At 33.6% G+C, this 72089-nt stretch overlaps 5 protein-coding genes across 6 annotated transcripts; 3 read left to right on the forward strand and 2 right to left on the reverse strand.

The window, feature by feature from the left end:
* Positions 1 to 4319: 4319 nt before the first annotated feature.
* LOC150035109 (uncharacterized) lies at positions 4320 to 5681 on the forward strand. Its single transcript, XM_090315230.1, has 3 exons — positions 4320 to 4465; positions 4683 to 5013; positions 5091 to 5681. Exons 1-3 carry the CDS (start codon positions 4320 to 4322, stop codon positions 5679 to 5681), a joined length of 1068 nt encoding a protein of 355 aa, XP_090171356.1.
* An 854-nt stretch (positions 5682 to 6535) lies between these two features.
* LOC120081228 (DNA sliding clamp PCNA-like) lies at positions 6536 to 8574 on the forward strand. The gene is made up of 4 exons (XM_039035938.2): positions 6536 to 6990; positions 7166 to 7318; positions 7400 to 7497; positions 7846 to 8574. Exons 1-4 carry the CDS (start codon positions 6672 to 6674, stop codon positions 8341 to 8343), a joined length of 1068 nt encoding a protein of 355 aa, XP_038891866.1. The 5' UTR covers positions 6536 to 6671; the 3' UTR covers positions 8344 to 8574.
* Positions 8575 to 8595: 21 nt separating this feature from the next.
* Positions 8596 to 12060, reverse strand: LOC120081230 (putative sugar phosphate/phosphate translocator At3g11320). Of its 2 annotated transcripts, XM_039035939.2 has the most exons (4): positions 11179 to 12060; positions 10121 to 10224; positions 9772 to 10000; positions 8596 to 9175 (listed from the first exon to the last, which is right to left on the reverse strand). In XM_039035939.2, the coding sequence occupies exons 1-4, from the start codon at positions 11617 to 11619 to the stop codon at positions 9029 to 9031; spliced, it is 921 nt and encodes a 306-aa protein (XP_038891867.1). In that variant the 5' UTR covers positions 11620 to 12060; the 3' UTR covers positions 8596 to 9028. The 2 variants fall into 2 exon arrangements, with proteins under 2 accessions (XP_038891867.1, XP_090171840.1); XM_090315714.1 differs by lacking the exon at positions 8596 to 9175 and having other exon boundaries at positions 9422 to 10000; positions 11179 to 12044.
* A 22424-nt stretch (positions 12061 to 34484) lies between these two features.
* On the reverse strand, positions 34485 to 36689 carry LOC120081231 (large ribosomal subunit protein eL33w). Its single transcript, XM_039035940.2, has 5 exons — positions 36568 to 36689; positions 36433 to 36468; positions 36064 to 36292; positions 35933 to 35975; positions 34485 to 34726 (listed from the first exon to the last, which is right to left on the reverse strand). The coding sequence occupies exons 1-4, from the start codon at positions 36597 to 36599 to the stop codon at positions 35934 to 35936; spliced, it is 339 nt and encodes a 112-aa protein (XP_038891868.1). The 5' UTR covers positions 36600 to 36689; the 3' UTR covers positions 34485 to 34726; position 35933.
* A 10114-nt stretch (positions 36690 to 46803) lies between these two features.
* Positions 46804 to 47631, forward strand: LOC120081167 (17.8 kDa class I heat shock protein-like). Its single transcript, XM_039035852.2, has one exon. It carries the CDS (start codon positions 46970 to 46972, stop codon positions 47447 to 47449), a length of 480 nt encoding a protein of 159 aa, XP_038891780.1. The 5' UTR covers positions 46804 to 46969; the 3' UTR covers positions 47450 to 47631.
* The last annotated feature ends 24458 nt before the right edge of the window (positions 47632 to 72089 follow it).

The raw sequence follows: 72089 nt of genomic DNA on the forward strand, positions 1-72089 counted from the left end.
ACACTCCTATTTTTTACTTAGGGGGTGTTGATAAATGGGTATGAGTTGAGTTGAGTTGGGTGATATTTGTTAAGCCATAAAGAAAATCTATGGGTTATTAAAACCCTTTTTTACCCACTTAAGACTCTCCTTTTTTATCCCCTCAAAACTAGGACCTTTTATATTAATATGATTGTTTTCAAAACTTATTATATTAGAGAAATATTAGACCTTTTATATTAGAGAAATATTGTTGTTTTTACTAGAAGTCGAGGGTTGAGGATTGGATTAATGTAGAGGTCGAACGTTGAGAACTCGATAAACAAAGAAAAACTTGGAAACAATATATATTATGGTTGTCGTAGGTTGAAGTTTCGACATAAATAACTCGACAAACAAAAAAAAACTTGGAAACAATATGTATAAAGGGTTATACATAAGTCGAAACTTCAACCCTGTACAAGTGAAATCTCGCTAATTTTGTGATGAGGGTCTTGCTCTAGAAGGAAATCTCGCTAGAAATGTCGACTATTGAAATGCAGAGCACACACATGGGTAGACTTGCATCGTGGCAAAATGACAAGTATGAGCTAAGAGTGAGATCGTTGAGAGTGAGATCAGCGAGATCGTTGAGAGCGAGATCAGCGAGATCGTTGAGAACGAGACCAACGAGATCATTGAGAGCAAGATTTTGAGCGAGAAAGTTGGAGAGAGTGAGATTTTGAGCGAGAAAGTGGGAGAGAGCGAGAGTGAAGAGAGCAAGAGCATCCTCATGAGCGAGATCCTCCTCATGAACGAATCTCGCTAATTTTGTGATGAGGATCTCGCTAGAAATGAGGATCTCACTCAAGAAGATCCTCATTGTTTTTTTTTTTTTTTTAATGGAAATATGTTATTTCTATTTACTTGACTTTACTATTTGTATTTACTTGGCTTTACTACCAACATGACTGCTACTTACTTTCAACTAACACTCAAATTAATTTCACTCTTTAATTTTAATTTCACTCTTTAATTAATGAGGTTAAATTAATTTCATTCTTTAATAAATGCACCAAACTTTCTCCAACAACCGCTTCTTTCTCCCTCTTCTATTTATAGATGACTTCCCACTCATACGTTTTATATTTCCACTGTCTTTCTCCACTATATTTTCACTGTCTTTTTCTACGTTTCATATTTCCACTGTCTTTCTCCACTAAAAAGATATGCTTTTGTTGATTACTCTTTAGTTCAATTTATTATTATTTTTTTTGTTGGTTACTTCTTAGTTCAATTTATTTTATTTTATTTCTAATCTAACTATCATTATTTTGTGTTTCTTGTGGAGTCTAAACTAATTGCACAAATCATTCCTAATTAGTTTGAGAAGGTTTGTTATTTTGAGGTTTAGAGTATCTCCCTTTTTTTAGAACTTATTTTTTTTTTATTTTATTTATGGAAATATGTTATTTGTTAATTGTTGGTCACATTTTTTTGAAATACTAGTTCACAATTTTTTTTATTAATGGTTGGCGACATTATATTTTTTAATCTAATACTTCTCAAATTTTTTATGAATTATGGGTGAAATAGTACTATTATGTAATTTTTTTTTATCTAATAATAAGTTCATTTCAATGGGTGAAAAACAATGAGGATCTCGCTCATGAGGGGGATCTCGCTTATGAAGAGCGAGATCCTCCTCATGAGCGAGATCATTCTCATAAGCGAGATCCTCATTGGGAAATAACACCATAAATCTAAACTATAACCCAATATGCCCAATACCGACGCTTGACATCGTTTGCTATTCTTTCTTAATCATGAAACATAATTTGCCAAATACCTTACCCTTTCAGGAATAACTTGTGTATCCCTTTCCCTATAAAGATGGATACTGTTGAAGACCTCTTTTTGATCATGAGAATTATTTCGCACTCTCAAATACAGTTGTTCATAACACTAACCACGTTATTGAACAACTACCGAAGGATAGAGAGACAACCGACATATGCTAGGCACTACATTAAGCAGTTGACCTTCTTTCGCCTAATTTATGAGAGTGACTTGGCATGTCGTGAAAGCACCCGAATGGATGGACGTACCTTTACGATTCTATGTAATATGTTACGGTCGACTGGTTGTTTGGAACCAACAAGATGTATAGACGTCGAAGAGATGGTTGTAATATTCCTACACATTCTTGCACACGGTGTCAAGAATCGAGTGGTACGCAAAACATTTTCGAGGTCTGGTGAGACAGTTTCGAGATATTTCAATGCAGTTCTTAGGGCATTCTTACAACTTCACACTATTTTGTTAAGAAAACCAGAACCGATCACAACTACATGCACCGATGGAAGACGGAAGTGGTTTCAGGTACAAAAAGTACTCAGTTTTTTACATGAATACGTCATAAATATGCATGTAACGATAGATTTTTTTTTTTAATTCATTCTGATCACTTGAGAGAAACAAAATTGTCTAGGTGCGTTGACGGCACATACATTAAATTGAATGTTAGTGTCATCGATCGACCTCGATATAGGACGAGAAAGGGAGAGATTGCCACAAACGTTCTTACGGTGTGTGATCAAAATGGGGAGTTCGTCTTCGTTTTGCCAGGGTGGGAAGGGTCTACAGCCGATTCAAGGGTTCTTAGGGATGCGGTTTCGCGACCGTACAGATTGAGGGTTCCAAAGGGTATTATAATAACTGTATACGTTATTTAAACATTCGTACCTACCACAACACATGTGCATGGCATTTCGAAACGTGTACAGGATACTATTACCTATGTGATGCTGGATACCTCAACGCTGAAGGATTCTTGGCGTTGTACTGTAACGACCGGATCCTTACACATTATGATCCGACCGCTACGACATGCATACTTAGACTTTTCTATCATGAGATGAGTTTTGGTGAAAATTTCAAAGAACATATCTAAATTTTATTAATTAGATAGAAAAACTATATAAAAATTTTATTTATCGAAACACCAAGATCCATAATAGATTAGCGTGGTGGTACAAAATGCATGTGCCTATAATAGTGAGTTTGATGGTTGGCCATTTGAGCGACGTCCAATTCTGCCATCTACGATGTGTCCTTACCTACAAAGTCTGTAAAAATGTAGGATGAGTATATAATATACCCAGTAAGTAGTTCTCACGTAGGGTAGTGACCAAATGCACAATCACAAGCAATATGTCATGAAAACATATGGTTGGGACCGAAAACGTATAATAACATGTGGTGATCGGTTATGCTTCCAACATAAATCTCTCCGCCCTGATAGGAAGATGAGGACCTAAGCGAAAACTAACCCATCTGATGATTAGCGGGTCATGCAGTCAGTAGGGTCAGAGTCGCATCCAACATCAACCATTAGCATAAACGTAAGACTAGAGGGGTGCAACCATACATACCCTGCTAGTCCCTAGCATAAACATAATGTAAGATTAGGCCTGGAGGGGTGCAACCATACATGCCCTGCCAGCCCTGGAAGCATAAATTTCTCCGCCCTCTTCAGCTTTCTCGCTGGTTTGGCTCTCGTGACTCTCGCTGGTCTCGCTCTCACTCCTGCTCCCATTCTCTCCCATTGTCTCGCTGAGAATCTCGCTCTCTCCAATCTCGCTCTCTCCACTCTCGTTCTCTTCAATTTTCTCTTCAATCTCGCTAGTTTTCACGCGTGGTTGCCTTCACTGCTTGTGGATTCCACTTCCTCTTTTTAACTCTTTCAAATTTTAAGAGTATATGGGCAATTAATTCACCTCCAATTCTTCCAATGAGCAGTGCCCAAACAAAAAGTTATCTACTGCCCGTTGTCTCCTGAATTAGCTAGCGTCCAACTTCTATTTAATCCTCTCTGATTCTGCCCCCTTATTCATTATTTTTGGATAATTAATAAAAAAAAAAATTCAATTCTAAATTTCCACCCGATTTTCCTATTAAGTTTATATATTTTTTTCATTTTTAATTATATATTTTATTTGTTTTCCTACTTTCTAAATTAAGGTTAGGGTATTGCATTTACCACCCCTTTAAATAAAATTTCGTCCTGCTTAACATTTGACATTTAATTTTCTATAGTGTATGCGTAAAATTTGGGTTGTTACACGTACAGAGGGGAACGATGCCATCTCTCTGATTGGCGTGGAGTAGGAAACGCACCGACAACTGCAAGAGAATTTTTCAACATGAAACATTCTTTAGCAAGGAACGTTATCAAGCGAGCGTTTGGGTTGCTAAAGGGGCGGTGGCCTATTCTTAGGGGAAAATCATTCTACCCAATACAAGTCTAATGTTGAACAATAACTGCATGTTGCCTTATTCACAACTTGATCACAAGGGAGATGGAAATCGGTGCAATGCTTGATGTACCCGATGAGGAAAATTCTGCATTAATTGGTCTTGTTGGGGATCATATTGAATTTGTTGAATCATCAGAGGAATGGACCAAGTTCAGGGATGACTTAGCAGTCGAAATGTTTACTCAATGGCAAAGAGCATGATTATTCAATGTTCATTGCTTACTTTTCTTTTACTACTGAATGGAATTTAATTATGGAACATTCCAAGTATGTCGTGAAAATGTTTTGTGCCAAGACTCTATGTGAACAAGTTAAATTGGAACATATAATTTCAGCAGTTTATCCTTTGTTTGTGCATGTGTTTAATTTATAGCATCTTTTCATTCAACAAACGTATGCATGCAGCATAATGGCAGGTAATAGTAAGAGGTCTAAACACATATGGCCGAAGGTGGAGGATGCTAAGTTGGTGGAAGCTCTATTGTATTTGGTGGAGACCGGTTGGAGGTCCGATAATGGAACGTTTCGACTAGGATACCTACAACACTTAGAGCAAATTCTGCATGAGAAAGTGCCTGGGTGCGCACTGAATCAGAACACCATTGAGTGCAAGGTGAAGAGTCTGAAGAAACAATACAACGCAGTATCAAAGATGTTAAGTCAGTTGGAGTTCGGCTGGAATGAGGAGTTCAAATGTGTCCAGGTCGAGAGGGAGATTTTCGATCTTTGGGTTCGGGTAAGATTCTAGAAAAAAAAATGTACGGATACGTGTTATAATATAAATATCAATAATGTTTATGTGTATCAATGCAGAGTCATCCCAATGCGAAGGGGATGTGGAACAAGCCATTCCCACATTACGATGACCTCTCCACCGTATTTGGGAAAGACGGAGCAGTAGGGAAATCAAGTGAGGACCCATACGTGATGGCGACGAATGCATTCAGAGAGTTTGAAGATGAGATTCGACTTGGATCACAGGACTGTCACACCCCTGAGGTTCGCCAGACAGAATCACCATTAAATCAAGATGAAATAGATGAAGAGCTAGCAGAGCAATCTACAGGTAGAGCGAGTGTACCTACCAAGTCATCTCGAGGCAGTAAGAGGAAGAGGTTATCATTCCAAGCTGAAATGATCGACATCATGAGATCGACTGTTGAAATGCAGAGCACACACATGGGTAGACTTGCATCGTGGCAAAAGGAGAAGTATGAGCTGGAGTTCGGGCGTCGGAAGGAAGTAGTAAATGCCATATACAACATTGATGGTCTGGATGAGGATGATCAGGTCACCTTTATTGACCTCGTTGTCACAGACATTCAGAAGACAGATTGCTTTCTTGCAGTACCAGAACACGCACGGAAGAGGCACTGCCTCCGTTTACTAGGAAGAAACATGTAAACTGACCACACCCCTATATTTTGTTTATAGTTTTTTTGGATAACAGCAAATGGACAATGGATTGTCATGTCGAAAAGAATGATAACTTTTGCATACTTGAAAATATGTAATTTTTGTGTTTGTAAACATAACTAATATTATACGTATCGAAAAGAACATATATTTTGTAAATTTTTTTTGGATATATATACATACAAACATTCAATATGAAATATATATACCTTCGATATATATACATACATTATAAAATATATCAATTAATTGAGCAGCAATATGAAATATATTTTGTTGGTATGTTTTATCGATTGAAGAGAATTAGAATTATTACAGTTTTTGAAAAGAATATATGAAAAATAATCTATTATGTTCTACAAATTGAGAAAAAAAATTCCAGTTTATGTCATAAATGATTTGAGAAAATATGTGTATATTTGAAAATTAATCAACAATAACAAAGCATAAAACTAAAAAAAAAATAAAAGAATGAAATAAAAAATAAACAGAAAAAAAATATAACTAATCTTATTCACAAAAAAACTACATCAGATCCTCCAACTCAACTCTGCACAACAAACACAGACAATTTAACTTTTCAGATAATTTAACTCTCCATATAATAATTATCAACTCAACTCTCTATTTTATCACATACCAAACACACCCTTAATAAATATGCAAACAAATTGTAAAGAATTGGTAAGAAATAGACACAATTTTTAAAAACAAAAGATGAAATGACTCGTGACCGAATTACGATAATTCAATCCATGTATTCCAAAATAATAATAATAATAATAAAGGAGAAATATATAACGACGTCGTAGCTGATCTGGCGGGAATTCCCGTCCCCACTCCCGCCCAAGCTGGGGTATCTCTCTCTCTCTTCCCGAATCCTTCCGTTATATCTCACAATTTCATTTCATTTCTTCTTTCATCAGAGAAACCCAAGAAACCGCCATTAATTCTCAGTGCTCACAACACCCACAAAAAATGTTGGAGTTCCGTCTAGTTCAGGGGAGTCTTCTCAAGAAGGTCCTTGAAGCCATGAAAGACCTCGTCAACGACGCCAATTTCGATTGTTCTTCCACTGGTTTCTCCCTTCAAGCTATGGATTCCAGTCACGTCGCTTTAGTTTCTCTCCTTCTCCGCTCCGAGGGTTTCGAGCATTATCGCTGTGATCGCAGCATCTCCATGGGAATGAACCTCAACAACATGGCTAAGATGCTCCGTTGCGCTGGTAACGACGACATTGTTACGCTGAAGGCCGATGATGGTAGTGATTGCGTCACTTTCATGTTCGAAAACCCTTGTGAGTTCACCAAACTCCTTTTTCCCCTACTCTTTTTATGTAACTAATTAGAAATGTTTTCGGATAGCTGAAGATGAATAATTTTAGGGTTTAGATTCTAATATGTATTTGATGCTGGCTGCTGAGCTGGAAAATAGTTATTCTGATTTGCTGTTGCTTCTTTCGCGGCGTTTAGCGCAAGATAAGATAGCTGATTTTGAGATGAAGCTGATGGATATTGATAGTGAACATCTTGGAATCCCTGATGCTGAATATCAGTCTATTGTTAGAATGCCAGCAGCTGAGTTTGCGAGGATTTGTAAGGATCTCAGCTCCATTGGCGATACTGGTAATCGTCTGAATCATTTTGGTTTTGTTTATAAGTATTATTCTAATTTGCAAAATATAACGAATTATCGCTTTGTTCCAGTTCTGATCTCTGTGTCAAAGGAAGGAGTTCAATTCTCAACCAGAGGTGATATTGGCACTGCCAATATAGTTTGTAGACGAAATACCACAGTTGACAAGGTATTTTCCTCAAAGCACACTGTGAACAACAAAAGTGATACAAATGTCGCTTCTTTAAATCAATTCTGACAATGATATGGCTATGTTATGTTCTATAAGATAAAATGTCGTGTAGTTGTTTGCCATGTATAAGCTATCAAATGCCTGCAGTTGACAAGGCTTTTCACACTAAACAACCTCAAATTCAATTTAATATTTGGTTGAATGCATGAATTGAGTTTGAACCACAAAAGTGATCATTTCAACTGATTTAGTAGTGTTATGGGCTATGTTCTGTTCTATAAGATAAAATATCAAGCAATTGTTTTGTTTTGATGGCTTCTTTTTTTGTGAATTGAAATTTTACAGCCTGAAGAAGCTGTTATAATAGAGATGGAAGAACCAGTTAGCTTAACTTTTGCCCTGAGGTACCTCAACTCTTTTACAAAGGCAAGCCCTTTAGCAAACCAGGTGACGATTAGCATGTCTTCAGATCTGCCTGTGGTGGTTGAATACAGAATCGAAGACATGGGTTATATAAGATACTACTTGGCTCCTAAAATCGAAGAAGAAGATGAAGCTGCAGCTGCAGCTGCAGCACAAGCAATTAACAGACCTGAGACAGAGCCCAAGCATACAGCAAAGGCAAAACCCAAAGCTGACTTGAAGCCAAAAGTTGAGCCTAACCCTGAATCAGAGATGAAGTTTGAAGAAGAGAACGGGTCTGTAATTGAGATCAAGGATGAAGACAACAAGACTGTCTTTGTTATCAATGATGAAGAAAAGAACTCTCCACTCAAAAGCAAGGCAGAAGAGGAAAACAATACTCCCAAAGAACCGAAGATCGAAACAATGGAACTTGAGTGATGACTTTTCATGAGAAATCAATTTGTAAGTAGGAAATGTTAGCCACTTTTTAACTCCTGTTGGTTAGGTTAGTAGAGAAGAGAAGAGATGACAAGGAGTGATTTTCTGACATACGAGTAAGCAATCATGGCTATATGTTTGTTTAGATAAGTTCTACGAAATTGAAATATCTTGTAAGAATCTTTATTCAGCTAATATTTTGGAGTCGGAATTTGTTCTATTCCATCCAAATCCTGACCATGAAAGGAGATATGACAAGTAAATCTGTATTCTGTATTTTCTTCCAAACAAGCAAAATTACCCTCAAACAGAGTTCAGAGTAACTTGGAATCAACAAAATAATGTACCAAAATGGTAAAAGATACGGTTGTTTTTCCCCCTTAATTGATCAAGGAGTGACAATAACAGGCGACCTTTATGTAATAAACAATTCTATTAATCCTTTCTAAAGAAAACTTTACCCCATAATTCTTCCTTATTAAAATTCCTATTTTGTGACAGATCTTGTGAGGATGATACAAATATAAACCAATGCCTAAGCTAATAAGCTTTTCAGTGGGGGGGAAAAAGAATTTGGAGGCTATATAGTCAATGGCCGACCTACAGCCGCTGCCTCTGATATTCGACGACTGCTGCCACCGCCAAAAAAACTATAGTAGGAAAATGCACTTCAGTCGCATTGTTCTCATTTGCTTCTTTTCTTCGATTCACTATAGAGGATAACTCCAATAACTGTGAGCGCATAACCAAGCATTCCAGTGACCGAGACTGGATTTCTGAAAATCAAAATTGAAATCACCACAGCGACAGCACCCTTCGCATTTCCAAGCACCTGAAAGAAGCCATAGCTCGTGAATTATCTGACAGACTTGGAGTTTTAAGAGAAGATGGAGCACGGCTCCTGAACACAGATGCAACAAAGATAGTTCAGTATCAATGGCAGAGAATACATCAGTTTTCCCCCTTACAATATCTAGCCAATATTATGAACTTGGTCTAGGAGATATATGGAAAGGAAGAAAAGTGTGATAAGGCCATCAAAACTCGAGACAGAAACAGTTAAGGGGTGCCTTGACCAATATTATTATGATGTCCAACAAATCCTTCAATAACAATACCAAATTGTTTATGCTAATGTCTCAACCCTCTGAAAACAATCATTTGTTGGGGAGCTTCAAAAGAAAAGATAAAAACCAAACTTCGGTTGTAGAAAGTAAACATAGATCATAACTCTTCGAAGGGATACAGAAACAAAAAACAAAGCATAGTTATAAAAAGAGGACAACTATCAAAAGGAGATGAAAGAGAAGACTCCGCTAAGTGCATTATCATTCGAATGATTATGGAATATAGGATGAGACGTAGAAAGAGAACATGGAGAAGGATGGATATGACAAACATGAGCATCAATGAAGAAATGAGGCATACCTGAAGTGTCAATGCACTGGTGTGCTTGGTAACCAAGAAATTGGTTAAGTTTACAAAATAGGCAAGTGAAGAGTTGAATAACAGATACCAGATGATCTTTTTATCATCTCGAGCAAGAGCCAGAGTGATACCGACCACGTTTTCTTCCATGAAAAGTGCCGCAGGCAGCAGAAAGACAACAGCTATAGGAGCCATGTACAGAAGAAGATTCATGGAATTCAGCTTCTCTCTGAAAAAGATAAATGTCTAAACTCTCATTTGCAGTTTTTAAATCAATTAAAAAGTAACTATTCATTATTCTCCCAATGAAGATTAAATTACTAATAAAGAACAACAACAAGCCCCTTACCCTTCAGAAGAAAGCAAAATTCCCTGCAGTACTGATTTGAGTGCCCTTGCAGCTGTAGCTGCAACACATATTATAAATCCAAACAGATGGAAACTCGGTTCACCCTGATGCCGATTGACACACAAAGAATCAGTAACACAAAGATGGAAAGTAGAGAAACAACATTTATTATGACAAACAAATTTCCAAAGGCAACAATCATTCAAGCAAGACTAGAACCACAACTAGCTTATCTACCTCCATTTTCTACACACCCTTCCCCCAACACCAAAAGAAAGAAGATAAGAGAAGATCTTAACAGTTTACAACAAGAACTAGGTTAGTGACAATTTACTACAAGTTTTGATGGAATACTTGAGAACCATCCACAGTCAAGCCAGTAGTAACAGGCTTGCCTTACTCAGTCATATACATGTTTTGAAACATCTACCAATTACACATTGGAGAAGAAAATGTGAAGAAAAAAAACCTAAGTGGGCTGTTTGGGACGGTATCCTATAAACTAGTTTTCTATATTTGTTTCAAACTTGCTTTAAGAAAATAGCATACATCTTTCACTTGGAATTGGTAAAATTGAGGTATACTTAAATGACTCTCCGTAAATTAATGGTTATAAATGGAAAAATAACATCTTATATTCTAAATTAGAGCATGAGTGAAAATAAGCAAAAAGAAAATGCTTTTTACCAGTATTTTTATTCCAAAAGGCATCAAGGTACTATTCATTCGAATTCTTAATACTCCCAAACAACCCTTACAAGAATCACAATGCTTCAAACCAAATTGGCCATCTACTCATAAATATCTAATAAATCTCCTAACCCCAGATCAGGCACTTACACAAGCTAATTCTGTTCGATCATGGAAACAAAGAAAAACTAAAATGAAAAAAAAAAATCGCTGAAAAAGTTGTTCAAACAATTAGCAAATACCAAAACATGAGGCATTTTAATCCGAAATAGCAAGCAACTATAATAGCCAAGAATCAAGCAAATATCCTTCTCAAAGATCATAGCAATTTGAATTAGAAAAAAGTTGAAGGTGTTTGTTCTTCTTACCCCACTAGCAATAATAACCCCAGTAACAACAGGGATGAGAGTAACGTAAGTGAGCCAAGCTTCCCTCTTCAGCGTCATAAGGTAAGCAAAAACTGCCGTAAAGAAAGGCGTGGTAGCCCCAACAGCTTGGTTGAAGGAAACCGGCAAATACCTAAGAGAAATGTTGCCAAAGACAACAGAAATACAGAACACAAAGCTAAGCGCCGCAATCTTCAAAAATTGGATCCGAGATCGAATCGTCTGCATCGGAACCATCTTCAACCAAGCAATCGCAACGTAGCTAAGCAAAGAGCAAGCCGTCATATGGCACATGGTCAAGAAGATCGGGTACTTGAACCCATAGTTGCTCAGCAAATACTTGTTCAACAAAAGAACGCCAATGTTGGAGGAGTACCAGGAAGTCACAAGCCCGATCGTGAAAAAACGACTCGAACCCTTCATTTCGGCTGTCGGTCTGGATCGTGGGGCGGCGATTTCTGAAAGGCGTGAGTTGGAGCTCCGATTGGGGACACTAGAACATGGATCTGGAAGTCGAATCTACAAAAAGGGAAGCGAGAAAGAGACACATTACAGAGGAATGGAGGTGGGGTTTCCATGGATCTGAGAACCGAACTCCATGGAGGGCAAGAAATTCGAAACAGGGGAAATGAGGAGAGAGTTGAAAGAGAGAGGAAAAGGGGAAAATTGGAGAAATGGGTCTTCGTCAAATGGGAAGAGGGTCGAGTTTTGAGGATGACCGACGACAATTTGGTTCTGATAAAAGGAGGAGAGAGATGGATGAGAGATGAGAGATGAGAGAGAGAGAGAGATTTGAAGCAGAGGAGGAGGTAAACGCTCAAGAAGGAGAACCCATTTATTCCAATTTCATATTCTACCATTTATGAATTTTTTTTTTAATTTTTATTATTATTATTGTTATAATTATCTTCCAATTTTTTTTTTATTATTATTTTTTTTAATTTAACAATACTATATACTATTTCTTTTCTTTTCTATCCTTTCCTTTTTTCTTTTTTCTTTTTTCTTTGGTTTAATTTGGATTTGTTTATTTTCCCACCCAGGGCGGCGATTACAAGGAGGAGCGGGAGACTTTCTCCTACCGGCCCCGGCGACCATTCCACTCTAGACTTATTTTGGGTTTTTTTTTTTTTTTTTAAGTATTTTAATTAAAGTGTAGAGTAAGGGAATTGAACCTCAAAGCAGGAGGTTGATAGTATGAACATTATGTCAGTTGAGCTATTGACAATTTATTTAGGGTTCTTCACTTTTTTCTATCCATTTAAAATTTAGGTTTTTTTTTTTTTTTTTTTAAAGAAAATATCAATTCTTGCCCTTAAATTTGAAGTTAGGGCATCAACTATAAGTTGGTAAAGTGAGACCATGTTTGGGACACCAAATATAATAGTGGTGTGTACAATATTTGATAACACCATAAAAGTGTTATTTTTCCTAGTTTAATTCGGGTTCGTTCATAGATTTTATATGCTTCTTATGCTATTTTCTAGGTATTGAGCAACTAAGAGGTAGAACAAATAACTGGAGTCAAAACGGAATGAAAATGAACTAAATGGAGCTCTGTAGCATCAACAACGAAGAAAGGAAGAAAAATAACGAAATTGCCTCCATGGGGCGTAGCAACCCTACACCTTACGCTATGCATTACACTGTCAACCTGAGAGCAACTTTTCATGGAGTGTCGCGACGTTGCCCTGGAGAGTAGCTATGCTTCGAAGTTTGACGGATACGAAAATGCGCGCACAAGAGCATAAAGCTTGGCCGTTGCTATGCTGTGGCAACTAAAAGCCAACGTCACTAACTTTCCCTATTTATAACCTACAATTAAATATAGTATTTCAAAACTCTTTTTTACTAGAGTATTTACTATTTGTCACTCATCCTCTATTTCTTATTTTCTATGATATTTACTTTTTTCTACTCAAACAAAAATAGTTTACATCCAAAACACAAATTATTTTAACCAAACCTAAAATAGTCTGTACCCCAAACACTAACTATAATAACCACGGATTATAATAACCAATTTAGTGTCACAAACGCCCCCTAAAGAGTTGTATCTATTTGAATCCTAAACTAATAATTGCATTATTTTATCAATTTACTTCTCCATTACGTTCCGTTTGAAAATTTTATAATATATCAATTAAAGTTTTAAACTTTCATAAATGAATTAATTTAGAGTCTGTTTGATTTAAGTTTTTACTGTTTAATTTTAAAAATAAGTCATTTTGAAAAAAAAAAAATTGAAATGTTAGACAACCCCTCAAAATGGTTTTTAAAACACTTTCAAAGTGTATTTTAAATAGTTTTTTTTTTCTCAAAAGAGTTTTTTTTTAAAAAAAACCTTTTTGAAAATCATTTATTTTAATCAATCTAAACAGATCTTTAGACTTTTAGTCAAAATTTGCTTCAAGAATCATCCATGTGTTTACCCTAGTCATTCATTTTGTAGAATCGACATTTGAAGAATTTACACACATTTGATAATCAATGTATGAATGATTTTCTAAGTCTAATTGACTCAAATTGTAAGTTTCATTGGTTGAACAAAATCTAAAAGAATGTATAAATTGATATGCTTTATAAAAGTTTAAGGTTTAATTAAGTTTAAATTAATATAACTCCAAAATTTAGTTTTTTTTTTTTTTTGTTCCATAAGTAGGTTTTTTGGATTTAAAGAATAAATACATATCACTCATTGCCTAGTTATACTCACCTTACACATTTAATCTCAATTTGATATATAGTTTCCAGTGTTTTATATGGGCTCCTATGATTTTATTAAAACTGCAAATATTTAAAACCTTTGTATCCATTTGAATCTTACCCTTTTTTTTTCCTTTTATCTCTTGTACTCATCTTTAAATCATAGTATATTGGTTAATAAAACATTAGCTCATTGCGAAATAAATAGACGATATAATAATGTATTTGATGTATTTTTTTAAAAAAAAAAATTGATGTGAGGAATTCGAGTCGTTAATTTTTCGATCGAGACTGATTTTAAGTTACTTGAATTATGTTCATATTAACGGATTGATTAAAAAAAATTTAGATAGCTAGGGGTTTAGAATTGAGAACTTGCTAAACATATTTAATAAACAAAAACAAAGTTTCATTTCATTAAAAAATACATTATTTTCTAAGTCTCTTTTAAATTTAATTTGATATAATTTAAAATATTTAAAATTTTTGTGGAATTGAAAAAAAAAAGTTTTTAAAAACTAAAATTTGACTAGGATTCATGAATATTGTTAAGAAGTAGATCTATCTTTGAATAAAATAGAAATTTGAGAAAACCATTTATAGAGAATTTTCTTTCCTGTTAATCATTAAAATGATAGTAGAACTATATATAAAAAAAGGAAAAAAAGACCATTAATATATAGAGAGAGGAGGATTTTCAAAAATATAAAAATAAAAGAAAATATTTACACAAATAGTAAAATTAATTATATATGTGATAGATATTGTTATCAAAATCTATCATAGATAGATCTTGATAGAAGTTTAGACGAAGTCTTAATTGATACTATTAGTGATCGAAACTGATACAAGTCTATTATTGATAGAGGTCGATAAAAACCTATCAGTATATGTTAATACTATTTTTATTATTTTTATAAATACTTTGACATTTTTTTTTTCTGTGAAAATTCTTCAATTAAATTTCAATAATAAAATATAAAATAGAAACTCCTTGTTTTTTGTTGGGGGAGTACTTGGGTTTCCTATATCTAAAACACCAATTATATTTCAACTCACTTATCAAGATGAATATTGTTAAGAAGTAGATTAGTGTTAGGAAGCAAGTTTTTTCTTTAATTAATATCTTTTAATATAATAGAAACTTGAAATTGGAAAAAGAATATATAAAGTTGTGGAGAACTTTCTAAAACTATTTTATAAACTCAATAATAAAATATAAAACAGACGCATTATTAGATTTTCCTCTCTATTATCATTAACACCAAAGGACATTTAAATTCATTTAAAAGTTTTGAGTTTATTTTTGCTTCTCAAATAATAATAATAATCACCTGAAAGAATTTTATGTACATTACACTTTTTTTTTGCTTGAGATTTAAGTTAAATTACTCCTTAAATTTCAAATTTAATTAATTAAGTCACCAACATTTAAAAAATATTCGATTTTGGTTCTTTTATCACTAAAATTTGTTAAATTCATTATAGTTTGCTAGTATACTATTTTTAAAATAAAAATTATCAGGCACTGGGTCGACGACTAGGTGCCTGAGCTAGGGAAAGAGGTGGAGATGGGGAGTGAAAAAGAGATCGAGAGAGTTTTTTTCTTCTTCTTTTTTTTTTTTTTTTTTAGAAAATGATTTTATTATTTAAAAAAATATATAATGTTTAACAAATCGTTATCTTTTTAATATGTTTTATTACTAGAGGTAAAATCGAGTATATTTTCAAATGTAAGAACTTGATTCTTCAATTTTGAAATTAATTTGACACAAAATATATCTCAAATTTTATGGACCAAAAATTTAATTTATTCAATATTTTATTAGCTAAACAAATATAGAGGAATTCTTTGACTCTCCTAAATTAGTATTAAGTGTGTTTGATCTATTAAATTCGCTTATCAAGAAGATTTGAATTAGGAAACATAAATCATTAACTTCATTTTTGTCATTTTTGTCCTCTTTATTAATATTTACAACGTATTTACAAACTATTTGTTAATTTGAATATAATTTGATTGATTAAAACATTTGCACTTATTAAAGTAGATGTTTGAATCTTTGATCGAAAAAAAAAAAAGGACAGTAATTCCACAAATATATATTTAAAATGTGCTTTTAAAATTGAGTTCTCAAGACAAATAGTAAATTTTAAAGTTTATTTAAAAAAAAAATATAGCAAATTATTTTTAAAATTGCAAAAAATAGCAAAATAAATATAAATATTAAAAAATAATAATTAGAAATGGTCAAAATTGTCTTTAAGTAACCCCAAACCCATAATATTCGGAATTTGAGAGAAGCGGGTTTAAAAAACATTCAAAAAAATAACAAATATATTGTATGTAAACAATTGCCACGCTAAACAATGAATCTGACAAATGTTAAATCCACACCTACGATCAATCATTATCACACTAGACAAGACATGCATTTAAAACAATATAAATAAGATTTAAATCATATTTTAGTCCCTAAATTATGAATTTTCTTCTATTTTGGTCCTTAAACTTTTGAAGATGTTCATTTTAGTTCTTAAACTTAAAAGAAAAAAATTATTTTGGTCCCTACCGTTAAGATTTTGTTAACATTAACAGAATTATGAGGTAGCTTGTAGTTTTTATCTACTTCCTCAACGCCGCTTTTCTTCTTCTTCGTAAATTCTTACCCCCTTTTTTTTTCTCCAACCATGAGTGTCGCCACTGAAGTTAGTGTTTGTTCCATCAAGATCGTTAAGCAATTCATCACCCTCCTTCATGTGGCTACAACTCCTCCAAATGGTACTGATTTTATTCTTCATTAATAGGTTTTAGATTTTTTTTTATCTACCCCATTTTGCTTTAAAATGTTGGTAAATGGGGTCCATTGATTTTAGGGGCATTATGAAAAGCTTGTGAAAAATGGAATTTTCTTTATTAATCCATTTTTGTTATTTCCTTATTACAGGAATATGAGTTAATTGATGTTTTTTTTTTTTTTTGGTAGGGTTTTGATGACAACAAAACGATGGTAAAAATGGTATGACGAGGATAAAGCTGATAAGGAACAAGTGAGAGGCAATGGCGAATTACATGAGACATGACAATGCTATGCTTCTTCAATCTGGTTAGGAAGCCACTGCTAGTATTTAAGTAGGTCATTCTCTTGTTCGCTTTCTTCGTTAAACTTGATTTAATTGATGTCTTTGTTGACATTATTTTCTCTGTTTCTAAAATATTTTAAGTAGAGAGATAAAATAATGAAGCTTGTTTCTGGTTGAACATGTGAGAAGAGAACAAAATGTTATAGCCATACAGTGGTTATCAGCAGAAGAGACTTTGAGATTTAACAATTTTTAACCTAATATTGACCCAGCAATTTAGATGTAAATCATCTAAAAATAGAAGTGGCCTCACAATTCTGTTAGAGCTAACAAAATCTTAACAGTAGGGATCAAAACAAACATTTTTTTAAAGTTCAAGGACTAAAATGAACGCTTTTAAAAGTTTAAGGACCAAAATAAAACAAAGTTAACAGTTGAGGGACTAAAATAGGATTTAAACCTAAAAATAAAAACAAAACCCAAAATCTAATCTTAATCCTTCCTAAATCAAAATATAAACGACGCTCCATATTCCTCGCATCCGACGACCCAATCGATCATCAACGTGACGAAAAATTCATCTTTTCTGGCGACTGAATCACAAAATCAAGGTTAGAAAGACTTTCTTCCATTCTGGTGCCCCCAAAATCCACCAAAATAGTAGAGAAACGCCTTATCGACAGATAATCTAATCCCAATCTTTTGCATTCTCAACTATAATTTTCTATGAAACTCATTTCCCCATTCAAGGTACTTCTTTACTAATCTGTTTGCATGAGGAAGGGCACTTCTTTACTAATTTGTTTGCAAGAGGAAGGGCATATCTAACCTATCTCTATAGCGGGATCACAAAATTGACAGTACCCACGACGTTTTTCATAGGTAAACAAACCTAAAATATAAATAAAGATTTACTTACTCGTTATTTAAAATATAGGAATAAGATTGTATTTTTAAACTAACTGTAATCTTTATGGAAATTAAATAAATCTTTTATATATAAAATATTATCCCCTACTTTTTAGGATTCCAAAACAGAAATGAATTATTCATCTATTTATAACTGACTTTTAACTCATAAATTTAAAAATTAATCAATCATTCAAATGTATTCGAATAAGGATTAAAGTTATGAAAAAAAAAAAACTGAAGGAAGAACAAGAGTCAATGAAAGACTGAGAGTTGTTGGAATAATTAGGAAAAGAAAAACAAGCAAGCAAAGAACCATTACTTCGTTCCTGCTAACTCATTATTCAAATACAATGTATGTCACGCCCTTTCCCAGGCTACCCTCTTTACCCGAGAAGAGATGTGAAGACAGCAGATGTTAACCCTCTTATGACACCTACTGTTCAACTAGTACCTATAACCTATTTTCTCGCACCTATTTAACCTGATAGACAGTTTATAAACATAATAGCTTATCCATGCATACTTGGCTAAAGCCTTGTAGACATTCAGAACTCATCAACAACAAGTAATCAATTGTAACTTACGACCGCAATGGGGAAAACGCAGCGGAAACCTCCAAGTGTTTTACCAACGCCCGACGAAAAATGTTAACTACAGCAGTATGAACAACGCGAACTCACGACCGCAATGGGGACGACACCACCACTAAAGACCCCGGGTATTCTCAGAGTGAAAACCCAAAGGGTGGACTTTGGTGAATTTGGTAGAGGAGGGAGGAAACACAAATTGTGTAGGCGATAAACAAGTGGGAGGTAAAACAACACTATCGCATAGCAGAAGTGCTTATCGTTTAGAAGGAGCTACACGATCGTGTAAGATTTACTGAACAACCGTTTAGGAAAAGGTACACGATCGTTTAGTAAAATCAGCACACTATACGATCGTTTAGAAGAGCTATCCGATCATGTAGGCGACAATGTGCGATCGTTTAGCGCGGTGGACGATCGTTCAGGCAGAGAAGAGCTATCGTATAGTCTCTCGAAATGCTTAAGCGATCGTTTTGATCAACACCAGCGCGCTCTCACTTTTCTCTTCGGGCGATTGAACGACGGAGAAAAAATGAAAACATTTTTTATTTTAACTCATCGGTTACAATAACCGACGTTGCCCACTAACCCACATCCGAACGTGATTTTTGGCATAATTATCTTATAATTAACCAATTAATTAATATAATCATATTATATTTATATCCTATAGTTTGATATCACATATCTACTATAGTATTTTCTCCTCTAATTTGATATAAATCATATTTATATCTAATTTTCTCTAAAATAATGTATCTCATACATTTAGCTAATTATATCATATATAATTAACCAGTCCAATTATATCATATATAATCGAACTTCCTCTTGTCAATTTGAACATTTCAAATTAACCCAAATACTGGTTCTCGACTTTATCCAAGCTACCCAGGGAACTTAATGAACTTGTGGCTCGAAGCTCCAACCGTACGTGAATAGCTGACTAAACTCTTTAGCCATGAGATTCACCATCCGTTAATTGTCAGACATTTCACTAAAGACCAACATCTGAACTCTTCTTATCACAAATATATTTCTGTGTCCATCGAATATAACCAATCATGAGTACGATGACCTTTCACATATGCTCGTAAGTACAGCTGGGCCAAATTACCGTTATGCCCCTATAGTTACATCTCACTCCTTAAGTACCACTGATTTCTCTAATAAACAATATAACATAGTCCAACTATGTGTGAAAACCTCTCAGGTCAAGAGAAGGTGTGTGGTGCCACATCGTTCAAGCCCCGGAATCAGCCCTTAAGGGAGCTATCTATCTACTTACCCCTGCCTCGGGGAAGGAGTGAATTCCATCTTGTGTAGCTGAGTTTCCAGCTCCCAAATCAAACGAATCCCCAAAATGGTAGGTTTGAATCGGTGATCTGGCCACTCGCACCCATACAAATCAAAGGATCGCCTTCAATGGTAGGAGTTCCCAACTCACTCAGGATTGAAGTCATGTTACCTATGGTCATCCTAGTGAAGTGAAGTCTCTGTCATGAATGGTGTTATATAACGAGACGTTAACACTTTGTATAGGACGCCCCCGCTCGCATGTCCCTAACACGAATGATCAGGATCAGACCATCTGTGATAAGTCACAATACTTTGTGACCATTCCACAAAGCGAGCTGCATCGGTAGCGTTACCAGGATAAGGTTTCCCTCCTATATCCATATACTACAGACCATTTTGGTTATCACTCAAGACATGATCCACTTGTATGTCACCACATACATGCTTGAATCACATACAGATAACCAGGGATTTTATGTTTATTGGTTTGTGGTAAATCAAATAAAACAAGTAAATGAGCAAAATACAAGATATGAAGTAAATATCATATATTAACAACACAAGCGTTCGTACAAACTGTTTACAACCTACAGGACATGAGACTTTAGGGCATCAACCCCAACATTCAGAACTCATTAACAACAAGTAATCAATTGTAGCTTATATATATAGTTCAAACAAAGTTCACACACAACCACTTTCACATATATATTACCCTCCCCACTATATATACAAAAGTTCTAATGCCTACAAAGATATAACATCAACCTAAACAACTTCTAGTCTATAAGGGATCTACAGATTTGTGGCAGACTGGCAGCTGTAAGCTAGGCTCTGGGAAATCGGTCGCTATCTAAAAGTAAAATATTTTTGAAAGAGTGAACTAAAATGTCCAGTGAGTGATTAACTTTAAAACTTAAATTCATAAACATAGGCATACTGGTTTAATCAGAAAATATCTGGTAAACAAAAACACTTCATAATTTGGGTTAAGAAAGCAAGCCCAGCTTAAGCACATAAACTTTGAACTTTAAATCTTAACATTGGCATACTGGAAACCTTAAAAACATAACATAACTTTAGCCAATATTTTGATTCATACTTGGCTTAGTACTCTTATGCCTTAGTTAAGGTAGAGCCTCTTTTGCTCACTTACCCTCAACGTTGATAACCTCAGTTGATGTAGAGTAATCTCAATACAATCAGCATCGATAATGGTCATACGTGCATGTAGATATGCCCCAAAGGCTAATTTAAACATAAACATGATGTTTGACTTAGATACCTTCATCTCCTTCCTTATCTCCTTGGGTATCGGGTTTCATTATCAAAGTACTAGAAAAATTCTCATACTAAACATATATGACATTTAAATACTTAAGCATTCCTAAGAAAACTTAGCATTAAAATGACATGAAAATTTACACATTAAGAATGCTTTTGCTGATCAAATCAGGCTTAAACATGACATAGCAACAATGTTCATAAACTTTTCTTTAGAAATTATTGCCTAAAACATGCTTTGAAATCATTGAAGGATTTGGCTCACTAAGGTATGATCATGCTATAGGAACATCAAAGCACATAGCTTACTTTAAGAGAAAACTCAAGCTTCAGCATATATTGAAAACTTACTTTAGGTTGACTATGCGTCTAACCCTGACATACTTTGCTAAACCATGTGCTGGAAACATTTAAGGTAAGCATTCTTTAACTCAAGCATTAAAAATATTTAAGGAATAACATTTATTAAACTTGTCACTCACAGTCACTTGCTAGCTCCCAAGGGATTGTAGGCCTTTCTTATCTCTGTTTGGCCTGTCACATAAATAAACAACTCTTGGTTAACGACATTGACTCCCTTTTGAGCTTACTTACTTTATCTAACCTAGTACTTGAGGCCTCCTTTTGAGTTCACCCTTAATGTTATATATAATTCAACACTCTTTTAAGGACTTCACTTAACTTAGAAACACTTAGATTTCAAAACTTAGTGCAATGCTAGTCTTTGGCAAGCTAAGTACACTACACGTGCAGATGGGCACACAACATACATTCAAGGTAGGCACTCGCTCACTTGACTTAGGCATCAACGTTAGAGTAGGCCACGGGTCTTGTCCTTGCACAATGCATGTCGCACAACTTTTAGGCGTTGGATGCTTCCTCTACTACTTAACCTCACATATCTCGCCTATGCGGAGGCATACACACCCTGGCGCTAGCTCAACACCCACCTTCAAGCTAATCGGTCATTTGCTTGCTTCTTTAACTGTTGTAGTTGTCTGCTTGTTCATCAACATCAAATTCCATATTCAACTTTCAGAGCTTATAACTCAAAATCCATTCATCAAAACACAAAATTTCCTTCTATGAACTTCTTATAGAATAATTGAACTTTCTTACCTCAAATTTTGAGCTTCAAATTCCTTCTAAAGAGCTCCAAATCCACTGATCTTCACAGTTTTCTTGGGGTGAACCAGAAATCAGAATACTCTTCAATTTCTCCAAGATTTTAGCATCAATCTATGGAGATTTTCTCACAGCAACCCTGGATCACCCTCCTCACTGATTGAGCTCTACTTAGGCTGTAGATTTTCTTCTTCGGTATGAGAGAAATGGCAAAACAGGCTCCATCTTCTCAAACTCACATTTATACTTGCCCTTGCATGGCTACACTTCTTAATTAAGTGACATCTAGGCCACTAACCTTTGTTTAAAGCTTCTAATACTACCACTTAGTCCACTAATTAGGCATAAAAAATTATTCCCCAACTCTTCAACGAAGGAGGAGGTTTAACCCTTGCAAGCACAAATCCCTCGGCTAACGACTCATCACCGCACACCAACAGTCACTCCTCAATGTCTAGGTTGTCATTAATGTGCCTGGCAGACTTCTATAGCACCTTATTTTGGGCGCTCTATCACACTCTCTCCTAAACTACCTTTTAACCTATGAGAAAGTGTGAAGATAACAAATGATATCCTTTTGGTGACAAGCACTACCTAACTTCACTCGTGGAACCTGTCCTCCTTAGATATTTATGCACCCGATATACACTTTATAAGCATATATTTATTTATACACTCTTCACAACAAAACACAACCAACTCAGATGCATACGCTATATGTACATACACCAAAAATATCTACATAGTTATACATTAGTGGTTTCCATTTCGAAACTACCTCTATCCCTATTATGTGCATGAAAGGTTATTTTAGAACAAATAAACTTAACCACCTAAGCTTCTTCAACTTTTGTTCTACTTTAGGCTTTGAACTTCGTGTGGTAGATTGGCAGATTAGGTAGGCTCTAGGAGGTTGACCACTACCTGGGAAAAGAGGAAAACATTGAAAAGGGTGAGCCAAACGCTAGTGAGTGACTTTTAGAAACAAAACATGTTGTTTAGTAAACATGGTAAGAGAACAAAACATTTCAATAATGTAAAATTCTTAATCTCAGGGTTAAGCAACATTAAAAGCAAATAGAAACATAACATCTGGGAACTACTTTTAAAAACTCTACAAAACCGAATAACGTTCTATTATTTGAAAACCATCATTCTCTAGCCTTAGTTGAGAGAGAGCCTCTTTTTCTCAATCTTTCAATGGTGAATTCCTTAGCTAACGTAGAGTAATCTCAATACGATTAGCGTCAAAATTATAGAACCTACGTGCATGTGGTCAAGCCCCAAAGGCTACTTATATGCCCTGGATACTATCATCCCTTAGGTATCAAGGGACCCCGATATTTTCATGCCTTAAGTATCGGGTTCCCTCAATAAATCATTGTAAAACTTATTTAAGTAAAACTCAATATTCTCAGGTAATAAGCTTTCCAGTAGAAATATACCATAAGCATAGAAATCATTGGATAATAGCTTAACTCATGGAATACTAGCTAATTCATGATTTCATGCATCTAAACTCAAGTATACTTTATAAACCTCTTTTAGAGTTTGTCATACATAAGCTTTAAGTTTGGGTTTGAAAACTAGATTAAGCATACTTTAAAACTTATAGTAAAACTTATTAAGGCATGCTTCATTTCACATAAAACCTCAAAGCTTTTAAAAGAAAAGAACTATGTATCCACATATCAACCTTTAAGCTTAAGAATGCATTGGGAAAACTACTTAATGGAAATCATATTCTGAAACGTATATATCATTGTAAAGTAAACAACCATGCATCGAAAATTTATTGAAACATATGTCTTAACTCATGGAAAGCACTTCAAGTTCAACTTAATGAAAACTAGTCACTCACTGTCTTTAAGTTATTTTCTCAAAGGGATGTAAGGTCCCCCTATACGGTTTGCCCTATGACAATAATAGGAACCCTTGGTTAATGCTTCTAGCTCTCTCATGAGCTTAAATTCAACATTCAAGCTTAGCATTACACGTAAAACTTCCTCATAACACTCTAACGTCTAGACCTAGCTCAATGCATCACTATGCTTAGCCAAACTCAATGCATCACCACACTTAGCCAAATTTACCTTACAACTAGGTGGAGTGGTGGCCGCACCTACACGGATGTTCACTAGGCGCTAAGACATGCCTATCTTGACTAGGCATTGGACGCACACCAATGTGGCCCCTTATCACGCCCTACCCGTTGGCTTCTTCCTCCCACACTGCCATGTGCCCAATCTACAACCAACGCTCGCATACACCACATACCCTTACCATCGCACGCTCGTCTGCACACAACCTCAGCCGACCAGCTGCCTACTTCTTTTTGGGTTGCAGTTGCTTGTTTGTTTATCTAGCTAAAATTTCCAGATTCAACTTTCTGCATCAGTAACTACTAAACATTTCCTCACAAAATTTCCTTCTAAGAACTTCTTCCTAAATATCTTAACTATCTTACCTTAAAATTTGGGCCTCTGAATCTTCTTGGTGAGCTTAGAATACTTTAATTCTTCCAACCTACCCGAGCAATCCAAAAACCTTGGACAGTTGTGGAATTCTTCAATTTCCAGCTCCAATCCATTTGAATTTTCTCTTGGCAGCCTAAGATCGTCTTTAACACTGATGAAGTTTTAGATTTGTGGCAATTCCTTCCCTTTTGCATGAGAGAAATGGCAAAATCGAGTTATTCTTCCCCAATTTCCTTTATAAGTCAACTTTAGATGTTAGCTTATTGGATTTAGGGTTACTAAGACAAAATAGAATAAAACACTATTTTCTAACCTTAGTTGAGGGAGAATTCCCTTTGTTCGATCTCTCAATGTCAAATTCCTTAGCTAACATAGAGTAATCTCAATATAATCAGCGTTGAGATTATAGAACCTACGTGCACGTGGTCAAGCCTCAAAAGCTACTTATATGCCATAGATACCGTCATCCATTAGGTATTAAGGGACCCAAATACCTTCATACCTTCAGTATCGGGTTTCCTCAATAAATAATTGTAAAACTTGTTTAAGTAAAACTCAATATTTTGAAGCAATAAGCATTCTAGTAGAAATATACCATAAGCATAGAAATCATTGATGAATAGCTTAACTCATGGAATACTAGCTAATTCATGATTTCATGAATCTAAACTTAAGTATCCTTCATAAACCTCTTTCAGAGTTTTTCATATATAAGCTTTAAGTTTGGGTTTGAAAACTAGCTTAAGCATACTTTAAAACTCGAAGTAAAACTTATTAAGGCATGCTTCATTTCACATAAAACCTCAAAGCTTTTAAAAGAAAATAATTATGTGTCCACACATCAACCTTTAAGCTTAAGCATGCATTGGAAAAATACTTAATGGAAATCATGTTATGAAATGTAGATATCATTGTAAAGTAAACAACCATGCATCGAAAATTCATTGAAACATATGTCTTGACTCATGGAAATCACTTTAATGAAAACTAGTCACACACTGTCTTTAAGTTACTTCTTCAAAAGGTTGTAGGCTTCCCCTATATGTGTTTTCCTTGTGACAATAATAGGAACCCTTGGTTAATGCTTCTAGCTCCCTCTTGAACTTAACTTCAACATTCAAGTTTAGCATACACGTAAAACTTCCTCATAACACACTAACGTCTAAACCTAGCTCAATGCATCACCATACTTAGCCAAATTCAACGCATCACCACACTTAGCTAAATTTACCTTGCAACTAGGTGGAGTGGTGGCCATACGTACACGAATGTTCAATAGGTGCTAGACACGCCTATCTTGATAGGATGTAGAAACATGCAACGAAAGAAATTAGAATCAATAAGCACTCTAATTATACTTAATTTGAGTTCTAAAAAACATGCAAAATATATTTTAACAGAAAAAGGTTTCAAGAAGACAAACCTTTGAAGAATCCTCCAAAATCTAGTTGCTCTCTTTAAATTCTCAGCTTCAAAAACTCAGTGAATCACCAAGAGCTCTTCTCTACTATTCTCAGCCTTGAATTTAAGTGGTGGAACTCTATATTAAAAATGAATGGAAGAGGTAAAATGGAGAGGGTTTTCGTAGAGTGAAAAATTACGCAAAATTTTAGTAAATTTTAGCCTTCTCTTTTTCAATTTGAGAAATCAGATGTTTTTATTTAACTATTGCATACAAGCACTTAGCATTCAACTCAATGACACTTCAAGATTGCACTCAATTTTATGGCTAGTGTTGAATTGGGAATTAATCCAACAAATCATCTAAAAATTGTGGATAATTCCATTAAGTTCAATTTCCAATTTAAAATTAATTCAATTTTCAATTAAATTGAATTTGAAAAACAATTTCCAAAATTGTATTTTATTAATTTGAAATTGAATTGATTTAAGTAATTAATTAAACAAATTTAATTAAATAAATAAATATTAAATAATAATTAATATCAAATATTAAATTAATTCAACACCTAATTTATACATGAATCCTATTCATGTATTTAATATTTAAATAAATATTTAAATAACTTAAACTCTCCAATTTCGTTTAATTTCGATAAATTAAACATTTAATTATATTGAATATAATTATACAAACTCTAATTTGAAATTGAACAATTCAAATTCAAACCCTAATTTGTAATTTGAACACTTCAAATTGAAATCCTAAAGTCAATTTGAACACTTCAAATTGAAATCATTTCAAATTCACTCAATTTACTAATTCAAGATGTTCATGTTTTACGAGCTAATAGAAGGACCTTATGGACCTACAGATCATGAGCTCCAATGATTTGAGATTAATTGGTTAAAACTCTTTAGACCAAATTAATCAATATTCGTTAACTATCGAGTCACACCACTATAGCTCGATAGTAGCACTCTTATCACTATAGATATATTTGTGTCCACTTGATTTAACCATAATCAGTAAGTCGATCCTTCACAGACTGTTCATAATAATGGTTGGGTCAAATGTTGTTTTACCCCCGAAATTACATCTTGCTCTTTAAGTTCTACTGATTCTCTAATGAACAATTGGTTTGTGATCCAATCACTAAACCGGATCTCTCTCGGGCCAATGAGAGGGTGGGGCCCCTTATTCAAGATCTAGATTCATCACTTAAGAGAACAACTTTCTCCTATCCCTAAATCGGGTAGGCGTGAATTCCATCTTGCACCCTATGTCCCCAGCTATCTATCTGGTCTTACCCCTGAAATGAGGGGCTTACTGAGCCGACATTGTTGAGCCAACTTTCACCTATGCAAATCTAAGAATAATCTCGAATAACAGGAGTTCATAGTTAGCTTAGGATTAAGATCGAGTTACCTAGGTCATCTAAGCGAGATAGTCAGTCTCAATTAGTAAACAAGGTTATAAAGTAAGAGTGACTTATTTCTTGGTATGATCTTATGCAAACTCATTGCATAGGATGACCCCACTCCTCATGTCAATACATGAATGAATCGGGATCACTTTGTTTGTAGCACCTTACAATAAATTGTAACAACTACAGTGTGGACCGCATCTGATAGTGTTACGGGAATAAGGCACCCAACTTTATTCGTATACTATAGACAGTTTTGGCTATTTACTCGAACTTGATCCATCTTTATGTATCCACATAAAGTTCAAGTATTCATGTAATAGACATGGATCTTAGTTTATTGGATTTAGTCTTTACAATTGTAATTTACAAATTCAATAATAACTTCATTGAATAAAATGTCTAATAACATCTTTATTGATAATATAAAATGTTTAACTTTACAAACTACGAGTTTTAGGACATACAACCGAACATATCTTGCCTAGGTGTTGGGCATGCACCAACGCGACCCCTTAGAACGCCCTACCCTTTGGCTTCTTCCTCCCACACAGTCGTTCGCCCACTCTATGGAAAATGCGCGCATACACCGCATGCCCTTGCCATCGTGCGCTCGTCTACGCACAGCCCCAGCTAAGCAGTTGTCTGCTTCTTCTTGGGTTGCAGCTGCCTGCTTGTTTATCCAGCCAAAATTTCCAAATTCAACTTTCTACATCAATAACTAAAATTCTAAACATTTCCTCACAAAATTTTCTTCTAAGAACTTATTCCTAAATATCTTAAATATCTTATATTAAAATTTGGGCCAATGACTCTTCTTTTTGAGCTCGAAATCCTCCAATCCTTCCAACTTGCCCAAGCAATCTGAAAACCTTGAACACTTGTGGCATTCTTCAATTTCTAACTCCAATCCATGTGAATTTTCTCTTGGCGGCCTAGGATCGTTTTCAGCACGGATAAAGTTTCAGTCTGGCAGTAATTCCTTCTCTTTTGCACGAGAGAAATGGCCAAACCGAGCTCTTCTTCCCTAATTTCCTTTTTATACTAAGGATTGCATGATCAGTTGGCCTATTAGGGTGACATTTAGGCCACTAATGTTTGCTTAAGGTCCTAACCAAGCCACTTAACCCACCAATCGAATGACTAAGCTAGGTACTTTGGCCTTACTCTCAAGGCATAGAGGCTGATGTACTTTTAAGCCTTCCCCCTCGATCACCGCCTGGGTTTTTGGCTGCCACACTCCTAACCTCTAAGTCTTTCGGCCAGCGTGCACCTTACTGCTACTCATAAACTAGCCCTCTCTTCTTCTGCCTTAGGCTTTACACTAACCTGACCGTCAAGGTCATCTTGGTACATCCTTCATGCTATAAACCTTCTCACATGACTCATTTTCCCTTTTAAACACTTTATTTTTTTTTTCCAGTTGAGCTATGCTCATGTTGGCACACTTCATAATTTTACTAAATGTGAAAAACTCTTAATTCCACCCGAGAGCCCTATTCTCCCACACTTAGAATATTTTCGACCCTTAACTTATTTCATTCAATTTCCAAGGCTTAAAACACTTAGAAAATTTTTTCCCCTTTTTACTTAACTATTACTTCAACTCTGAGCAAATTAAGCTAACTTATTTAGCATGCTCATGATACAATAAACAACATGATAAACTTTCAAGTAGAAATATTGAGGAGTTCAAGTTCTAGGGTTTATAGTGTATTGCATTCAGAATGTTGGGGAGGAGGATCTGTTCTTGCTAACTCATTCTTCAAATACAGTGTATTTCCAAAGCTCGATCCAACAGTAGAGACGTGCTCAACAACTACACGTATATCATTTTGAGGGCAATCTGATAAACCTGACATCAACCAACAAATATCCTTATCTTCAAGAATCGTAACGAGATTAGAATTGTTGGAACCATCCCGATACATTGTCAATCAAGATATAGTTAGGTTGTCACAGGAAAAAAGCTTACCTTAGATATGTTTCACAAATTGTTGAAAGGATAAGTTTGACAAAATAAATGTCTCAACAACCCAAAAATCATGATAATGAAATTTTTCATCCCATGCACCATCAAACAGAAGCCTAATTCGTTGTATAGTCATAATAAAAACAGTAACTAGAGAAGAAAGCACAACAAACCACAATTAAATTCTAATCTTATGTATCGATAACAAATATTTTTTAAAAAATATTGACTAAGAAAGATTCAGATTGATTTAAAACCGATAAGAATATGTATAAAATTCAGTAACAAACAAATTAAAAATTTGAAAAATATGAAAAAGATAAAATTAATCTGACAAGAATATGTAGAAAATAATAATGATAATAAATTATATAGATAGAATCAAATCTGGTAACAAATATTTAAACTATAAAAAATATTTTTGAAAAAGTGAAATTGAAAATTAGTTTGAAGAAATCGAACACGATATTAGAATTTAAATTTATAATTTAGAGAAAAATCAATAAGTTTTCATTGATCATTATTAATTCAAAAAGTAGTTATATAGAATCCAATTAACTAATATAAAATAAATCTCAAACCTAAATCTACTGAGAAAAATCAGTAATGAGCCATTCATTATTATTCTACTAAATTTGTAATATGATAAGAGAAACCTTATTAATTACACTATATCCATAACTACATCTTCATTTCAACTTCAACAATTTTATCAGGGACAAAACAGGAATTCAAAAAATAATTATAATATTTTTATTTGGACATTTTTACTAACGAAAGTTAAATCATGTGCCTACATATTCTAATTTCTTTCTAAAATGTCATTAACTTAAATGGATTATTCTCATTCTAAAAGGTTGGTAATCAGATTATACCGCTTCTTTTCTTAAATTATATATATATATAAAAAAAAAAAAAAAAAAAAAAAGGGTAAATGAAATTGGTTTTGGCGTTTAATAAAAAGAATAATAAATAATAAACATTTAGAGGAAACGTGTGAAATTGGGAGCTGAGCCACCGCAAGAGAAATTCAACGCGTCAGGAAACTACGGAGTCCAAACGCGCCTCATTTTAATTATATTATTAATTAAAAATCAAAAAGAGATTCATTTTTTATTTTTTTTAAAAAAAAATTAAAATGAAATGGAGAGGAGTGGGACCCACGTCCTACGCGGATCAGTCGGCTTGCTGTCGGTTGCCGGCTCGGCTGATTCCACCGGAATTTTAATTTCAACGCTTTTTTTCCGGGGGGGGGTATTTCCACTCCTCGTTTCTATTTTATTTTTATCTTTATTTTTCTTTAACGAATGCTATGTACTCTCTCGATGCAATTTTAGTTCCTATATTTTTAATAAATTTTAAATTTAGATCATGTTTACACCAGGAGAAAAGTAATAAACGAATGATAATATAAAAAGTAGTCTCAATAAAATACATTTGTTGTTGTTTCCCTATTTTTTGTATTTATATCGACACATGGGACCACTATCTAACCTGTAATAAAAAAAAAACGCAAACTGATTGATGAATAGATAGTGATCAATCTGTTTGCATCTCAAAATTACATTATCGTTATCATTAATGTACTATTATAGTATGAAGAGTAAATTTACTGTTACTGTGGCCGTTAATTTTATTGTTTATAATCAAACGGTAATGATAACAAAAAAAAAGTGACAGATTCATAATTATAAATAAACGTGATAACAAGCAATCTAAATATATTTGTGATTCTAAACCATTACAATTGATCAATCAATAGAATCTCATCACGAGTATATCAATTTTCATTACGGATGGGTAAAGATGGCCTTAGTCATCATTGCTAATTTATTGTTGATTTTTTTTAGAAAACATTTTGTTATCTATTAATATTTTTACTATAAATTTTGAAAACACTCACATATCATAATTTTTTTTATGACAATTATTGTTATTATTTAATTAGTATTGGCGAGAATTAATATTAGAAGACTAAATTTAAAATTTGTTGAAAGTATAGGAACTTAAAAATTGAACAATTAAAATTAAATGGATTAAAATCGAAGGAACTTCAAAGTATAAAAACCAAACTAATATTACTAAAAATCACTCTTATGTTAAGCCACCAAAAATCACTCTCATTAGTTTTATAATTGTCATGTGAAAGATCCAGCTATTCACTTTTGACATAATAATTAATACCTTATAAAGCTTCAATGGTGACGTTTTGAACCATAAATGAAAAATGAGAAAAATTAACGGAGACCAGAATATCTTCTTTTCAGTTGGATCAAGAATTCAAGCCAATCAATTTGAGGTAGTTGCTTGCTTGATCAATTTTGATAAATAAAATATATAGATAAACACCCTTTTCTTTTCTAAAATTAAATCTACGAAAACAAGAATGAAATAGACTTAATTTTAAAAAACAAAAATAAAAATTCAAACAGTTACCGAATTAACTTTTTTGTGAGTAAGTTTATAGCTTTAGATTTACAAAAAAAAAAATTCCTCTAATTCCTTTCGACCATTAAATTTATCTTTTTTTTCTTCAAACTTTTCAACCCGTCGAGATATTTACCGACATTAATATCATAACATTTAATGGACAAAATTAATAATTAGTAGTTTTCTTTTTGAGAAACAATAATTGTTCGTTTCAATATTAAAAAAATTAAAGAAAAAAAAAACTGTCCTTTACAGAATAAAATCCTAATATTTAAGATTATAAAGTAGAGAAATTTTAATTTTAAAAACAACAATTCTTCATTAGTTAATTTTTTATTCAAGTGGTTTTATTTGTTGGATTATTTTAGAAAAGAAAGTCAATGTTTTTCGGAAGCAAAAAAGAAGGAAACTTTCATATAAAAAAATATCAAACTATTTAAAAAATAGTAAAAAAAACATTGATAAATTTTTATACGTGTCTATCACATACTTCTACTAACTTCTATAGCCAATTAAAATTTTACTATTTTGGATAAATAGTTTCCTTAATTTTTCTATTTTTAAAAATCCTTCCAAAATGAAAGTCGTACTTATTATTATTATTATTAATTCCAATGATTTGTTAATAAAATAATATATCATCATTCTTTTTAGTCCAATAACAAGTAAAGGTGAGAATTTGAATTCTAACTTTTTGATAGAAGTTAAAATGTCTTTAACTAGTTGAGCTATATTCGTGTTAACAATGAATTCTCAATTTTGAGTCATAGAGGAGTATTTTTTTTTATGAGCTATGCTTGAATTAGCCATTTGAATGAGAATGAACAATTATATAAATATAACAATAAAATTAGATCATCCATGAAATTAAGGGGGGAAAAAAGCTTTTTTATTTAAAGAACAATACAAACGAGAATTCAAACCGAAGTCTAGGTTCTAAAGAAATGGAATTGGTGATATAAAAAGGATTGTTTTGGTAATAAACAATGAAGAAAGGAACAAGTATGATGCGGTTCACGTATTGTTTTTTTATTAAATTTAAATTAAGGCTAACATGCTTTTAAGTGTAAGATGTGCAACTGTAACCACTCTTATTATTTAGACCCATTTGGTCAAGTTCCTCTTTGTTAAAAATTCACCTAATTAGACTAGTTCAAAGGAAGGCATGGTTCCACTCTTTACGCCTAACTTGTTCATATTGGTGCACAAAGAATTAGAGTATTACTTATAACACAAAATGGTAACTCAACAAATCAAGAGTTCGAATTCAACCAAAAATGAAATTCATGAAATTCAATATGCGTGCACTGCACAAATCACCCTTCTCATCCGTTGAGACATCTCAAAAGTTGCCACATGAAGCGAATGAGCAAAAGACTAGCCAAAGAATTATTGGAAATAGATGGCATAGCTAATTTCAACTCGATAGAAATACATTTAAATTACCCAGTCGCTTTTAGATTTGATGGAAACAACATAAATCCCTTTACTTGTATTTTTAAAACTCCACGAAAAATGCACTACTTTACATGTGAACCTTTACTTTAAAAAAAATTAATCAAGTTGCTTAGATCTAAAAAGGATATCACCTCTAATTGATATTCCCTACGAATGACACTTCAATAAAGCAAATCTTGCCAGCTAAGTCATATACCCCCCTCAATTTTGAGGTCAAAATTCCAATTTATCACCTCACCATACTATTATTATACAAAAACCAGAAGATCATTAGCTAAACAAAGTAGAAATAGGTAAACATCTCGCTTGCATTTCAAAGATTCACGTCCATATGCCAAGGTTCACATCTATCATCTCCATTTTTAGATGTAAACTATTTTAATCTAAAAAAAATATGTAAACACTAACAAAAAAAAAAAGAAAAATATTGAATGTAAAATAAGAAAAACTATAACAAATAATAAATCCAGTAAAAAATAGAAGTTTTCAAATAATATTGACCATAACCAATTGAAAGTTTTGAAATAGTATTACAATAAGAGATTGTTAAATCTTACGATAGTCCGTCCCAAATGCTCCCTTAAATTTAAATATATATACCATTTTGGCCCCTTAAATGAAACAAAAAAAAAATGAAAATAAAGAGAAATGATCACTTTTTAGAAGCATACCACTTAAAAAATGTAGGAATCAAATTGAACCAAAAGCTTAGAGTACAAGTACAGAAACTAATCCTTTGAAAATATAGGAACCAAGTTGAAAGTAAAACTAGTATTTAAACCTAGTTAGATATATGAATTTTTTAAAACCAGTGACACTTATTTGTTAAACAATTTTTTAAGAAATTGATATAACATTTTTTTTCTCCCAAAAACACATGTATTTCTATGGGAGCTGGACATTTACCAGTAGTATTACAATTTACAAGCCTTATGAAGCCAACATGAACACATCAACTCATTAAACCATTTTGTAACTCATTTGAACTAGGAGACCAATATTAGCAAGCCTATATCAACAAAGTATCTCTTATGACCTAGTAGTAATAATGTGGTATAGAAAGGGAAACCAAAGAATCGCGATAAGAACTATAATCTAACAAAAGCTAAAAATGCAAATACGTAGAGACTTTGAATACGGGAAAACCATTTGATAAAAGTGCAACTACATCGCTTAACACATGACAATGCTCCAGACAAATGATTCTATAATTCTGATTTAACTACTCGGGTGTGAAACATTACCTAAAAAGCAAAAAATGACTCAGTTCAGAAACAGAAAAATGCTTCTGTCTTAGCTCACAAAATGTAACAAAAATATAAATCCCTTCATGTAGCAAACCACTTGTTTCAATCAGGTTCTCCATTGCTGCAAAGACACAATAAGCACTGGTAAATAAACAGAAGCTATGTCAATATTGAAATAGAAATATAGATTGTCTAGTGTAGGATATAAATTCCCACTCTTCTACCAACCCAAAAACAATATGCTTCATTCATTAGCATATTAATCAATCAAAACACCTACTCTAAGAAACGATTGAAACCACCAAAGTTATTTTACACTCAAATTAGTCTTGGGATATATAATAGACACCCTATCAACATGTATAAATAAAAGATGATTATAACTCAAAGGATATCTGAGAAAAATAGCAGAAAATTATATAGAAAAGAAAACGTCAAGAATGAAGGTTCAAACATTGTGTTATATCAATTATCTTATTAAAAAGAACATTATGCTTTCGTAGAGTGAGCATTAGAAGGGTACGATAGATAGTATTTGATTTTAACATGCAATACAACATAACACGGCCTTTTCTTCACTGTTTGCACTTCACCCACCAATTAATTGACTAAACAATATCTAAATACAACAAACAAAAAAGGAATCAGAACCAGATTTTGCCCCTAATCTAAGCCGGGTCTTGAAAATAACAGAATCCATTCAACATAATATATAACAAAACAGTTAAATACAGCAAGCCCAACAAGATGGCAACTGCAGTAAAGAAGATTGTCCACAACAAGATGGCAACCGCCAATAAGAAGATGCCTATACAAACATGTACAGTTTATAGAACTTGTCTACCTAAAGTTCGAGCATTGTCCACTACAAGACGGCAATTCCCAATAAAGGAAACACCACAATGTGTCAATGGCCCATGTCCACAGATAGTTTGAGGTTGATTAATTGGCTAAAACATGATTATTAAACACTACAGAAAGCACAGGCAACAGGCGGTCGCAATTCACACAACTTCAGTCAAATTTCCATAAACTATTGAACAAAAGCTGCATTCTCCATCTTGGTTAAAACAAAGGGACAACTTAATCAAGATCCTTAAATCAATTGAATGCAAGCAGACCTCCTACTGATGAGGCATTTGGCGAAGGCATACAGCAACCCCACATTGGGGGAAGAATATGGTTATAAAGAAACTAGACTAGTGCACTTGACAGGAAGGACAGAAGCCACAATAAACAGCATCAATTCAAAACATACATGGGGGGAAAAAAAAGAAGAGAAAAATACAAAATATAGAAGTTTCCAGCATGTGATGAAACTAATTACCTCAAATGTTGCTGGGGTACATGAATACTCTAACCCTGTCACCCTGCATAGAAGTTAAAAGGATAAAACTTGATAAAACCAATATAGAAAGAGGCCTGCCGCAAACACGTAACGTACTATTAATTATATACCATGGACTTCGGTGGGAGATTAGACTTGAACTTCGCTCTAACAATGCCACTGTTACCGTGGGGCCTGGTAACCTTGCCCCAAATGCAACGATAATGGGATCCATTCTTCTTAACTTTAGCCTTGTAGATATATGCCAATCGCTTCCCTTGGTACCAAGAAACCTCATCCTTGGAATTAACACCCTCGATCTGAAGCAAAGAAGTGTTTGGGTACTGGTTCGACTTCGACCTAACCACCACACCAATCATCTTTAGCTTTCAAACAAATTACAAACTAAATCGCTTATACTCTGTACAGTTTCTTCATATTCCAGGATTTTGTAGAGTGGAATGAATGATGAGAGTTGATAGACAGTAATGCCTGATTACCTCTTGTAGCCGAGAATTGTTCCCCTGGTGTAGAGTCTGAATCCAACAAGAAACAGAAGGGAAAGAACAATGAAACCATTTTAGGGTTAGAATCATTGAAAGTGAACTCGAAAAATCGAGGTTTAGATTACAGACCTGACTCTCTCTCCTTGCCTTCCTTTCACCATCTTCGGCGTGGCCTCTGTTTCTGCTTCAGCTAGGTTTGACGGCCGACGATGTCTAAAACCTAATTTTCCAAACTTATAAACGTCGTTGTGGGCTTTATGTTGGGCTTTGTATTGGGCTTTAGGCCTCTAACTCGGTCCATCAATATTACTTTCTTTTTTCTTTCATCCACTTTAAAATATGTATTTCAGCCCATGAATTTTAAGAAATTGGTTTCATAGTGGACATTTTGAAATTATTTCTGCATATTTTAAAATTTTAGGAATCAAACCTACGTATTCTCGTTAAATTGAAGACTAAGTGGTATTGATATGTATTCTGATCGAATAGGTCGAAGATTCAATATTCCACCTCCATAAATGTTGTACTAAAAAAATGTAATTTTTCTTTAAAAAAAATCTAAAATAAGAAAATAATATATATTATTTTACTAATTTAGCCTTTAGAGTCTTGGATTACACGTGACCTTGAAACTTTGAGAAATAGTGTAAAGTGAATTGAATTTAAGGTATATTTTCAAAAATATCTTAAATAAATTTATCTTTTATCAAAAGAATAATAGAATTACCAATATATATAGTTTTAAAAAGGACATATATGTAAATTTGTGGGATTGATCTTCATACAGTCCTTGACTATAGAGTTGAGGTTGACGTGGAGGCCTTTTCTTCTTCTCATGGCACGATTGCCTTAGTATTCTGAGTGGTGGGATGATCATCGACCGATCGGGGTCGGTTTTTCGACCAGACCGACGTCGAATCGAGTATAATCAGTTCTGAACCTAACCAAATCGGTTCGACCGTTGACTGAGCAAAAAATACGACCGACTGACCGATCAGTTGGTCGGTCGGTTTGGTATTATTATTTTATTTTTACTTAGAAAAATGCTATATTTAATTATTTACATTCTATCACTTAGTAGTTAGTACTATTAGCTATTAAGTAAAAGTTATATTTAGTTATAAATCATTATCGTTATAAATAGCAATTTTCTAATACAAATTAAATTAACTATCAAAAGTCAACTAATTGAAAACTAGGTTTAAAAAAAACTAATTTAAAGATGATAAAAGTTGAAGTCGAGTAAAATAAGAAATAGAGTAGTAAAAGTAAAGGTAAATTAACCTTCAATTATTTTCATATCTAAAAAAACTTTAATGTTTCCTCATTCATGGTTTCCTTCAAGCTTCAACTATGTACAAATTTATTGTTTGTTAACTTCCTTTTTCTTCCTATTAATTTAGTTAGTCAATTTGGAATGAATATTGTCTTATCTATCATGTTTAGTTTTCTCTCTTAATTTGTGATTGTGATTTAGAATTTAAGACACCATTTTACGTTTTAATACTTATGGAATAGAGATATTAAAAATAAAATATTAATATGATTTGATTTGACAACCCTTAATATTTAACATGTCTATTGTTCGGGATTGTGCAGGCTTAATTGCTTAAAGAAGCACATATATTTGAAAACAAAACTAATATGAGAGTCAAGAGTGTACGTCACAAATAATATCAAATACAATCAAAACACAAATAGTACGTCACATCACAAATGTCACATGATACATACAATCAAATTAAAAATTATAACATAAAGTCAAATACAACCAAATTAAATATAAACATAAATAGTACGTCACAAATAGTCAAATATAACCAAAATCACTACTAATAAATGATAAATGCTTAATCGATAAGTGACAACTTTGCAAAATCTAGAAGATATTGTATCTTTTTTTCATTATCCATAACCGCTTTGAATCCCATATAATTAAAATTAAGAAGAGAAAGACAACCTCATTAAGATTTTAAACTAACAAGTTACAACTACAAAATACAAATGAATAAAGTTTAAAGTTAAACAATTGAATAAATACCTTCTTCAAATAATGAAGCTTCTTCCAATTCATGCTAAACTTCAAGATCTATTAGACCAAAATTTAGCTAATTTTGAGTATAAATGAGAGCCTCCACTATTTTTGGAGCCAATGAACAACGTGATGAATCAACAACACATTCTTCTGTACTAAAAGTTGGCTTAGACGCTACAGTAGATACTGGAATTGCCAAAATATCTCTAGCCATACGACTAAGAACCTCAAACCGATGACTGTTTATCTTTTACCATTGAAATATGTCAAAATCACATTCATTCTTAACATTGGTTTTCAACAAATAAATATCGATCTCTGACCCCTGTTCGAAAGGTATAGTCTCATTGCCTTCAAAATCAATATCAATTGTATCATAGACAAAGTCTTTTCCCACCTTTTAAGTTGGATCACCTTTATGATTCTCAATTAGACAAACACTAATTGTCCTTTTATGTAATCTCCAATCAAAATTTATGAAATAGGCAGTTAGTAAATTTATATTTTGTCCTGATGTCAAACAATTTGCAGTGAGAGAAACTCTATACTTCTTGTTCCCAAATATGTCTTTCAAACACATTTTCTCATTAATATACAACTAAAGTACATTTCTAGCCACAGTAAACCGAGACAGAACAATAAATCTAGGTTGACTTGCACATGTTAATCTATCGACAAATTTCTTAAACTCTTTATCCTCCACAAACTTGAATGAAAATTCGTCAACAATTACTATTTTAACCAACGCTTCCTCACAACTCTCTAAACTATATGACTCATATACAAGTTGTGAAGTATTATCCCCAACATTGTCTTTGTCTTTAGTTTTGAAAACTAATGTCATTTGGGTTGGATCTCTCATTTTCTGGTAAGGGTATTTTTTACAATTTTACAAATGATTCTTCATAGTTCCAGTACCATTATGTTTAGAATGACATGCATAGACACTCCACAATATTTACATTGAGCATGAGGGTCTTTAGGATCACCTTTTAGCCTCTCAAAATGATCTCAAACCATGGATTTTTTCACAACCTTCCTTCTTTTCGATGGATTTGGAACATATGATGTCTCACTTGCTGAATCAACATCAATGATATTTGTATTGGCATTTGTTTCTGCATCTCGTTCATTTTTTGAAGTATCAGTTGCAGTTCCATCAAACTCCATATCCATTGAATCCATGTAAGTCTACAAATAAAAACGGTAGACAAATGATATAAGACTAGATAAATCTCTTTTAAAATTAGAACTAAAATTTCAATATCTAGAACAGTTGAACTTCAAGTAGTTCACAGAATCACAACACATGGAAACAAAATCATTCATAAAACATGAAAATAGTCAAAGTTCAACTACCAATTTGTACTAAAATGAGGGTTGGAAAAAATTACCAATCATTCATAAACAAACAAAACCAATCTATTGACTGTCACAGAGAACTCAAAGTAATAAAACGAGGGGGGAAAAATTACTAAGTTCTTCAATGTTAGACAGAGTGTCGGAGGAGAGGTTGACGGTGAATGAGGGTAGGCTGACGGTGAGCAGACGGAGGATGACATCGTTGTGAATATGTGGAGAAGGGATGGGAACTTCACACTGCCGCTGGCTGTGGCTGTCATTAAGGAAGCGTCGAAGCGATGGACACTGGATCAATGGTTGTGGATGGCGGCTGCCACTAGGCTAGGTTGCAAGGGATCGATGGACGGACACCAGAGTGATGGATGACGACGTGAACTTGAAGTGCAATGAGATTGAAGACGAAAAGTCTCTAAAAAAAAACCTACGCAGCATGCATGAGCTTCATTTTAAAAACCCTACGCGTGAACTTCATTTAAAAAATTATATGTTTAGTATATTTCAGTCGAGTTGGTCGGGTTTCAACAGACCATCTCCACCGACCGACATGGGGGTCAGTTAAAAAAAAACCTAAACCCACTCCGACCAAAATTTGTTAATTTTCGACCGCTCGACTTAATTTCAACCGATTTGGGTTGGTCGGGTCAGTTTTTTGGTCTACTAGGCTCACCCCTACTTAGTGGTATTATCTTAGCTTCAACCCTGTTTCTTTCTTTTTTTTCTCGGTTTAATCTCTTTGGTCTAAAATTACTCCTAATATAAATTTTTAAAAAATAATAATACAGATTAAAATTATATCTTAGACCTTATAGTCCGAGTTTCATTTTATTTTAGTTTACATATTTTTAAGGGGCTGTTTGGGGCGCTGAGTTGAGATAGAATGTCTGGAATTCATATGTCTATGAAGTTTATATATCTGTGGAGTTCATATGTCTATGTTTGGGGTGTAGAGTTATTTGGTCTAAGTTCATATGTCTGTGTTTGTGGTGCAGAGTTGAGTTCATATGTCTGGATATCTGATGCAGTTTTTTGAACTCTAAAGAATATGTTTTTATGATTACTATTTTTGTTTTGAAACTATTTTATTCAATAATTCTAGCCATCTTTGTTTGAATAAAATATGGAATGCAATTTTTTTTTAATTATTAAAACCTTTCTTTATTTCTTTCTTTTTTGGGCAATGAACAATAATTAACCGATTACATTTCTTGTAGAAATATGGTTAAATAAAATGAGAAACTAAAACGAAATCAAAATTTTTTATTCTAGCTAATTTTTCTCTATGAATTTCATTATCATCTTCTTCTTTTTCTTATTCTTTCTATTGTTGTTCTATATTTTTACTATGTCATGAATTTTTTTAATTTAATCTCCCCCATCATCATAACCAATGGAATGTCACCACATTTCTTCAACAATTTCACTTTAATTTCCTCTAAATTTGGAGGATTGTCAGAGAATAAATCTCTATTTTTCACTAATACTTGCTGGAAAATGTTCCAGGAAAAACATTTCATTTTATGGTTTTTTTTTTAATTATATGTTACATACTTTTCAACTACATACATACTTTTAGTTTAAATATTCTTAACACTCATTTGATATGTGAATTCATTATGTATAAATACTCCATTTCATGTAGACAAAATAATATATTTTTTTTTATATAATCAACAACCCTACAACATACTTTAACAATTTTAGTCTTATAGTAGTTGGAAGTGGTTGTCGAAGTTGATTATCGAAGATGATTTTTGCTAGAGTTTTGTAGTTGGAGGTGGTCGTCGGAGTCTAAAGTTAGTCACATGAAGGTGTATTGGAGTTGGTTGTCGAAGTTTTTCATTGGAGGTGGTTTTCGAATTCCAGAGTTAGTCGGGTGAAAGTAGTTGTCGAAGTTGATCATCGAAGATAATTTTCTATGGAGATTGTAATTGGAGGTGTTAGGTTGTATGTCTTGAAACTCGTAATTTGTAATGTTAAACATATTTTATTATCAATAAAGATGTTATTGACGTTTATTCAATAAAACTATTATTGAATATGTGAATTGCACTGGTAAAGTCTAAATCCAATAAACTAAAGATCCATGACTATTATTTGAATACATAAACTTCATATGGAAACATAAGAGTGGATCAAGTTCACTAAATAGCCAAAATGGTCTTTAGTATACGAATAAGGTTGGGTACCTTATTATGGTAACACTATTGAATGCGGCCCACTTTGTCGTTGTTACAATTTGTTGTAAAGCGCTACAAACGAAGTGATCCTGATTCGTTCATGTATTAACATGAGAAGCGGGGGCGTCCTATGCAATGAGTTTGCATAAGATTGGACCAACAATTAAGTCACTCTTACTTTATAACGTTATTTACTGTTTTGACTGACTATTTCAAAGCAATGACCTAGGTAACTTGACCTTAATCCTGAACTAACTACGAACTTCTGTTCATTCGGGATTATCTTTAGATTTTCATGGGTGAGGGTTGACTCAACAGCGCCGACTCGATAAGCCTCCCATTTCAGGGGTAAGATTGGGTAGATAGCTAAGGACATAGGGTGCAAGATGGAATTCACTCCTACCCGCTTTTAGGGATAGTAGAGAGGTTGTTCCCTTAAATGCTGACTCTAGGTCTTAAACTTTTGACTTTAGAGGGACTCGGTTTAGTGATTGGATCACAAACCAATTGTTAATTAGAGGATCAGTGGGACTTAAGGAGCAAGATGTGATCTCGAGGGTAAAACAGCTTTTGACCTAGTCGTTATTACGAACAACATGTGAAGGGTTAACTTACTAATCATGGTTATATCGAGTGGACATAATATTTCTATAGTGAGGGGAGTGCAACTACTGGACTTTAGTGGAGTGACCCAATAGTTAACGAATGGTGGTTAATTAGATTAAAGAGTTTAGCCGTTTAATCACGGATCGTTGGAGGCCATGATCTGTAGGTCCATAAGGTCCCCCTAATAGTTCATATAAGACTAAAGCTTAGAACAGTATGACGAACGAATTTGAAGTGTTCAAATTCGAATTTTGGAGCAAAACAATATATATATACGACACACTTAACCTAATGTTTAATTGTGAATTAAATATAAAGAGAGAGAAAATATGAGATACTTAAATAATATTTAAATATCAATATTATAAATAGTGATTCATATTGATTGGGATTTTTGTTGGATTTAAAATTAAATTAAACTAATTAAATTATTTAATTAACTATTTAATATTAATTTAATTTTAAAATTGATTATTAGAATTAATTTTGAAATTAAATGAAATTGGTCAAAATTGCATTAAAAGTAAAATTGTTGACTAGGTAAAAAATGTAATGGAAATCAAATTGTTGACTTTTGACTTTTGAAAGTCAAAAAGTCAAATTTGTTAACTTTAGACTTTAAGAGTCAAACTTTGACCAAGTTAGTGGAAAGATCTAATATTTGTGAGTGGGAAATGTCAACTTTTGCATAGCTAAGTGTTGTCTTCATTTGAAGATACTTGTCCTATTAAATTCCACTTTGAGTTAGTGCCTTTTTTAGTGTCAAATTCTCATCAAACTCAAAATTGCATGTGTTTGCATGTAATGGTCTTTAAAAAAGAGTGTTTAATGGATTTTAAGAACTCTTGGCCTTAGTGGAAATTGATGAGATTATGTGATAATCTCATCCTTTTTTTCTCTCAAAGTTTTAGCCTTTTACCTCTCCAAATTCGTCATTCACGGATCCCACCATCCTGTTCTAAGGTCGGAGAATAGTTGGGAAGACTCTTGTGGTGGTCTACGAACCGTTCGTGAGGAGATTGGAGTTGATTTGGAGAAGATTCAAAGTTTACAAAGGTTGTATTTTCCCCTTTTATTTTTGTTTCAAATGCATGATTATTTTTGAAATTATCCTAATTAGAGTACCTTAGATCTGTTGATTCTTCCGCTGTGCATGTATTCGTTCCATCAAGAAGTGACTGTCAGAGCTTGAAGTTAGTCGCATGAAGGTGGTATTAAAGTTGGTTGTCGAAGTTTGTTGTTGAAGGTGGTTGTCGAAGTCTCGAGTTGGTCGTTGGAGTTACTCACTCAAAGGTGATCATCGAAGGTTATTTTCATTGAAGTTTGTAGTTGGAGATGGTTGTCGGAGCATATGAAGGTGATTGTTGGATTTGGTCATTGGTTGGAGCCAATTGGTCGTCGGAGTTGGTAGTGCGAAGGTGGTCATCGGAGTTGGGTCATCGGAGGTGGTTGTTAGAGTTGGTCGCACGAAGGTTGTTGAAGCTCAGAGTTGGTCAATAGAGTTATCATCGGAGGTGGTTGTCAGATCTTGTCGCCGGAATTTTCGGAGTCCAGATTTCGTTGCCAGAATTGTCATCGGAGGTGGTTGTCGGAGCCTAGAGTTGGTCATTGGAGGTAGTTGTCGAAGCCCAGAGTTGGTCGTCAGAGTTGTCATCGGAGTTAGTTCTCAGAGTGTGACAGTGGCTGATGGGTGGAGTCACTGAAAACATGGGAAGAAGGGAGAGTTAGGGTGAGTTGGTTAAATTTACCAACTTAACTCCACCAACATTTAAAATTGGTGGGCCAAATAATGAGTTAATATATTATACCAACTTAACTCAACTCAACTCATGTCGGTGAGTCGGACACCCCTTAAATATTCAATTTTAGTCTCTATATTTTAATAAATCTCTTTTAAAGAAAAAAATAGTATGTATTATTATTCTATTCTATTTATAAATTTTAAAGGAATATTTACATTGTCATCAAGGAAATTATTATTGTTAGGAACTTAATTTCCCAATAATTAAAAGTAAAAGGCTTACAAGATAAATAGTAAATTTTAAAGTTTCATTTAGAAAAATGGCAAAAAGGTTTCAAAAGTATAAAAATAGCAAAACAAATTTATATAATAGAAAATACTAATTAATAAATGACAAAACTACCCTAAAACAAAAAAATTAAGTAGAAACGAGAATGAAAAGATACACTGCTTCAAAAAACAACTCGAATACCACAAGTACACTCTATCTAAACATTCTAAACCACAAATATATAGTATCTAAACATTTTAGAAGCAAAAATTAAAAATCACCCAATATGGTCCTTAACGCTTTCAGCTGCCTATAGAACGCGTGTATGTGAAGAAGATAATGACCAGGTGGTGGATATCATTAGAAACTTATGGATGTCTACAACGATGGACTTCTTCTAAGGTGAGAAAGAGCAAAGTTGATTGTACGAAATTGTTCTAGGTAAGTGTGTATTAGAAGGAATTGCAACTTCAAGACGATGTGACTATTGGAAATATCGCATTTGACACCAACCAGTTGTAGGAAGTTTTATTGTCTTCATTCTATGTGACTATTTTGCTCACATTGTCTTGAAAGCCAACTTTAAACACTATCAATCCTAGAATGTCATTGTTGAAAACTATGTTTAAAGTAGAAACAAAAGTAGGAAACATGCATGCGAGTGAAAAAGATAGGCGACCTGGCAATGGTGGTCGTCAAAAGCTAGCCAAGACGATGGAATTCAAGAAAGGATTGTTGAACCAACAATCGTAGACATAAGATTGAGAAGAAGAAAAAGAGATTTTGGGGGCGGCTAAGTGAAGAAGATGAAGAAATGAGATTTAAGGGTTTTTTTGTTATCTTATTCTAATAATAATGATAATGATGATGATAATAATAATATTAATAATAAACTGAGTAATATATATATATATATGTTTCAAACATTTAAAGTTTAATTCCCATTTATATGTTTTTTTAGTATAGCAAGTCATTTTTACGTATTTCTATGAAAATTTAAAACATCAAAAATATGAAAAAAAAAATCAAATCAATTTGATAACAATGTGTATAAAATAATGAAAAATATTTATATACAATTGAATTTGTAACAAATATTTAAACAAATCGAAAGTTAGTTAGATAAAATCAAATTTGATAATAAAAGATATATTTAAATATAAATTGGAGAGAAAAACCAAGAAGTTTTTGCTTATTGTAATTAATTTGATAAGTTGTTAGATAAAATCTAATTTGACACTAAAATATAAATTCAAATTAATTCGAGAAGAAAAATCAAGAAGGGATCTCGTTTATTTACAATCACACTATATTCATAATTCCATTTTCATTTCATTTTCAACAATTACATTGTATTTATAACCACATCAACCACAAAACCTACAAAAGAATTGTAGCTCGTTGCAGAGGCATAGCAAAAACAACAAGATTGCAAAAGTAAATACTTATTGTTTATCAAAAAGACAAATTAATAGTATAATAATATAATAAGACAATAATGAATAAAAAGTGATTAAAAATGGTAAAATTTAAATAAAATATACCATTTGTTAGATGGTAACATGTATAAAATATTAAGTAAAATCTTAATCAGGACAAAATATTCTAATATGAATTTAAAATAATAAAAATGAATAAAATAATGTAAAATATAAAGATATATTATAAATTAAAATCATAATTGTGATAAATAAAATTAAAGATCGATTAATTTTGAATATTTTTCGAAAAGTGGTTAAATCAAATCAAAACAAATATGAAACTACCAATTTAAAATTTAAAATGAAAGAAAAATTCCACCATTATCTCGTGAATCTGTTATTAAGAATTTAATGCACGACGATTTCATTTACAATGTATTTCTACTTAGAATTTATATGCGGTATAATAATTATAAGTATTAAAAAGAATTGTTAATCAATCATACCATTGATAATTTCAAGAATTAAAAAAATATATCACCTGCGTGACAGGTTTTTACTAAAAATCTTATTATTATTATTTTTTTCTTTTGGGAGGAATGAAAAGACATCCTTGATATTTGCTATTTCTTTCAATTTTCCAAAGTAAAGGATGATTAAAATGGAAGAACACAGAGCCCATATCAACTGGGCCTCGATTATTCTGCAGCGTCGGTCCAAATTCATGGAGAAAGTGGTAGAAGCCTCATGGAAATCAAGAAGATACCAGAAAACCCACGAAACCACTCCCATCTTCTATTGCTTCCTATTTAAATTCCCTCAAACCGAACGGTGGATCATCATCCAGAAAGCATCAAACACAATAATTCCCAATTCTACACCTCTCTTGCGATCAAATCTGTTCCAAATTCAACATCCATGGCTCTGATTCCAAGCATTTTCGGTGGCCGCCTGAGCAACGTCTTCGATCCCTTCTCCTTAGACATTTGGGACCCATTTGAAGGTTTCCCATTTTCAACCTCACTGGCCAACGTCCCATCCTCTGCTCGTGAAACCTCTGTTTTTGCCAACACTCGAATCGACTGGAAAGAAACCCCAGAAGCCCACATCTTCAAGGCCGATCTTCCCGGTATCAAAAAGGAAGAAGTCAAAGTTGAAGTGGAAGAAGGTAGAGTGCTGCAAATCAGTGGGGAGAGAAGCAAGGAGCAAGAGGAGAAGAACGATAAATGGCACAGAGTCGAACGAAGCAGTGGAAAGTTCATGAGGAGATTTAGGTTGCCGGAGAATGCTAAAGTTGAGGAAGTGAAGGCCAGCATGGAGAATGGAGTGCTGACTGTGACAGTGCCTAAAATGGAAGAGAAGAAGCCTGAAATCAAGTCAATTGACATCTCTGGTTAGATTTGAGGACATTGTTCCTTTGAGTTCTGAGTTCTGAGTTCTGCCTCTGCTTATGTTTGTTTAATAAATAGTGAAAGAATGAGGTTTGTTGGTGTGTTTTGCAGTGTTGATAACTTTGTATACATAAAAATTGTTTGGCTGTATGTTGTGGGAATGAATATAATCTAAAGTTGTTTGTTAAATTTGTGTTGTTCCTGTAAAACTTGGTGAAAAAGGCCAACATAGATTACATATCTATGCTTCAAAGGTAATTCAATTGCAATCTGCTCCCTAATTCAATTACAAATTGTAATGATACACTATACGTCTGAATTTGACCAGTTGAGCATACTTTCATCCTTCAAAGCTAAGATTTATGCTGATTGGATAAATTGGGACCAAGGAAGAATGTATATTGATGAGATATTGGAAGATACTAATTACAAAGTTCACTTTGATATCAGGACCGGTGTAATAGACAAAAATTTGAGTCTAAACCATTTAAATTACTCTTTACAAAATCGATTTTGATCGTTTTAGAATCAACTCTTCATTAGTCTTGAGAAATCTTCTTAAATTCTTGGTAAATAAAAAGAAAAAAGATTATGAGACATTTCTCATATATGAAGACGAAATTAGCAGTTATACTAATTTAAGTTCCGTTATGTTCAATAGGATCAGTGCAATAGAATCAGGATGATTGGGAAATTGATGGAGAATTTGAATTACTAGGAATCTTATTATACTAGGTTAACTTGTCGGTTTTTAGTTATTGTGTTTGGATTGCAAGTTTTGGTTTGAGTTTTGCCAATATATATATATATATATATATATATATATATATATATATATATATATATTATCACTTCGAATCTTTTTGTATATCTGTTTTTTTGGATTTCATCTTCTTATTTATTTTGAAATAAGATGGGGATAAGATGAAATTAGATTTCAGTTTAATTTGCCTTTTGGATGGATGTTTGAAGTTTACTATAGATAAATTAAACATTTGAAGATTAAATTGATATTTTAGTTTTTAAATGTTTGGATAAGAGATTTTCATTCAAGTTTCCAATTCATAGTTTTGAGAATTTAATGTAATTTTTTTATTTATTGAATAAGATAATTATTTTACGACTCTATTTAAATATAGAAAAATGAATCAAAATATTTATAAAATATAACAAAATTTTAGAATTATCTATGATAGACATTGATAGATACTGATATTGCTAGATACTGATAGAAGTTTAACAATGTCTATCATTCATAGTCTTGAAATTTTGTTATATTTTATAAATATTTTCAACCGTTTTACCATTTAAAATAAATTTTCATCGTTTTATTTAGATTTTATGTTTTGCTTTGTTTTTTGTAATAAAAAAATTTAGAGAATATATTTGAAATTTAAGAAGGAAAAAAGAAGTTTAACTTGATCAAAGTTAAAATTACGTTAAATCAATTGTCTGTTTGGATTGACTTAAAAAAAAATATTTTTCAAAAATCTATTTTCATTTTAAATCTATTTTTATCAAATGGATAAAATAAAATACTAATACGGTTGGCCATTTTTTTTCAAAAGTGTGTTTATGTATAAGTTTGTTTGGTTTCTAAAGTATTCTTATTACAAATTGCTATAAAGAACAATTATAAAATAGTATGAACTAATAACTTAAAATAATGGTTGTCAGAGTTCGTTGTCTAGGGGGATCACTGTTGGAATTTGTGCTGGTTGTTGCGAGAATTGGTTGTCATTGGTATTGGTCGTCATGGTCACCAAAAGTGGTGTCTGGAGTTGGTTAATGGCGATGGCAAGAGTTGGTTGGTAGTGATGGCTAGGGTTGCCAATGGTGACTGGAGTTGATCAGCAAAGACGTGTAGGAAATGGGAAAAGTGGCATTAGAATGAGATTGTAGTAAGTGGTTGAATGGATGGTTTGATTATAATCAGGCATTACAACTTTAGTCCATTACAATGAAAATAAATATCGACTTGTAATTGGATTATAGTCTTGACTCATTATAACCTTAATCCATTACAATGAAAATAAATATCGACTTGTAATTGGATTATAGTCTTGACTCATTATAGTCCGACTCATTTCAAACCTACCAAAACAACTCTTAGGTACTTAAATTTGTAATACTATTCACAATAGGAGGCATTTGAGGCATTGATTTGAGTTGTGTTGAGTTGGGTTCTTAATCCAACTCAATATTTGGTCTACTAATTTTTGCAAATTAGTGTTAAATAACTTAATTCTACCAATTTCAATAGTATTCACTATTGAAGTTTGTACATTTATCGAGTAATTATATCTTTCCCTCTTTTTTACTCCCTCCCTCCCTTCATCATCATGTTCGTAGCGTTGCAACGTTGCCCTGTTTTGTACAAAATAGGCAGTTTCTACTGCTCAGCGTTGCCACTCTCCGTCCAGTCCTTTCACGTTCTTTTGAAGTTCGGTTGCTCAAATTAGCACTTAATTGTTCCAAATTAACTTCGAATAGCTCGTAATGACTGATTCTACCTCCAAGACGCTCAATATCTACAAAATCATCAAATAAACACATTAAACATAGTAACAACCTAGAACTAAAAAGAAAAAAATAACACATTTTTGGTGCTATCACAGAGATTAAGATACAATTATCTCCTAGCTATTGTTAATCACTCACTGATTTTATATAGAAAATCAACAATGATCTCAAGTTTCTTTATGTTAAAACCTGGTCTAATCAATTAACAAATTTAAGCGATGAACACCCTAGAACATTGATTCAATTGTGGAATTTCCCTATTAATGCATTGACAAAAGGATTAAATAATCGACCATTACATGAACTGAAGAGCCTGAAATCAAGATGTCCTTTCTCAAGCTCGATCCATTCTAATATTTAATTCCTAACTCACTCCCATGCAATCAGTTAACTAGATACAACATTACAATCATCCATTTGCAGTTCTCATAAACAACTCATCACTTGCATGCATAGATTAATTACGATTAAAAAATCTCAGTTCTAGCAAAAAGTCTCTCTCTCTCGAGGAGATACTAAGCCTACATGAAATTAATCAATGGACAGCTGACTAAATGAATAAGCAGTAGAAAAATTTGAAATGCAATTCATTTGAATTCATTCCCTGAGGCAGTATAATAAACATAAGTTGTACATAATCTCCTCAACATCCTAGGTTAAAACCCTAGCTACTCATGATCTGAGCAATTAAATTCATAACAACAACCATTTTATAGAAATTTAAAGAGAAAGGGAAGGGAACGTTAGACAATTGACACTGACACCGTGTAGATCGATTAATCTGCCTTCGACTCTCGTCCTGTTGTGCATGAACGCCTTCAAAACTTTTTTTCCTCTCAAGTTCTCCCTGAAATGTTGTTCTCTCCTCTTACCCTAATCGTCCACACTGAGATTTGATGCCTTTTGCGTAAGAAAATATGTAAATTTAAAAGAACTGAAGTAGCCGCATCACCACAGGACAACGTCGCAACGGTGTGGCATTTTCTGCTCTTGGGTTGTAGTGTTGCCTCTCGCATCGTGGAGCACCTTAGCGCCATATTTTACTGATTTTTGGCCAATATCTTTGCCCCTTAATTGAACCAATGGCACAAGAGGCTTCATATTTGGATTTTGGCCCCATATTTGTCCAAATTCTTCACAACTTTCCCTACAACTTGATATTTCTGAAATATAGTCAAATTAACTCGTCAAACCATATAATTTAGCAATAAAGATCTAAATTAGAAGCAAATAAAGCACTTGCAAATGACCACTTCCGAGGCCCAAACTTCGATAGTCACCTTCGACGATGACCACTTCTTGCGAATGTCACCTCTAATAATAATATTTAATAACCACCTCAGATGTCCAACTCCACGTGACTACCACTTCCAATGTCCAACTTTGATGAACACCTCTGGTGGCCAACTCCAACTACCAACTTTATAGATCATCTCCACCAATTAACTTTAATGACCAACTTAGCTTATCATACATTAAAAAAAAACTTGATCAGTGGAAGTGTTTTTAAATACAAGTTGTAAATTTATTTTAAGTAGTTTTTTTTCCCTTTACGTTTCACCGACTGTCCGAAATGGTTAAATAAGGGTTTCTATTACCACTGGTTAGAGACAATCAACCCTCCATATATCTTTAGGATGGACAAAAGTTAACTCTTACAATAAATCTTAGTAAAAATTGGTTGAAATATCGTTAAAAAACTACCAAAAAAAAAAAAAATGTAAAAAAAAAACCTCTCCCTCCCAATAATTCTTTCCTTCAGAATTTTCCTTAAACATAACAAAAAAATTACCACAAATCTTAATTAAAACTTATAAAAAAAAAAATAGAGACAACCATTCCTCATATGAATGAAAACAAACAACAAAATAAAATATATACTTCTTGTCTCAAAGGACCCTCAAAAAGGAAAGAAAACAAATTCTCTGAAATTGGAACCCTTAAGTGTAACTTTTTTCGTGAAATCAAAATGGAAAACTGGTTTAAGATGAAATTGGAAGTACTCTAATGAGGGACAAAATTGACTTATTACTATGTGGAGTGTTGAATGAGAAATTTCGGCTAACTACAAGTTGCCATGTCATCATAACGAAAGCCTAAGCTTTTTGAAAATTATATAAATTGGATTAGGTCATATAATTTAAAATCACTCGGGTCTAGAGTCCACATCCAATTCAAGCCTATGGCAAAAACTTGAGCCAAACGAAAGATTAGGTCCAAGCCTAACTTTAGCCCAAGCCCATATAAAGCCCATGGGAAACCTACATAAATAGAGGCTTTCTCATTTCATTTTGAGGGGTCGGAAGCTCTGAAGATTAGAAGTTCTGACGATTGAAGTTATGAAGAATTGAAAATCGAAGCTCTCAAGGTTTCAAGTTCAGAAGACTGAAGCATCTTAAGTTCTCAAACTCCAAAGTCCAAAGCTCCCAAATTCTCAAGCTCCAAAGTCTGAAGCTCCCAAGTCTTGAAGACCAAAGCTCTTAAGCTCTCAAGTGTTAAAGACTGAGGTCTCAAGTTCCAAAGACTGAAGCTTCTCAAGTTCCAAAGACTGAAGCACTCAAGTTCCGAAAAATTGAGGATCGAAACTATTAGAAGCTTCAAAGATTAGAAAACTTCAACAAATTGACTGTGTCTTCACAACATACAAGCTGAAGATTCAATCTTCTCAAACTTAAGGAAAAGCTCACAAGTCGATCAACAAGCCAGATGCTGATCGAAGAAGATCAACAAGTCCAAAGACCAATCCTCCAAGAAGATCATAAAGTCCAAAAGTTGGTCCTCCAAGAAGATCAACAAACCTAAAGGCTGATCATCCAGGAAGATCAACAAGCCCAAAGATTAAAATTTATTTATTTTTGAGAGAACGTATCAAAGAATTATGTATTAAAGATTTTATTTACTTATTAAAGAAATGAATATAAATACAAAGTTCAAATTCCACGAAATGTATTTCTCCTGAAATCTCGTGTGAACACATTGAAATCACAAATACAAATACAGATTGGCACAACCAGTGGGACTCCTCTACTTTTCATCTCTTTCTCTCATATAATATCAAGTGTCATCCAAAGACAACGCTTCCAAAACTTCAAGTGACGCTTACATGGGACCAATTACTCGTGGTCGCTTCAAAGAGATCCAACAATCTGAAGAGCAATGAACCATTGAAATCACAAGAAATATATGGGAGCGACTGTTGAAATCAACAAATAGCGAGATTGTCATCAAAGAGAACCCATTGTGTAATGAATCCACTTCATCTTCAGAACAATAAAACAAATATGCTTTAGAAACCCAACATAATGTCAGTCATGATGACAGACGTGGGTATAGATGAAGAAAAATGGCTGAACTAGAAAAGAAGGTGAGCATGCTAATGAAAGCAATTGAAGAGAGAGATTATGAAATCACATCTCTAAATAATCACATTGAAAGTCGTGATGCTATTGAATCAAGCCAAGCACCTGCTGTCAAGGATAACAACAAAGAGAAGACAATCTTGCAAGAAAACCAACAACAATAATCAATGTCAATTGCTTCATTGTCAGTACACCAATTGCAAGATATGATTTTAAACTCTATTAGGGCCCAGTATGATGGTTCTTCTTAAAGTTCTCGCTTATATTCTAAACTATATACAAAAAGAATTGATAATTTAACAATGCCAACTAGATACAAGCCAACTAAGTTTCAACAATTTGATGGGAAAGGTAATTCAACGCAACATGTCGCTCATTTCATCGAAACATGTGAAAATGCTGGTACATGAGGGGACTTATTGGTCAAATAATTCGTTCCAACGTTAAAAGGAAATGTTTTGATTGGTACACTGACATCGATTCTGAGTCAATTGACAACTGGGGACACTTAAAAAGGAGTTTCTAAACCGTCTCTATAGCACAAGATGAATAATTAGTATGTTTGAGCTCACCAACACCAATCAAAGAAAAGGTGAACTTGTTATCGATTACATAAATCTCTAGAAATCTGCAAGTCTGAATTGCAAAGATCGTCTCACTGAACTGTCTACCATTGAGATGTTCATTCAAGGCATGCATTGAGTGTTGGGTTGTATGTCCTAAAACTCACAGTTTGTAATGATTAACATATTCTATTATCAATAAAGATGTTATTGATGTTTATTCAATAAAATTATTGTTGAATATGTGAATTGCACTTGTAAAGTCTAAATCTAATAAACTAAAAATCCATGACTATTATTTGAATACATGAACTTTATGTGGAGATATAAGAGTGAATCAAGTTCAGTAAATAGCCAAAACACTCTATAGTATATGAATATGGCTAGGTACCTTATTCTGGTAATACTATCGGATGCGGCCCACTCTGTAGCTATTATAATTTGTTGTAAAGTGCTACAAACGAAGTGATCCTGATTCGTTCATGTATTGACATGAGGAGTGGGGGTATCCTATGCAATGAGTTTGCATAATATCAGACCAAGAATTAAGTCACTTTTACTTTATACGCTGTTTACTATTTAAGACTGACTATTTTAAAGTGATGACCTAAGTAACTTGACCTTAATCCTGAGCTAACGATGAACTTCTTTTTATTTGGGATTATCATTAGATTTTCATAGGTAAGGGTTGGCTCAACAGTGCTGGCTCAATAAGCCTCCCATTTCAGGGGTAAGACTGGGTAGATAGCTGGGGACATAGGGTGCAAGACAAAATTCACTTCTACCCACTTTTATGGATAATAGAGAGGTTTTTCTCTTAAGTGCTGACTCCGAGTCTTGAACAAGGGGCCCCACCTTCTCATTGACCCGAGAGGGACTTAGTTTAGTGATTAGATCACAAACCAATTGTTCATTAGAGGATCAGTAGGACTTAAGGAGCAAGATGTAATCTTGGGGGTAAAAAATTTTTTGACCCAACCGTTATTACGAACAACCTGTGAAGGGTTAACTAATCATGGTTATATTGAGTGGACATAATCTATCTACAGTGAAGAGAGTGCAATTACTGGGCTTTAATGGAGTGATCCGGTAGTTAACGAATGGTGGTAATTAGGTTAAAGAATTTAGTTGATTAATCGTGGATCATTGGAGCCCATGATCTATAGGTCCATGAGGTACCTTTACTAGCTCGTATCAGACTAAACCTTAGAACAGTGTGATGAACGAATTTGAAGTGTTTAAATTCAATTTTTGGATCAAAACGTTAAATATATACGATATATTTAACCTAATTTTAATTGTGAATTAAAAATAAAGAGAGAGAAAATAGGAGATATTTAAATAAGATTTAAATATCAAGATTATGAGTAGGGACTTATATAAATTGAGATTTTTGTTGGATTTACTATTAAATTAAATTATTTAATTAATTATTTTATATTAATTTAATTTTAAAATTGATTATTAGAATTAATTTGGAAATTAAATGGATTTGGTCAAAATTGCATTAAGAGTCAAATTGTTGACTAGGTAAAAGATGCAACGGAAGTCAAATTGTTGACTTTTGTTTTTTGAAAGACAAAAAGTCAAATTTATTGACTTTGGACTTTGAGAGTCAAACTTTGACCAAGTTAGTGGAAAGATCCAACATTTGTGAATGGAAAATGCCAACTTTTGCATGACTAGGTATTGTCTTCATTTGAAGACACATGTCCCACTAAATCCCACTTTGAGTAGTGGATTTTTTAGTGTCAAATTCTCATCAAACTCAAAGTTTCACGTGTTTGCATGTAATGGTCTTTAAAAGGGAGTGTTTAATGAATTTTAAGAACTCTTGGCCTTAGTGGAAATTGATGAGATTATGTGATAATCATCTCTTTTTCTCTCTCAAAGCTTTAGTTTTTTTCCTCTCCAAATTAGCCACTCACCGGATTCCACCATCCCGTTGTAAGGTCGGAGAATAGTCGGGAAGACTTTCGTGGTGGTCTACCAACCGTTATGAGGAGATTGGAGCTGGTCTGGAGAAGATTCAAAGACTACAAAGATCGTATTCTTTACCCCTTTTACTTGTTTTATTGCATGCATGCATGCTTATCTTTGTAATTAGCCTAATTAGAGTACTTTAGATCCGTTTTCTTCCACTGCACCTGTGTTCGTTCCATCATTGGGGACTTCTTTACATTCTTCAAGGTATAAAGCCTCGCATCTTTGAAGAGCTAGCAACTTGTGGCCAAGATATGGAGCTAAGTATCGCTAGTCGAGAAGACAAAGATATATTAATCCTTAATGTAATGAATGAAAAAAATGATGCCGATGCGACTTTAGAAGAATCTATGGTTGTCAATACAACCCTTCGTAAGTCGTCTTTCAAAGGAAAAACAAGAAACTAGAAAAACGTCATGAATATGAAATATGCTGCTTAACTTTCCAAGAAAGACAAGAAAAAGTCTATCATTTTCCTGATTCTGACATTTCTGATATGCTAGAACAACTACTGAAAGCACGACTTATTCAACTTTCTAAGTCTAAATGGCCAAAAGAGATGCAAAAAGTCGATGATCCAAACTACTAGAAGTATCATCAAGTTATTAGTCACGAAAAAAATGCTTTATTCTAAAAGATCTAATTCTAAGATTAGCTTAAGAAGGAAAATTTGAGCTACACCTTAACGAAATAGCTCAATCAAATCATGCTGCAATAACAACAAATAGTTGCAATCGAATAAACTTTACAAGTTCATATCATATTAATGTTGAAGAAGTCAATGATCTAAAAGAATCGAGCAAAGAACTTCTGTCTTCGATTGTATTAAGCCTTCAATTACTTGATCTTCAGTCTTCCAAAGATCAAGTATATCTATGATAGAAGTAGAAAATCAATGTTTAATGTCTACTTCAACCCGAACTTCAGCTTTCAAAAGTCTAAGTACCTCCACATCAAAGAAAGATCGGCTTTCGACATCTACTTTTGATCGTTTCAAACTGACAAGCAATCAACATGAAAGAAAAATGGAAACTTTGAAGGCAAAACCATTTATTGAAGCAAACAATGAGGATAAAATTCATAGTTTTGTCCTTTAAGGCATAAAGAGGAAGTTGTTTGTTATCATAAGTACAGAAGGTTCCTTGACGGTGAAGCCAAAACACATTATATTGACAAATCCTACAAATGAAGAAGGGGATCAATGCCATGATGAAAGTAAAAGATTTTAAAATATAAATGTAATAACAACTCCTTATCGTAAGAGTATAAACTGCACATTGCTCCTAGCCTGCATGAGCTTAAAAGGTGAATGGAAAAAAAAAAAAAACTATGTTATGACTTGATGCCTTCAAGAATACGTAGGCAACTTAAAGAAGTTCAAGTTCAGTCCAAAAAATATTATCATAAAAAAAATAGGGGTGCCACAACCACCTAATTGTGGTATTACAAAATTGATATTGTTCATCCTCAATGAAAAGTGAAACTCCAAACTGAAGGTTTTCATCTTTATTGGGGGCATCCTAACAAATTAAAGGCAGAGCAATAAATTCAAGATATCCCTAGTAAGGAAGCTAAAGGCAGAGCAATAAATTCAAGATATCCCTAGTAAGGAAGCGATATAGTAAATTGAAAAAACATGCTACTTTGCACAAGACTATACAAGTTGAAGGCATAGAAAAGTCTCTTCGTTAAAAAATAAAAATAAAAAAAATTCAATTTTCTCTTTACTCTCTTAAATAAAGAAGCTTCAAGTGTTCAGCGTTGTCTGCTGCAAATTCAAGGCATCACTTGCCTAACATATGGCACTTCATCTTCAACATTAAATATATCTTCAAATTCAAGTTTGGAAGCTTCAACGGCGATATATCTTCAAAACTCAAGTGTGGAGGCTTCAATGACGCATCTTCAAATCAATTATAGAGGATTCACCGATGCTTCATTAAGCTCAAGTGCAGAGAGTTCACTGTTGCTTCATCACGCTTATGTTCGAAGAGTTTGTCGATTGCTTCATAAGTTTAGAGAATTTATCGAGGTTTCTTCAAGTTCAAATGCGAAGGATTTGCCAGTGCTGTGTCATACTTAAGACTGGAGGTTTTGTGATGTCAGGTTAAATGCTCAGTTCATGATGTCAAGTTTGATGTGGAAGGCACAAAGCCAAGTTTGATGTGGAAGTCTCGAAGTCAGGTCTGATGTGGGAGGCACAAAGCCAAGTTTGATGCGAGAGGCACAAAGCCAAGTTCAACTCTGAAGGCGCAAAGCCAAGTCTTATACAGGAGGCACAAAGCCATGTTTGATGTAGGAGGTGAAAAGCCATATTTGGTCCAAAAGGTGAAAAGTCAAGGGAAAAAAAATTAAAATGTCCCTTTCCAATAAGGTGAACCATTGTTTTGAAAAAAAAATGTCACCATAGAGAAGTAAGTCTCGGCTGCACAATCTAAAAAAAAATCGAGGAATGCAAGGCTTAAGAAAAATAGTAAACTTCATAAGGTTTGGACATATTCTGAGCCCAAATAGATGGAAAACACTAAAAGAAACATCTGTCCAAGGTGTTGACCTTATAATGTCACCATCCGAACATTGGAATATAACTCAAACCCCTTAGGGTCAGCATGTAACTCAGACCCCTCTAGGGTCAGCATGTAACTTAGACCCTGCTAAGGTCAACATGTAACTCAGACCCCTCTAGGATCAACATGTAACTCAAACCCCTTAGGATCAATATTAACTCAAATCCCGCTAGGGTCAGTAATTTAGACCCTTTTAGGGTCATATTTGTCTAGGTGACGGACAAATACAAAATAATGATGTGGCTTCGTTTCACCTCCAAAATAATGGTGTGGCTTCCTTTCACCTCCAAAATAATGGTGTGGCTTCCTTTCACCTCCAAAATAATGGTGTGGCTTCGTTTCACCTCCAAAATAATGGTGTGGCTTCGTTTCACCTCCAAACTAATGGTGCGGCTTCGCTTCACCTCTATACTAATGGTGCGGCTTCGCTTCACCTCCATACTAATGGTGCAACTTCGCTTCACCTCCAAACTAATGGTGCGGCTTCGATTCACCTCCAAAATAATGGTGCGCCTTCGATTCACCTCCAAAATAATGGTGCGGCTTCGCTTCATCTCCAAAATAATGGTGCGGCTTCGCTTCACCTCCAAAATAATGGTGTGGCTTCGTTTCATCTCCAAAATAATGGTGTGGTTTCACTTCATCTCCAAAATAATGGTGCAACTCTGTTTCATTTTTAAAGTTCAAGATCGGAGTCAGCACCGCTTCATCTCCAAAATAACATTGGTACGGTTTCGCTTTATCTCCAAAATAACATTGGTACAACTCTATTTCATCTCCAAAACATTGGTGTGGCTCCACGTCATCTAAAGTATATTATGGTGCGACTTTGCGTCGTCCAAAATATATTATGGTGTAATTGCGCTTCATCTACAAAATAATTAGTGTGACTTCCTGTCGTCTCCAAAATATTAGTGCGACCTTGCCATGTCTCCAAATTCAAGTTTGGTGCGCTTCACTTCTTCTTCATTTAAGTTCGTGTACCTCATTTTAAGCTTATGATATCGTCACTTCACCATCTTTGTAACTCTGCTCTGAAAGAAAAGTGGGGTCAAGCTAAAAAAATGAGAAAAAAAAAAAATGAAGAAAAAGAAAAGGAAGAAAAAAACTTTGAAGAAAAAAGAAAGAAAAGGAAAAGGTTCAAAAATTTAAAAAAAAAAATAGAAAAGAAAAAGCAAAACATGAAAACAAAAGTTCTCATCTTTCTTTTGTACACAGCAGTCAGCCCACCCCCCAAACATTTTCCCTCCATCTCTACTCTCCCAATTCTATCCCTCTCTCTGTCAGGCAACCTAATACTGGTTTCCTTTCATTCCATCTTCTCCGGCAGCACAGGCCGACATTAAAGGAAAGGTGATCAGCATCGGGCAGATGAAGTGATAGGCGGTGGTGATGAGGTGAAAAGAAAAAAAAAGTTGCCAATTAAAGTTGTAGCGCTGTAGAAATAAGGAGCCAAAAGATAAAAAAACAAAAATGAGAATAAAAAAATTGGGGTTCGTTGAGTGAAAATTTAACGTTAAAAAATGAGAGGGAACCAACCTTTGGTTGGAGAATCCCACATTGAAAAATTTTGTTTTGTAAGCCTCCTTATGTACTCCAATCTTGAGTTTTAGATTTGTGCCCCAAGGGATACCCATTTTTTGGAGAAAGTGAGGAGACAATGTGGGTTTGGTGGACGTTCCCGCAGACATATTATTATTTTGATTTATTTTTTATTATTATTTTTAAATTGAAAAAAACAAAAGAAAAGGTCCTCCCTATTCGCACAAGCGATTAGTCCGTGCACGTTCTGAGGCTCACTGCCTATTTCACTCCCTACCGTTCCATGCTGAAGGCCTATAAAAGGCATAGCCTTCAACAGTTAAAAAAAAAACAACTCTTTTCATTCACTCCATTCCAGTTTTCCTCTCCTAACTCTTCCATTTTAGTTTTTCGAGCAGTGGGTTAGAAAGGGTGTGTGTTACGGTCGGTAATGTTGGATCGATATGCAACCCTAGAGGGGTGAATAGGGTTTAATAAACTTTTTTTTTTTCTAAATTAACCCAATTAAACTAATTAATACACTTTTTATAAATAATAAGAAAAATTCAATTTATGCAACAAATAAGATAACAAAAATGTGATAACTTAATTCTATAAAATTTTAGCAAATAAATAAGAACAAACTAAAACATACAATAAATTACTTAAATTAATTGCAAAAATAAAAAGAAAAGAGTTAGAGAAGAAGACACCGGGTAAAACTCGACCTACTCCACTCCCCAAGCGCCTCTGGGGGATTTGAATAAAATCTTTCCGACTCTTTCCACAGATTAGAGCCCAACCATTACACCACGGGTTCAAGAGCAAACCCGATCCTTTCCACGGTTTAGGATCAAATCGTTACAAATGTTGGAATTTTTGAAGAACACAATACAACTCTCACTAGAGTGGATTTACAAGTTTAAGCACTCAACAAATTTATCCTCAAAATACAATAACACTCTCTCAAGAATAAGATGAAAAAAAATTGGGAACTTAGAGAGAGCAATAATAGAACTTTTGAGTTTTGGAGGATTATGAAATGTAAAATTTGGAGAGGAAGATGGTTTATATAGAGATGGAAAAATTTTTAGAAACCACAATTAATTTGGACCATTGGATTTTGAAAAAGAAAAATCAATGGTGGAGATTCTAAACTAAACTAGTCGTTAAATACAAACAAAATGTAATATTAAATTCATTTTCTTTTGAAAATTAATCCAAAAAATAAAAAAACATACCATGGGTCAAAAACCAGCCGTTAGACACAAACATAAAAGAATATTAAATTCATTTTTTTTTAATTCATTTTCTTTTTAAATTCAATCTTTTTAAAGTCAATCCAAAAATAAAAAACATGGTAAAAAACTAGCCGTTAGACACAAACATAAAATAATATTAAATTTATTTTCCTTTTAAATTTCTTTTAAATTTCATTTTTTTTTTAATTTTAAATCAATCCAAAAATCAAAAGTTCATCATATTTTAATCTCTTCATGATCCACCATTCAACCAATATGCTGCCACATGTCTACATGCAAATGCGGTATTTTCTCTATAGACTTGTTTCGGTCATATTGTTTTCGTTTTAGCTCCAATTTGAGTGATTCAAGAGGTGTTGGAATCGTTATTCCGAGCTCTACGCTATGGATATATTAAAACACTAAGATTTTCAATAATTAAAAATTGAGTTTATTATCATCAAAATATCGATTAATTAATTAATTAAAATTAATTAATTTGAGATTAAGGGCCAAAAAGCCAACAATCTCCCATTTTTGATGATGACAAACCATTCAAGAAAAATAGCTTGAAATACATGTAAACCATATGTAGCATATAATAAAATTCAACATATCACCATAAAGATCATTCTTGAAATTCACTACAAAAAAAAAAAAAATAAATTCTCCCCCTAATTAATACAATCAAAATCATAACAAATTTATAGCATATTTTTCTTAAACTTCTCCCCCTTTGGAATTATCAAAAAGAATAATTAAGAAAAATTTAGAACTACATAAATGCTTCCCTTAAAAACATGAACATAAATTTAGCAAACTCCCCCTAAGAATATTAACACATGCTTTCCATATCTCCCCCTATCAAAATGCCTTCTAAAAGATTTAACAAGTAAAATTATAAAATCAAGAGGCATCACATCGAATAATACCGAGCTCAAGCCTATTTTTGAAAAAGTTTTCTCATTCAAAGGCTTGGTAAAAATATCCGCTAATTGATTATGAGAGCCTACAAATTCAAGAGTAATATTATCATTTTGCACATGCTATTTAATAAAGTGATGCCTAGTATCAATATGCTTAGTCCTAGAATGGTGTATAGGATTTTTAGTCAAATTAATAGCACTAGTATTATCACAAAATATAAGCACATTATCAAACTTTAATCCAAAATCACAAAGAGTTTGTTTCATCCAAAGAATTTGAGCACAACAACTAGCAACTGCAATATATTCCGCTTCGGTAGTGGATAAGGCAACCGAATTTTGCTTTTTACTAACCAAGAAACTAAGGAACTACCAAGAAATTGACAAGTCCCATTAGTACTCTTACGGTCAAGTAAACTACCCGCAAAATCCGCATCGGAATATCCTACCAAATTAAATTTAACAATTCTAGGATACCATAAGCCTAAATCAATAGTACCAAGCAAATATTAAAATTTTTTTTTAACGGCATGTAAATGTGATTCCTTAGGAAAGATTGAAATCTAGCACAAAGACATACACTAAACATAATATCGGGTCTACTAGCGGTTAAATAAGGTAAAGATCCAATCATACCTAGTTTTTATATCCACACACTTACCTTTTTCATCCTTGTCAAGCTTAGTGGATGTGCTCATAGGAGAATTTGCAATTTTACTTTTATTGAATTTGAACCTTTTGAGCAAATCCCTTGTGTATTTTTCTTGACTTATGAAAATACCATCCTTGAGTTGTTTGATTTGGAGTCCAAGGAAGAAGCTAAGTTCTCCCATCATACTCATCTCAAATTCACTATGCATACACTTAAAAAATACTTCACACAAAGATGGATTAGTAGAACCAAAAATAATATCATCCACATACATTTGTACTAAAAGCATATCATTTTCTTTAGTCGTAATAAAAAGAGTAGTATCAATTTTACCCATTTTAAATCTATTCTCAAGCAAGAAATTACTAAGTCTATCATATCAAGCTCTTGGAGCTTGTTTTAAGCCATAAAGAGCAATTTTCAACTTATAGACATGATTAGGAAAATCAATACTTTCAAACCCCGGAGGTTGTTCTACATAAACTTTCTCCATGATATAACTATTTAAAAATACACTTTTCACATCCATTTGATACAAAATGAAATTCTTATAAGAAGCAAAAGCAAGCAACATTCTAATAGCTTCTAATCTAGCAACGGGTGCAAAACTTTCTTCATAATCTATTCCTTCCTCTTGACAATAACCTTGAGCTACAAGTCTAGCTTTATTTCTAATGATATTTTCATTTTCATCCATTTTATTTCTAAAGACCCATTTAGTTCCAATTATAGAAGCATGAGAGAGCCTAGGGACTAACTCTCAAACTTTATTCCTTTCAAATTGATTTAATTCTTCTTGCATAGCTAAAATCCAAAATTCATTATTTTCGGCATCTTTAAAACTTTTTGGTTCAATTTGAGAAACAAAAACAAGATTATTAAACATATTAAGAGAGGAACGAGTTTTCACACCTTGTTCGGGATCACCAAGAATTAATTCTTTGGGATGGGAAGGAGCATACCTCCACTCTTTAGGCATGGATGAAGAACCATTTTTTTTTCCGATTAAGCTCACCTCTTGCTTACTTGAAACAATTTCCTTGCCTTTGTCACTAACAAGTAAATCTCCAAAATTTTCTTCTAAAACATCACTATAAATAGGCTCATTAGAAATAACATTGCAAAATTCATCAAATACTACGTGCATAGATTCCTCAATTACTAAAGTTCTTTTATTGAAAACTCTATAAGCTTTACTAGTAGAGGAATAGCCAAGGAAAATACCAACATCCGTCTTAGAATCAAAATTTCCAAGTTTTTCTTTGTTATTCAAAATAAAACATTTGCAACAAAAAACTTTGAAATACCCAATATTTGGAATTTTGTTATGCCAAAGTTCATAAGGAGTTTTATCCAAAGAAGGTCTAATTAAAACTCTATTTAAAACATAACAAGCGGTGTTAACGGCTTCCGCCCAAAAGTATGTAGGTAAACCATACTCATGCAACATTGATCTAGCAAATTCTTGCAAAGTACGATTTTTCCTTTCAACTACATCGTTTTGTTGAGGAGTTCTTGGAGCGGAGAAATTATGAGAAAAACCATTTTCTTCACACAAAGTTTCAAAAGCATTGCTATCAAATTCTCTCCATGATCACTCCTAATTTTAAAAATAAAAAAACCTTTTTCATTTTGAACTTTTTTTGCAAAACTAGAAAAGCTTTTCAAAGCATCATCCTTATGTTTTAGCATCAAAACCCAAGTAAATCTTGAAAAATCATCAACTATCACAAAGGCATAATAGTTCCCTCCAAAACTAGCCATTCTAGAAGGGCCAAATAAGTCCATGTGTAATAGTTGAAGGGGTCTAGTTGTAGAGATTATATTTTTAGATTTGAAAGATGACTTAGTTTGCTTACCCATTTGACAAGCATCACAAACTTTGTCTTTTTCAAATTTAAATTTGGGAAGACCTCTAACCAAAGAATTCTTGGAAATATTTGAAATTAAGTGTATGCTAGCATGTCCTAGTATTTTATGCCATAACCAAGAATCATTATGTAAAGTCGATAAACATTTACCATTAATAGGACAATCATTCAAATCAATAGTATAAACATTTTCATCTCTATTTCCAACAAATATAACTTTTCTATCACTAGCGTTTTCAATGATGCAATTCTTTTTATCAAACACAACTCTAAAGCCTTTATCACACAATTGACTAATACTAAGTAAATCATGCTTCAAACCATCAATCAAAAGTATATTTTCAATGAAAATAGAAGATTCATTACCTATACTATCTTTACCAATGATTTTACCTTTCTTGTTGTCACCAAAGGTTACAAGACCTCCATCCTTTTTGGAGAGATGATGGGTCTCCCATCATGTGCCTCGAGAAACCACTATCCAAGTACCACTTGTTTTTCTTAGAGGCTTTCAAACAAACCTACAAACACAAATGTTCAAGTTTGATTCGTTTGTACCCACACTTGTTTGGGTCCTAGATGGTTAGCATTGACAAACTTGGGAATCCATTTCATTTTTGCATAGACATTTAAGGCATTGGATTTAGACAAGTAACAAGAATAAGTTGTATGTCCAAACTTGCCACAGAGAAACAAACAATATTATGCAAAGATTTATCTCTTACAACAAATTTATGCACTCTACTTTTCTTGGAGAAATTATTCCTTGGAGCATTGTGAAACTTTGCCCTTTGAGAAAAATTTCTTCTTGAAGAAGTAGTATGAGCATATTTCAATTTAAAACACTTAGGTCTAATATGACCTTCAACACCACAATAATGACATATAGGCACAAAGTTAGATTTAACATGTTTAGACACAACCTTAGGCATATTAAGCTTAGGCATATTATGAGATGCTTTAACAAAGATAGTTTTAGAACTTGAAGGAGTAGAACATTCATCAATATAGCCTAAACCTCTTTTATCACCAAAAGGCTTGCCTACTTCAATTATCTTGTCTAATCTTTGAGCACATATTGTCAACTTTTTAGTAGATTCTTTAGCCTTATCAAGTTCTTGCAAAGCACTAAATTCCTTTTCTTTGAGTAATTTAATCAAATTATCTTTTTCACAACTATCATGCTCAAGAAATTTAACTTTGTCAAGCAAGGCATTTTTCTCATCACAATCAAAAGCATGCTTGTCACAAGAGATATTCATTTCATCAATATGCATAGCATCATGCTCATTCTCTTTTAAGCAAGCAATTTCTTCAAGTAAAGACTTATTTTTACTAGATAAAACATTGTATTTCTTTTTAAGCACAACATACTTAGAACTAAGTTTTTCTAAATCATTTTGCATATTTTCAAAAGCTTCAAACAATTCATTATAAGAAAGAGGTTCTAGAGTTACCTCATCATTTTGTTCATCCTCTTTGTCACTATGAGTCATGAAGCAAAAATTGACCACTTCTTCATTATCACTCCCACTTTCGCTTTCATCGCTATCATCCCAAGTAGCTTTCATTGCTTTCTTCTTGGATTTCTTGGATGATTTGAGAAAAGGACAATCGGTTCTAATATGACCCGGCTTCTTGCATTCATAACATATTACCTCATCCTTTTTGCTCTTTTCACCTTTTGACTCTTTTTGGTTGGAGAGATGCTTCTTGAATTGCTTCTTTCTCTTGATGAAGTTCTTATACTTACGTGAAAGATAGGCAACATCATCTTCATCAAGGTCATCTTCATCTTGGGAGTCAACTTCTAAAGAGATGGTCTTTAAAGCTATACTCTTTTCTTTCTTTTTCTTCTCATCCTCCATGTTTTTCTTGATCTTTATCTCATGCATCAACAACGAGCCTATGAGTTCATCAATGGAGAGAGATTTGAGATCCTTTGCCTCTTGGATGGCGGTGACTTTAGGCTCCCATTGTTTAGGCAAAAACCACAATAACTTCTTTATCTTCTCAAGATTTGAGTACTTTTTCCCAAGTCCTTCTAAAGCATTGACAATGTTAGTAAATCTAATAAACATATTGGAAATAGCATTGACAATTTTAAACATTTCATATTGATGAACTAACATGTCAATCTTTGTTTCTTTTACTTGACTAGTTCCTTCATGAGTAATTTCTAATTTATCCCATATCTCTTTAGCCGTTTTGCAAATAGACACTCTATTATACTCAACTTCATTCAATGCATAAAATAAGCAATTAATAGCTTTGACATTTAAAGAGCATGCTTTCTTTTCATTTATTGACCATTCTTCCTTAGGTTTTATAGTTCTAACACCATCAACATCTTTTGTTGGAATTTTAAAACCTTCCTCAACAATATCCCATAAATTATAATTAATAGAAAACAAGAAAAATCTCATTCTATTTTTCCAATAACTATAATTAGTACCATTAAAGAAAGGAGGCTTTGTAATAGATTGACTATCGGTAAAAGGGATAAGACCTAAAGTTGCCATAGCTAAAAAACAATTAAGTTTATCAAGAAATAAATATTTCAAGAAGAGCAACCCGCGTTGATACCAATTGTTGGATCGATATGGCAACCTTAGGGGGGGGGGGGATAAATAGGGTTTAATTAAATCTTTTTTTCTAAATTAACCTAATTAAACTAATTAATACACTTTTTATAAATAATAAGAAAAATTCAATTTATGCAACAAATAAGATGACAAAAATGTGATAATTTAATTCTATCAAATTTTAGCAAATAAATAAGAACAAACTAAAACACACAATAAATTGCTTAAATTAATTGCAAAAATAAAAAGGAAAGAGTTAGAGAAGAAGACACTGTATTTTTTATAGTGGTTCGGTCAAACTCGACCTACTCCACTCTCCAAGCGCCTCTTGGGAATTTGAATAAAATCTTTCCGACTCTTTCCACGGATTAGAGCCCAATCGTTACACCACCGCTCCTTTTACGGGTTCAAGAGCAAACCCGATCCTTTCCACAGTTTAGGATCAAATCACTAAGTTTAAACACTCAACAAATTTATCCTCACAATACAATAACACTCTCTCAAGAATAAGATGAAAAAAATTTGGGAACTTAGAAAGAGCAACAATGGAACTTTTGAGTTTTGGATGGAAAATTTTTTAGAAACCACAATTAATTTGGACCACTGAATTTTGGAAAAGAAAAATTAATGGTGGAGATTTTAAACTAAACTAGTTGTTAGATACAAACAAAATATAATATTAAATTTCTTTTCTTTTGAAATTCATTTTCTTTTTAAAATTAATCCAAAAAATAAAAAAACATACCATGTGTCAAAAACTAGCCGTTAGACACAAATATAAAATAGTATTAAATTTATTTTCCTTTTAATTCATTTTCTTTTTAAATTCATTCTCTTTAAAGTCAATCCAAAAATAAAAAACATACCATGTGTAAAAAACTAGCCGTTAGACACAAACATAAAATAATATTAAATTTATTTTCCTTTTAAATTTCTTTTAAATTTCAATTTTTTTTTAAATTTTAAATCAATCCAACAATCAAAAGTTCATCATATTTAATCTTTTAATGACCCACTATTCAACCAATATGCCGCCACATGTCTACATGCAAGTGGTCTGGTTATGTCATGTCATCCACCACGGTATTTTCTCTATAGACTTGTTTCGGTCATATCGTCTTCGTTTTTGCTCCGACTTGAGTGATTCAAGAGATGTTGGAATCGTTGTTCCGAGCTCTACGCTATGGACATATTAAAACACTAAGATTTTCAGTAATTAAAAATTGAGTTTGTTATCATCAAAACATTGATTAATTAATTAATTAAAATTAATTAGTTTAAGATTAAGGGGCAAAAAGCCAACAAGTAATGGTGCATTTTCGATCGGGTTTCTTTGGCTATTTTATCTTGGGGACGATGTGACATTTTTCAGACTTGCTTGTACACTTGGGCAGAGTCACGAAACGTCTAAAAAAGAGCGAGCTTTGCGACTCAGCCTATAATAAGTTTCTATTTTGCAGGATTTGCTCTTTGCTTGGCTGCCGTGCCTTGACCATTTGTTGTTCGTCGTTTTGAGGGTTCTGCCATTTCCAACAATTTTAAGACGGACCTGCCACATCATCAATGGCCCTCACTAGTAATAATGGCGTTATGATATCTGACCTCAACCGTCCATTCCGGTTCGAAGGAGCGAACTTCAAATGGTGGAAGCAAAATATGCTATTCTTTCTCACCATAAAAAAAGTTGCCGAAACGTGTACCAGAGCTAAGCCGATCGTCCCTTTAGAAGAATCAATTGAGTAATAGATAAAAGAAGATGCTGATTGGGAGGAGAAAGACTTTCTTTGTAAGAATTTTATTTTAAATGGTTTGACTAATGACCAGTATGACTACTACAGTACAATGAAGGCAGCGAAGGAGGTCTGGGATGCCCTACAAAAGAAGTACGACACTGAGGAGGTCGGGTCGAAGAATATGCTGTTAGTCGTTGTCTCAAGTTCTAGATGACGGATGACAAATCCGTGGAGGCCCAATCCCATGAACTTCAGAAGATAGCCCACGAGATAATTACTAAAGGTATGCCTCTAGACGAACAATTCCAAGTTGTTGTTATTATTGATAAACTGCCCCCTTTGTGGAAGGAAGAACACTTTGAGGCATGAGACCAAGGAGTTTTCCTTGGAGAGTCTTATAACCCAGCTAAGGATCAGAGAGGAAGCTTGGAAGCAGGACTAGAGGGAGGAGGTGAACGCAGTACCTGGGAAACCCGCCTCTACCGTGGTAAAACCTGACAAAAAATCTAAGGAGACAAAGAGGAAAGGTCAGAACCGTGACTCTAGCAACTAGAACCAACAGAAAAAATAGAAGCCCCCTTCAGAAGAAACGGTATAGTTCCTCTGCTTTAATTGTAATAAACCTGGGCACATGGCTAGGAACTGTAGGAATAGGCGTCGTCCTGCTAGTCAGGCAAACCTGACAGAAGAACCGTTAGTCGCCATGACCACAAAAGTAAATGTGATCGGTGATTGTGAAGGGTGGTGGATAGATACTGGCGCTACGTGCCATGTCTGTCATGACCTTAGTCTATTTAAAACTTATACTGAAACTAAGGATAAAAATATTCTGTTGGGAGATCACCACTCCACAAAAGTTGCTGGAACCAGCAAGGTGGAACTGAAGTTTACCTCTGGGAAGACCCTCACGTTAAAGGACGTTCTGCACACCGTGGAGATAAGAAAGAATTTGGTTTCGAGCTATCTCCTCAACAAAGCTAGGTTTACTCAGACTATAGGGGAAAACCTATATACCCTTACCAAAAATAATGTATTTATAGGGAAAGGGTATGCAACTGAGGGAATGTTTAAATTAAATTTAGACCTTAATAAAATGAAATCTTCTATGTATATGCCGTGTTCTATGAATTTTTGCATGCTAGACTCTGTCATGTGAATAAGAATTTAGTTAGTAACATGATTAGACTGGAAATGAAACCTAAGTTATCCACGAATGATTTTGATAAATGCGAGTATTGTAGTCAGACTAAAATTACTAAAACTCCGCATAAATCTGTACTTAGTAATTCTGAGCCGGTAGATTTGATTCATTATAATGTATGTGAATTTGATGGCATCTTAACTAGGAATATTAAAAGATATTTCATTACCTTTATTGATGACTACTCTGATTTTACTTTTGTATACTTACTGAAAAACAGAAGTGATGCTTTTGATACCTTCAAACTTTTTGTTTCTAAAATAGAGAATCAGTTTAATAGAATGGTTAAAAGACTTCGTAGTGATAGGGGAACTGAGTATGACTCAGATAGTTTTAATGAGTTCTTTAACTCATATGGAATAATACTCGAAAAGACCACACCTTATTCTCCTAAAATGAACGGAAAAGCCGAAAGGAAAAATAGAACTTTAGCTAAGCTAGTAGTTGCTATTTTACTTAGTTCAAGAGCCGCGTCTTATTGGTGGGGTGAAATCATCCTTACCGTGTGTTGTGTCCTAAATAGAATCCCTAAGTATGAAAACAAAACTTCACCTTACAAAATTCTCAATAAGAAACTAAACTTGTTCTACTTTAGAACATGGGGTTGTCTAGCCTTTGTAAGGATTCCGGACCCAAAAAGGAGAAAGTTGGCTAGTAGAGCTTACGAGTGTATCTTTATAGGTTATGCCTTAAATAGTAAAGCCTATAGGTTCTATGATCTAGTGAACCAAGTGATCATTGAGTCAAATGATGCCAACTTCTTTGAAGACAGATTTCCTTTTAAATCAAGGAATAGTGGGGGCTCTGGATCAAGTGGTCTAAGCCTAATAGGAAATCCTTGAAGGAAATCGACACTTGAGATTTCCGTGAGCAGCGGAAGCAAGATTATTCCAAATTACAATCATGAATCAACAAAACATTTACAGTCGACTTCAATACAAGCGGTTATACAATTTATAGAGAAATTACAACATGAAACAACAAATGTACAGGGGGAGAAACTGTACTAACAATGGCAGAAGCGTCTCCACGCTTCGATGCGCGACTGCTCGAACAACAGTGACCACGAACACTCGATCTACACGACCGCAACACTGCACGAACACAACACGAACACTTCGCGCTCGTCCTTAACGATCTCCTCAATCACAATCTCCTCTGCAACACTAACTCCTCAGCAATACCACGAATTTCTCCTCCAAAGCACCACGAACGACCTCCAGAAAACCTCGACGATGTCGAGTTGAGTCTGACACCACCAACAAGGCAACCTTGGTATTCTCGGTGTGAGAATCCAGAGGGTGGGCTTTGTTCGGACTTGGTGTGAGGCAGACAAACGGAGGAAAGATAGATCGTGTACACGACTGGGTAGGAGAAGTCGGAGACCTATCGTATAGGTTGATGCCCAATCGTTTAGATAAAACTATGCGATCGTCTAGCAAAAGCTATGCGATCATTTAGCTCGGTCGATTCTACACGATCGTTTACCTTGGGCCAACTATCGTTTAGCAAAGCTATTCTATCATTTAATAAACACTGCACGATCGTTTAACTAGCACCTACACGATCGTTTAGCTTGCCCAACCGTCGTTTAGTAAGTCTGTATTTACTTGACGACTTCCATGAGTATCTTTTCGCCGGAGAGAAAACTCAAATTCTTTTCAAAAATTTTGTGAAAACTTCTTCTTTTAAAATAGGAAACCACTTTTCTTTAAACTCACGGTTACCATGATCAATAACCACCCACTACTTTGATTATTTAAAAGAAAAAGTATTAATTATTTAATAATTAATATTATTATAAATATAAATGATAATCAACTTATCATACTATATTTATAAACCTATAGTTTTAATATTTCATATCATGAAACATATAAACCATAGTTCTTTTTCTATTCCATGGTACTTAATGCAAATCT

The sequence above is a fragment of the Benincasa hispida genome, chromosome 7, assembly GCF_027475165.1.
Source record: "Benincasa hispida cultivar pf3 chromosome 7, pf3_genome.v1.1, whole genome shotgun sequence".
Lineage (NCBI taxonomy): Eukaryota > Viridiplantae > Streptophyta > Magnoliopsida > Cucurbitales > Cucurbitaceae > Benincasa > Benincasa hispida.

Coding starts and splice junctions, on each gene's coding strand:
- LOC120081167 (XM_039035852.2), top strand. CDS start 46,970: ATGGCTCTGATTCCAAGCATTTTCGGTGGCCGCCTGAGCAACGTCTTC.
- LOC120081228 (XM_039035938.2), top strand. CDS start 6,672: ATGTTGGAGTTCCGTCTAGTTCAGGGGAGTCTTCTCAAGAAGGTCCTT. Junction 6,991..7,165: donor TTTCATGTTCGAAAACCCTT/GTGAGTTCACCA, acceptor CGCGGCGTTTAG/CGCAAGATAAGATAGCTGAT. Junction 7,319..7,399: donor CAGCTCCATTGGCGATACTG/GTAATCGTCTGA, acceptor GCTTTGTTCCAG/TTCTGATCTCTGTGTCAAAG.
- LOC120081230 (XM_090315714.1), bottom strand. CDS start 11,619: ATGAAGGGTTCGAGTCGTTTTTTCACGATCGGGCTTGTGACTTCCTGG. Junction 10,225..11,178: donor GGGTTATTATTGCTAGTGGG/GTAAGAAGAACA, acceptor AATCGGCATCAG/GGTGAACCGAGTTTCCATCT. Junction 10,001..10,120: donor ATTTTGCTTTCTTCTGAAGG/GTAAGGGGCTTG, acceptor TATCTTTTTCAG/AGAGAAGCTGAATTCCATGA.
- LOC120081231 (XM_039035940.2), bottom strand. CDS start 36,599: ATGGTGAAAGGAAGGCAAGGAGAGAGAGTCAG. Junction 36,469..36,567: donor AGGCAAGGAGAGAGAGTCAG/GTCTGTAATCTA, acceptor TGTTGGATTCAG/ACTCTACACCAGGGGAACAA. Junction 36,293..36,432: donor ACAATTCTCGGCTACAAGAG/GTAATCAGGCAT, acceptor TGTGGTGGTTAG/GTCGAAGTCGAACCAGTACC.
- LOC150035109 (XM_090315230.1), top strand. CDS start 4,320: ATGGAAATCGGTGCAATGCTTGATGTACCCGATGAGGAAAATTCTGCA. Junction 4,466..4,682: donor GTCGAAATGTTTACTCAATG/GCAAAGAGCATG, acceptor GTATGCATGCAG/CATAATGGCAGGTAATAGTA. Junction 5,014..5,090: donor TTTTCGATCTTTGGGTTCGG/GTAAGATTCTAG, acceptor GTATCAATGCAG/AGTCATCCCAATGCGAAGGG.